Raw genomic sequence first — 69,506 nt, 5'->3', positions numbered from 1 at the left:
GTGAAGAAATCACATATCAGAACATATTGCCGTGGTGGTTGGAGCCGGCTGCCCTCTGCCGTTGGCCTCCACCTCGGGCCCCTTCTCACGCCACCACCGTGAGAAACCCTAGAAGGTGTGGAGCAAACCACCACCTAGATACATTCTTACCCCGTCCGTTGGATCCATTCCTCCATCCGCCGCATGCTCCTCTACTCCTGTTGCCGACTGCCTTCGCTTTACAGACTGTACCCGACGGCGCGCCGTTGGCTGCCATGTTCGTGTGACCTAGGAGGAGAAGGGAAAATGAGGACATGAATTGTCGATTTTTCCCCTCACTAGCAAGCAAAACCACAATGCAGCCACCGGAGGTCTCGGTCCAATTTGAACACTCACACATCACAATGCAGTCATAGTTGCTGACGGCCTGGTCCCACGGAAAACAGGGAGGCAGAAAGGGCGGCTAGGATCACGCCACGTAGCTTGATCATACGGTGCGTACCACACATGCCCTAGATGGTCTCCATTTCCGCCTAGAATGTTTCGTTTAGATAGATACAAGCACGGTTGCACCCATTCTCATTCTCTGCCATTGTTAAACCAGCCAGCAGCAGGCCGTCGATTGCAGCTCTACGTTCTTTTCGACCCCGCCAAGTTAGCCTTCATGCCTATCTGCAGTTCCCATCCCACTTACATTCCTATCTTCTCTACCTATCAATAAAAGCCAGCAAAATATGGATGTAATATTTTGCAAATGGGTGTCCTCAAACAAGATTATGTATCCCTATAAATTCCAAGGTCATCAGAACAGCTACACACCCGAAGTGGTGCTGTTCTGAAAATGAAAGCTATCTTGCTCATCTTGTTATTACTCTGTATCTAAGCTGTGGTGTTCTGAACATGAAAGCTATTAAAAAAAAAGTTGATCGTGTTCAACTCATTATCGTCTAGCCGGTATTATGTACGTATTCCTCTTTCCATGGCCACCTCCTATGTTTTCCACCTCCAACCTGTGTCGTCTAGCCTCTTTCCCTTCCTTGATCATGCGTCTCACTCTAGCTTCCTCTGCTTTCAGCCAAGCCTCATCACGCACGGCGAATAACTGTAAAAATGGGAGAGACATTAGATTAAAAATAAGCAAAAAAATTAGAATGTTTTCCCACTAGCTACACAATCAAATGGATAACCTATTTCATCAACAAATTCGACCATGTAAAATTGGAAATAAGACCATAATTTCATTAATTGTAGATTTGTAGGAAACTTAAGTTGGCCTAAGATGTTTGATTGCGTTAGAAATGGCTTTCTATATAGTATAAGAACAACCTGGCAAATTATTTTTTCTTAAATCTGAGTTGCTTAACCTGATGGCATGCTATTATTATGGTGTGATGATGTTGTTAGAAACTGGATAACCATTCAGCATAAAAGGTAATGCATGTTAAGAAGTACATATGATGTTCTTAGACACTTTTGTCAAGTAAGATGGTAGTTGTCGTTCTCTACAGATTAGTGATTTTCATATGAATGATTACCCATTTTCTAGAAGATGTGATATTCAACTCATGCCTGGTATTCTTTCTGACGGTGAGTTCAAATTCTAAGGCAACCTAGGAAATTTTAGATCCTCGCTAGAGAGGATGGTATTTACATTCAGATGTAGAATCATCTATCCTAATTTGCAGCTAATATAGAAATGAAATAGATAATGACTTAAGTTGTAGCCTGCAGTAAGCTCTTTTTTGGCTAATTAATTTGGACTTTGTATACATGTTAGAAAAATATTGCACAGTGCTCACAGTACTCAATTAAAAAGGTATGCAAAAGGTCAGCTTAGAAAGATAGTAAATTATCACACCTCCTCAAATAAATCTTCTCCAACTGAATCACAGCCAATACGACGAAACAACTTGGGGCGACCATGGTTGTATTCATCATGAGTAGGGTGCTTCATGTCAACACCACACACGTGGCATTCACCTTTAAAAAGAGGTAAATATAGATGAATAAATAGAGCTAAATAAAACATCCCCATAGCTAGCTAACATTCACATTTGACTGAAGTCAACCTTATCAAATGACATGGTTATCTTAATAAGTCATTCAATAGATGCAAAATCGATAGACTAGGAAACAGCTTGGCTAGCTAGATCAAATTTCCTGACGTTGCAACCTTCAACAATTGTTCGGAAACTTTTATCTTTCACATGTTTGCTAGTTAAATTATTATTTATTGTATTTATTTAAGGGTGCACTACTGCATGCAATGTTACAAACTAGGAGTGCACAAACAAATTTGAGAAACTGAAACTCATAAGCTCAGAAATATAATAAGCTGCGTAAGAAATACCATTGTCATCAGGTTTAACCATGCAGATACAGGTGAGCACATGCGCTTCATAATCACCGCGCATACACATGACTTCAGCAAAATATAGATCTTTGTTGGCATCAGCTCCTTTGGTCTTCATGGTCATATTGAAATGAGAGTAAGATCTATAAATGCAACCCTTTCCATCAAAACATGATTTGTGGGTCACAATATCTTCTAGTTGATATGCAAGATCCTAAGGTTTTAAGAATGGATAGTATCAGGAAGTAGAAGACATGAATTCGATAGCATTTAGTGAGAAATCAACTACGAAAGACAAGAGTGAGAGAGCAGACCCCAGCAAGCTCATTGTCTTCGTTGTGTTTGTCCAGTAAAGCCTTAACCAATTCCTCTGTACGGTGAAGAGTCCCACTAGCAGCTAAAGCTTCCTTGGAGTGCTTTCTTGTGCCGGTATGATGCCAGTAAAGAGCATACCGCACAGACCTCTCCTCATCGGAAAGTCCATCCATACACCTATCAGATGTAAGAATATAAGGATTAGTATATTTTGTAAAATAACCAACGACAAATGGTTTGGGTTGATAAGTTTAAATGCAAGTTGTTTGATCAAGTAGAGACCAAAACAGCCCTGAAGATTAACACAGCTCATGGTTGTAATAGACAACAATCAGGCGAAACAAAAATGAACTGCTTCCATGCTTATACGAGTAAATTCTCAACGCATTCTTTGTATAAAAGAGAATAATAGAAATCATCTTTTGTTTTTGTATCTCCAATAAGTGTGTCTGGCCACAAGCAACAACAGTGTCTCGGCTGATTAATGGAACTTACTCTGTGTGGCAGGGTAAACGCTCTCCAATTGTACAAATTACAACTAAGGATGAAAATAAATATACCTATAGCATAGCATAGAAATGTTGTTCAGCACCAAGGGTGCAGAAAAGTTATTTTGCGCGCATTATTTTTTTATGTTGCTATATTTGGAAATTTATGTTTTGTACAAATAAGTTCATATTGACTCGCAACAAAAAATCAACATAAAAATGCAGTGTATGAGCCATTAAAGTGTATAATAAACAGAAAAACGTATTTTATGTCAGATTTTTGTACGTCACATAAAAAAATTCATGTCATGTCTATATCTTTATATTCTTCTCGACCAATAACTATTCTTCACACAGGGTCAAATAGTGCATCCCTGCAGCTACATATACCTTCTTAATTGCTAGCTCTGCTTACTATTTTAACACCTCTACAAATTACATAAGATTCAAAGTGTGAACTCAAATATGTAATAGAGCTGAGAGACTTACATTATTTGTCGTTGAACAACATGATATGAATCAATGGCTTCCTGAGCTTCCAGTATGCTCTTAAATGGCCCACCACGATCAGGATATGTATGAAATAAACCCAATTTGTCAGCTCTGACAAAATATTTTATAAGCAGACCCCTGGGCACCAATGAAGAAACAATTGAAGACGACAAGAGAGTTGTGTCGAGCATCTCAAACCTGAAACGGGAGATAAAAAGTTGGATTTCGATTAGATCAGAATTATGAAGCAAAGTGGAACACAAATAGTTTAATGCTTCATGCACGCATTACAAAATTGGTTCACCCGCTCCAACCCAAATACCCAAGTAGTTCAACAAATTCGAAACCATCGAGCTGAGACCAAAACGAATCCTGCATGATTCGATGGGCATGCTACGGCGGTCCCTCCCAATGCCAAAGAGGCAAAGAACAAAGGTGGAAACAACTCACGATTTAAACAGAGAGAGAGAGAGAGAGACAGACGGAGAGAGAGAGAGAGAGAGAGAGGTTCATACAGAGAGAGGGAAATTGCCATCTAGAAAAAACGATCTGGTTTCAAAAGAGTAAAGAAAGAAAAAACGACAAGCAACTTAGATCTAAATAATCTTTTCATCTAGATACCACGCTGTGAACTGTTGGTGTACTTAATCTATCAGAAGTCATGGAAATAGATTTAAGAGATTAGAGTTTGCAGTACCTCACTCGCACTGCTGTTGATGGGATGATGAAAAATCGACTAAGAGTGGATCCTTGAGTGCTTTGATGAATGATGGTATCTAGCTATCGACAGTTCTAGAGTCAGGCATGTATCTGATCAAGAATCTAAGTTGGTCTATAATGCCTACTCTTTCTTTTATGGTCTATTACAATCCTAATTGTGGATTATTTGCAGCAAACTGCAATCTTGTGATTTTTCGGGTAAAAGGCGAATACCTTTGAGCTTGCGGTCAGCAGCAGCTTGTATTGTTCAGCAGATCAATGGACGTACTGCTCTTGGGGGCGGAGGAGAAGGTACCGTGGTGGGCTTTTGCGCGGCTGTTCTAGGATCTGTGGTGAAGAAACTTGACCTATCCAGCCCGGAGTCGGTTATTATTGAGACCCTATTCTATTGTTTTCCGGGGAAAGGTGCCTTGGGGTTGTGCCTCTGGAGTCTGGACTCGTTCAACAAATATTCGTGTGTGTTTTTTGCAACCCTTTTCTTTGACAGAGTACACTACTCGGGGCCTATGGGGCTCGTGGTAACCCATCAATCCATCATCATCTTTTTTTGATAAAAGGAATATATTAATATTAAAAGATACCAATTACACCCAGCAACAACGCAACATCCTAATGGCAGTACGGATGCACACAGCCAAAAAAGATAAAAGAAAACTAAGAAAGAAAAAATTCTGCTATAGTATCTCAGGTCTAGCAACAGTAATACATCCACCCCTAGACAACACCTGAAATACAGACTCTCCAAAATCGACGCCTACAAGAAGAGAACAGTGCACTAGCGCCGTCGTCGTTCGATCAAAGATCTTAGGTTTTCACCCTGAAGATAGTCCCCGCTCTAAAAACAATTCCTCCAACAAGATCATTGCTAGGCACAACCAGTTAAGGTCAGACTTTGAGTTTTCACCCTGAAAGGTAGGACTCTGAACTTCACCTGTGTTGTCGCACCACTTTCATACCACTGCTGCGAATCCCGGAACACCAAGCAAGTTCCTCAACATCGTGGAGACTTGAACCTTCTTTAGCTAATCCCCCAATCCCGCCTTCATGAAATTCTCTGATTCTGACTTCACCATGGACCAAAAGTCTCTTGATGTCAACACAGAATAGAGCTTCGCGCCGCTCCCTCCGGAACTAAACGGTCAGAATAAAAGCATGAGTGCGCGCGACCGAATACCACACGATCCTATGAACTCCAGGAAAAAGATGCACTGTTCCATTCGCTGTTGGAGCCTTCCGGAACTCATCACTCAAGCTAGATGAAGAAAGATCGGCATCCGTAACGTCTTCACCTTCGCGAAAGAAGAACCCTAGGACCACCACCATGAAAGCCGGAACGGCCGGGGCCCACGCCGCCGCCGTGGCTGAGAACCGCGGTCCATCTTCCTCCTCCAACCCGGCAGGTGGAGGTCAGCAACGATCCCGCTGCCGCCCTTTCCCCGTCGAGTTCCGCCACACCACCGCGTCTCCCGCCACCAGCCCCGCCGTCCACCGTCGCCGCCCCTGGAAGACCCAGCCTCCGCGCGAAAGGGAGTCCATGGATGCGCCACCACTGCCCCTGCCTTTGGCAGCCGAACGCGGCCGCCACCGCCGACCCCGACGACGGCAGCGGCCAGGAGGAGGAAGATGGGCAGCCTCTTCTTAGGTTCGGGTCGTCGCCCGGAGCCGCCTCGCGCTAGACGACCCGGAGCGAAGGTGGGAAGGGAGGAGAAGGGATGGGAGGGGGCGGTGGTGGAGGGAGGGAGGGCGGCGGCGCTAGGAGGGTGGAGGGTGGAGGGACGGCGGCTAGGTCAGGGAGGGGCGGCGGCGGTTAGGTGCAGGACATACGATTGGGGGAGAGTCTCTCCAGGTCCAAACAACCTCTCTTGCCCTTAATTCATTGTTGTTTAAAAAAAGGTTATCCACTGCTGACCCAAGGAAACAACCATAGATCCAACCCATACATATCATCTCGAATAGGATTTTTTGTGCGACAAAAGGTTATTCCCTGATTTCGATTGAAGATTTCAATTTCAATAAAATAAATAAGCGGCATAAGGGTAGCTACTCCTAATAGTACAATATTGTCACTGAAAAAAATACTTGTCAAAAATAAACAAAGTAAGATGTCACTTTTTTATAGATATGGGAGCATAGCCCCGGCCTCTGCATCAATCGATGCACACGGCCATACAAAGTAGATGTCGTACAGGGCAGGAGGCAGCGACTTCATGTTCCGATCAACACCGGCCGGTGGTCCGTCACGTCCGCACACAAAGACGATTATTATGTTTGGGTTCGCCGATATGTTTGCTTATGAAACGTTTCGCTAGTGCAACAGGAGCGTGTAGAAGTAGAATCCATCGTCAATTTGATTTCGAACTACTAAAAAAAGAACTGTTCACTTTCCGTAGGATCAGGGATACACTCATCTAGGAGATCTACCTGAGCGCGACCCCTCCCAAGTCGCTCCTCTCCCGAGCGACTCAGGGGGAACCCTAGTTCGCCGCCGTCCGCCGCATCCTGGCTGATGTTGCTTCCCTCCCTGGCGGCGGTGGGGGCGCCCATCCCCTCGAATGATGGTGGGCAGGGGAGGCGTATCCCGGCGGCTCTTCACGGGAGGAGGTGGGAGGTCGACTCCGTGGCGCAGGACGGCGCACCTCTTCCTGGTCGGCGCCTGAGGTTCTCCGGCGGGAGGCGTTGAGGAGGAGGGGTGTGGCGCCCATGGAGGTGCCCTGGCCTACGAGATCCGGTGGAGGCTGCGACCCGATCTGGTAATCGTGGGGTTAGGCCGGTGCTCTGCACTGGATCCCCTTGTTCCTCTTCAGCCTTCTCAGCTTTGGAGACGACCAGCGGTGTGGGGACCTGCTAGTCTTGCGAATAATGGCGGCGGTCCTTAGATTTCTTCTCGCACCAAGATGTAGATCTGCCGGTGCCTATCCTCATTGATCTGGCGGATGTGTCGTGTTTCGGAAGGCTCCGACGGCGCTCCATTGGGCGAATCAAGCCTGGAGGTTGCCGGATCGGATGGAATTCGGTCGAGCGCACCCATGTTTTTTACTCTGGCCGTTTGGTTACAGAGGGAGCGTTTCGAAGCTCTGTTGACGGTTATTATCACGGAGCACGTTTTCGTTATGTGGTGCTGGTGGAGAATGACATGGAAGCCGAAATCTGTGGTCTTGCAATGGTGACTCGAGTCTGGGTGGCGAGGAGAAATTGGCTTCGTGATCGGTGTCTTTGGAGCAGCGGCATGCGAGTGGGGGCGACTGCACAGGAGAAGTTCAAAATCTTATCTTTCAGGGTAAAAATCCAAGGTCTGGCCTTAATTGGTTGTGCCTGGCAATGTCCTTGTTGAAGGCATTGTTTTGAGAGTGAGGATTTTCTTCAGGGTGAAAACCTAAGATCTATGATCGGGCAACGACAGCGCTGGTGCATTGTTACCTTCTTGAAGGCGTCGCTTTTGGGGAAGCTGAACTTCTGGTGCTGTCATGGTGGTGTTAGTGCTGTTCTTTGAAAGATTATATCCCTGTAGCGGGGCTTTTATTTTTTGGTAATTCTTCTTTCTTTTTTGGCTGTGTGCATCCGTAATGTCTCTAGGGCAGTGCGTTATTGCAGAGGCTGGATATAATTGGTATCTCTGATATTAATATATATACTCTTTGTAAAAAAAAAGAGATCTACCTGAGTAGGCATGCGATGATTCCTAATCTCTACTACTACTTCCATCAGTTCACAATTACTTCGTGTGTTTAGTTAAAGTTAAACATTGCAAATTTTGAACAAATATTTATGAAAAATATTAACAATTACAAAATAAAATTTATTATATTAGAATCATAATAAAAATATGTTTTTATTATATTTATGTGGTATTATAGATTTTAATATTTTTCATATATTCTTTGTAAAACTTTAACAAATTTAACTTTGATTAATCCTAGAACCCGGACTAAATGAAAATGGAGGGAATACATAAAAGGCTTGTGTTGAGCATCCCCGAGGTCAAATCCCTAGGTCCTCTCCTTGAAGCAAAAAAAAAAGAAGACACACAATTCTTTTTTTTTTGCGGGTTCAAGAGCTTTATTGATTACTCGACAGATTACAATCACTCCGAAGAGTATTAGAGAGAAAACCTGGGTTATAGATAATCCACAGGCATCTCCTCCTATCAGATCTAGCTTGTTTAGCACAAAGATGAGCTGAGTTATTAGCATCACGCCCAAAAAAAACTATTGCTTAAGCTAGGTAAAGCTCGTCTAATCTCAACTACTTCTTGGCAAATGGGCATGATCTCCGATTTATTCTGCAAGTCATCATTGCAAATATTGATCACTTCCTTTGCGTCGCTCTCTAAAATGGCATGTGTAAAACCTATCTATGCCGCTAGGGTAGCCCCATCTCTGATTGCAAGTGCCTCCATGGTTGGTGCATCAGCAATATTTTTGTACCATCTTGCTTGCGCTTTGAGAAGTTTACCTTGGTGGTCTCGGACAACCAAGCCGGTGCCACTCGCCACCCTATCTTTATTGAAAGAAGCATCAGTATTGATCTTGATCACACCTTAAGCAGGTGGCTTCCAACAGTCTTTCTTTCGAGGTAGTTTCGTCCCCTTCCCTTTCCCAATTTGAGCAAGATCCAGTGTAGTTTGCATCACCCATGTAATTTAATTTGTCACTGATCTTTCGTCTTCTCCATGGCGTCGAGCATTTCTCTCAGACCATATCGACCAGCAACCACACATAATCTTCGCTGCATCTTCTTCCTTAACAAGTTCAGTATCAACCATGTCGATCGCCAAAGATTCGGGATGAAGCATGGGAATCTTTACACCACAAGCTTTCTTCATATCTTCCCAAAAAGACGTGCCCAGGTGCACTCAAAAAATGCATGAAAAATGGATTCTTCCTCAACGCCACAAAATTCTCACTTTTGCTTCCATAAACATACAATTACAACAAAGCAAGTGCGATTGTAGCAAAAAAACGACACCTTGCCAGAGACCTCGCGGGAGACATTGTCGGAGACCGTCGGACACTTCGTAGCAAAAAAAAAAGTTTACCACTGAAGCAAAAAATGAAAAGATCTCTTCAGAGACATTGCAGGAGAAAAAAATGTGGTACTGCATCAAAACAGACTTCGCCGGAGGCATTTCTGGGCCAGAGACCTCGTAGCAACAATTATGTATGACTGTAGCGAAAACATAGAACAAATGTAGCAAAAACTGATTTGCGGAGTCTCTTGTTGGAGTCCTCGTGGCAACAATCTTATAGAGTACTTCTGTAGCAAAATATCGTACGGAAAACTGAGTTCACGAGAGACATCACCGGAGACACCATAGCAAACAAGGACCCACGAGGTGGAGGAGGCGCAGGCGCATGCGGCGTCGTGCGTCCCGAGCTGCAGCCGCCGGACAATGCCTGTGGCGGTGCCGCGCTGCCGGACTGGGGTACAGGTTGATGGAGCGGAGCGGGTCAATGGCGCCCATGCCCATTGCATGCTGCTGTCGACTCCTGTCCGCTCCGGACTCCCAAACCCGCCGGCCTGGACTACGTGCCGGTGCCGCCGCTGAACTCCCACGCCTGTCCACCTGGGATTTCCGTCCATCTCAAACACCACAACGTACGACAGGCAAACCCTGCTCGGCTCCAGCCTGAACTGATCGAATCGAACGGAAACAGAGTCTCCTGCCTGTACACACATCGGCCACGGACGGAAGCAGACGCTCGTGCCTCGCCCGTCCTCCTCCTCTCGCGACTCTGCTCCGACAGAGACTCCTTTGTCCGTTCGGCAAGCCAAAGGCAGCTACAAATAATACTCGATTCCCTCCACAGGAACACCGCCTCGACGTTGCCGATCGACATCGCCGCGCCCAAAGCATACAATACAACCTCGCCGTAGCCGAGCCAACTTTCAGCCGGTGCGCGCCATCGCCGCCGTCCTGCCGACTACGTCCATTGCCGCCGTCCGCCGAGTACGGCGAAACTATGTCCGCCCGAGGTACGGGATTTATTTGGACGCTGTGTACCTTCTCCAGTTCAGCCGCCTGATGCTCCACTGTAAAACGATAAGATTGCAAATCATACTGCCATTAGTTTACTGATGGATCTGATCGACTCTGCTTTTCTGCGTGGTCTTTGTCGCGATAGCTATTAGCGACGTGCGACTGAACGCTCTACCAAGTTGTGTTTTTCTTTTTCAAGTTATATGTGCTGTTCTGAAAGAGCTCTCTCTTCTCTGCTGGGGTGAAATTGCTAATTTCATGTGGTTTGTTCTTCTTCCCTATTCACCTACTCTAGCGGTAGGTTCTTTAGGTTCTACATAAGTTACTGCAAGCCTATATTAGAAACCAAGAATTACTATGGCAACAGAATTGCAGTACGGTAGGTTTAGTTAGAATCACCACACAGTTATCTCCTGAAGATTGATGCATTTATTCAGATTAACGACTAACTTCACTGCGGATTGATTAATCTGCATATCTGTTGGTACTAATTGATGATTTCATAGTTTTTCTCCCTCTTTTTGTGCCAAAGTTTTTGGGTATCTCAGCTGTTTATTTGCTTACAGATAGATAGAAGTGAGGGAGGAGCGGGACAGGAGATGTCACGCAGCAGGAAATCCCAGTCATCTGAATGAATGCATCAAGGTTGAGGAGGTAAATTTTCCTAATAGTTTAGACGATAAGTAAGTACCCTTACTAACAACGAAATAATTTCTGATTATTAATTCAGGTAATGTATTCTTTTAATGGTAACAACGATATCCATAGTAGTCAATTTCTAGGTTTAGCAAACTTTTAATTCGTATAATCATACATACCTACAGATACCTCAATCTATCGATTACAGATTCCTCTCCCAATAAATATTGAGAGCTCACATTGTTATTTAGCCCCCGTCAATCTTGAAATATCTGAGAAACAAGTACTCGACTCATTGTATTGGGAACACACAATCAAGTTGATCTCGCTCTTGCCATTAGTTATTATAGCATTTATAATGATTTTCATAAAATGTTGCAAATTGATCCATCGATGCCATTTTTAATCACTAATTCGTTTATAGATGCAAGGATTCAAAATCATTTGGACGTTCTTAAAAGTCAAGGAAATTTGACTAATCATAAACATAAACACATTTATGTTATTAAATGCACGATCACGGAACAGCTACAAAAGCCAATCAAGAAATAAGGGTATATTGGGCTACAATAACCAATTTTGCTCTATATATTTATCTTTCTGGATTGGCTTTTGTAGTTGTTCTGTAATCGTCCATTTAGTAACATCAATGTCGTTCTATTTATGATTACTCAAATTACTTGACTTTTAAGAATGTCCAAATGATATTGTAGTCATTGGAGTTGTTAAATGATTAGTGATAAAAAAGATACACGTATGCGACGGATCAATTTACAATATTTTAGGAAAATCATTATAAATGCTATAGTAACGAATTGTATGAGTGGGATTAGCTCGATTGTGCTGCTCCCAATACAATGAGTCGAGTACTTGCATCTCAAGCGTTCCAAGATTGACGGAGGCTAAATACCAATGTGAGTCCTTGATATTTATTGGAAGATGGATCTATATTCGATACAATGAGTTATTTATATGAGCTCTTTTACGGTGATTGGCATGGAACTTTGGTTCCGTCTAATCGAATTTTGATTCCGTCTAATGTAATTTTTCGTGACCGTTGATTAAATCTGTGATAAATTTTATGTAAGTTCTATAATGATATGATACCGTAACAGAGCTCTGGAACGGACGTTTTAATCAGTGTTCCAAATAAAAGAAAATCAGAATCAGATTAGACTGTGAGATACATCTGGATAGAAAAAGGGGAAAGAACTTTCCCACGAGCGCCCGCCGCCGCCCCGCCACCCCGCAGCAGCCGCCCCGCCGCCCCGTAGCAGCCACCCCGGCGACCCCGCCGCCCCCGCCGCCCCTCCCCCCGTCGCGAGTCGCCGCCCGTCGGCCCGTCGCGGGGACTCAGCACGAGGGCGCGCGCCTCGGAGCTGCAGCCGACGCCTGAGTCCTGACCAAGGACTTCTCCTCGGCCATGTCTGCTGCGCCATCGCTCTCTTCACCGGCTGGATCGGAGTCGGCAGCCGCCGCCCTCGTCTCCCGCGGGATCGGACGCAATTCGTCAAGGTCAGTCAATTGCTTGAAGAAATGGGAGGCTGCTGGGTACGCGTCGTTGCCCTCCCTTTGATGCTAATCTGCTAGATAGGTCGTTGCATGATTGATTGCTTTTAGTTGAGCAGATGCAGCCATATAACGAGTATCTCCTTTATAGTTTAAAGAAAAGAGAAAAGGAAAGAGGAATCTGATTCAATGTTAGACTGCTAGTAACGTTGGGCTATGGTGGGTTGCAGATGTAAATGCAGATGGCTAGCAATTTCAGATTTTTGTTGGGGTCCTCATCTCTTAGTGAACTATCCTTGTACTGTACAATATAATGTTTTGAAACATTTTCTGGCCGTACCATGTTGCTTCCTGGCAGACAACTAGTTATTGGATTGCTTTTAGTGCCCAGGTTTCTATAGAGCGATTAGTATCTAGAAGTGGTATTTAGCTTTTTGCTGAATAGCGAATAGGGTAGGCTTGTGCAACATGTGAGCCTTTGGATAATTATTTCAATCCTTTCTACTTCAACTTACTTCGGCTGTACCTAGTGATCTTGACCTTTTGTTCTTGCATACAGTGAGACATCTGAATATGAAATTTGTCTTGGTCTTCTTGAACCTTGTAGCTAGACTATGATATATTCAGTGTCTATTTCATTTGATGATTACCTGGTTCTTGTAGGTTCCAAGTGATCAGAAGCTACCATCTCTTTATCCGCTCGACAGTATAGTCAAGAATATTGGAAAATATTATCACTGTATTGAACAGTTATTGCTTGACAATATAGTCTCTCCATACTTTTTCTTACTCCTGGATAAGTTTCTCTTTATGAATGTACACGTGAGTTCTTGTGATAAACCATATTCATGACAAAGATAATGAACCAGTTTATTTTTATGATTCCAGCCTGGCTTTGGCATCTTAATGATCTCAGTTCTCTTTTGGATGTTCTAATGATCTTAGGAGGAGCACAGGGGCCGGCAACGTGCTAGCAGGAGCACAGGCCGGCAACGCGCTGGGGTAGCAGGAGCAGAGCAGCTAGCGACATGCTGAATGATAATGTAGTAGTGCTGCTAGAATGGCCAACTGTAGCGTGTTGATGATGTAGAAGTGATGTTTTATGCGTGTGGTTATGAAATGCTCACTAGATTGCTTTGTTCACTAGAGGTTTTTGTTCTTAACTGTGCTTTTAGTGTGTGTTCGGAATTTTGATGAATAGTATGTCAGAAATACAAACACGGATGTTAACTGTTGCCTCAGTTCTCTGCAGAACATTAGCTCTAATAGATATCAATATATGGACGGAATACACAAATACACCAGAAAGTTCAAATCAGCACTTTTTTGCATATAGAATTGGACTTCATTAGAGCTCAAGTCAAACGACCATATATATGTATGGAAGTGTTTCAGCTACATGCATCTCATCATCATCATCATCAGTGAACCACAATCCCCATAGTTCAGGAAAAGGACCTTGTCGGAGATCTGAAGTTGCACCACTACCACCCGCTCCTTACCGAACAATGTCATCGGCGATGACCCGAAGCTGCACGACGCCATAGTTGATGACCAAGAGGAGGAGGAGAATCCCCATGGGACAGAGGGAGACGCCATCACTGATGACCCGAGGATGAAGGTGCTACGTGAACGGGGGGGGGAGGGGGAGGGTGCTGCGCACCGACACCTCTCCATAATCACATCCGCGCCGGCACCCCACACACGGACAAAAACCAATTCACCCGATGTCGCCGTATTGGGGAACAAGTGGAGATGCTCTTATATATCACCCATTCACCTTCCTACGTATCATGTGTGCTAAGAAAGGTCTACAGCCAAAAACAGCCAAGTAGGTTAGCACGCCGGTGTACGTATTTTGCATGCAGCGCAAGCTGCAAGTGCAATGAATGAGCAAAGCAGATAAGTGTCATGTTTGTTTAGTTTTCAGTTCTACAGTGTAGGTGGTTTAATAAAAAACTGTAGTTTCTGTTCGTTAAACGTTAAGAAGCACCATCTTAGTTGGTCAGAGTTCACCACCGTGCGCCCACATCATTAGATCAAAGGTTCGATCCGCACTCTAGCAAATTTATTTTAGTTTTTCCAGCGCCAATATAGCTGAACCGGTCGGTTTAGCTGGTTTATTTGAGCTCGCTGGTTGCAAAATCGCCGGTGACTTTAAGATTCGTGCAGTCGGATTGGATGCTTCGGCCGCTCAAAAGGACGCTCGTTTTTTATAATATTCGTAGAATATATTAGAAGTTCCGGTCCCACCGATTTTGGTTCCGATCTCATATTTTTGGTTTCGTCCGTCTGGTTCCGTCTATTTAGCACCATTAGATCAGGGTGGATGGATGGTTATTAAAAATGCCAATTACTGTAAAACTTGTATATTTATATACATGTATCTTTCCTACTTCTAAAAGACTCAGTTCATGGTCGTCCGTTCACAGTTCACACCCTTGCTTCTCAATCTGATGTATATGGGCTGAGAAAATGGGCCCAAGAAAAACGTGCGTCAAGTAGCAAAAGGAAACAGGAGGCTGATCCAGAGTACTCCAGAATCCCTCCTCGATAATAAAAAAAAACAAAAAAGTCACGATCCCCTACCTCTGTCTCAGCCTGGCCGCCTCCGACTCCCACCTCCAATCCGCCTCCTCCCGCCGGTACAGGTCCAATGGCTGCCGACCGCCATTCAAAATTCAAACTGGATCTTATCCCCGCGCTGCAAGGTCCGGTTTCTCTCACTCCCCCTTTCTCTTCAAATTTTATTTCCTCCTCTCACGCACCGGCACTTCTCCGTCGCCGTATTCTCTCGAAGCCATCAGAATCGTGTGGAGGCCGCGCCCCCTGCTGGCGCAATTGCTCGCCCAGACCGCGGAGGCCGCCCTCGCTCGCCGTTGGTGTGAGATCGTTGAGGCTTGGCCCCTGCCGTCACCATCGCTCCAAATCATCGGAACAGCCTAGACTGCATCCTGCCGGCGCGTCCGCTCTCTGGTGCCGCACCGCGTCGAGGCCGCACCCGCTCTGTGCGTGCTCGCTTTGGGGCTGCATCGCGTCCACGACAAGGTCGAGCGCTTCGCAGCCTCACCAGATACTTCATGGTTTCTTGTACATCTCGGCAAGGTATGGCTCTCAGCCTCTGAGTTCGTGCTCTTCCTTCTTGATTGAGGGCTAAATAAATGCGTTCTGAATGTATTCATCTCCGGAGATAGGGTGAGAAGAAATTACGAAAGGTAGTCATGAGAGAATTAACATTGCTCATGATCTTGGATGACCAGATCATGATAGAACTATGCCCTTGTAGTCATGAATGAAGTAATGTGGGGCTGCCAATATTTTGGAGCTCGACCACTACAACATTGATTGATGATATGATTATGTTTGGTCAATATTCTAGATATTTCAGATTTCTTTCTTCTGATTAGAAGAACATTGAGGTTTCGTTGCACTGCTGAACCACTACAAAATAATTCTTCAAACATACTATCAAGTATGGGCATGAAGGAGGTCTAAAAAACGTGTTTCGGTAGCAGATGGGAAATTTTAGTATACTGATTACTACCTCTATACTAAAAAACGACTCCTAATATATATGTGATGGAGAATTAATAAATCATGTGACCTTATTACCAAATATAGACAAACTATATTGCAGAAAGCTTCATATGAATTCTTGATTAATTAACATGAAAACTCATGATAGCTCATTTTTCTCCTGGGAGGTGTAGGTAACGAACTTATCTTTTAAGTACTGGTCGTTTCGACAATGCCGTGGCTTCCAAGAGATTGCTCTGCTGAAGGAAAGCAAGGTCCTTACTTTGACCCTTTGAAACTATACAGAACAATAAATTATTACAATTTTTGAAAAATTAAGCTTTCATTGTCCATGCTGGAATATTTGTAACAGTGTTGCATGAACATGACAAAGCAAAAAAATTCGTGCCTGAGCGGTATGCTTTGTATTTCAACAGGCTTGCCCATACATGAGCCATCCAACACCAGAAACCAAAGTGATTCGACCTCAGAAGGTGAACATGTAACAAGCCAATTAGCTGCAACATCAATTGCCACGTTGGAGCAAGGAGAAAGCTCAAAGGGTATTGTACTATAACTGTACATACTCTGAAGGATATTTCTGTATATTAATAGGTTTTTATTAATTAGAAAAATCCTTGATTCAATTACTTTATTTTTTTAGGAAGAAAGCGCTCCTATGATTCTGCACGCTATGCTAGCCTTACACCAGAGCAAAGGAAAGCCAGGACGGAACGTGATAGAATCCGCAGGCAAAGTTTAACGCCTGAGGCTAGGGAAGAGATCAATGCTCGCTGAAGGAGTAGTATGCAAAGTTTAACACTTGAAGAAAGGCAAGAAAAGAATGCACGCCGAAGAGCACGGCGGCAGAGTTTACCACCAGAGCAGAGGCAAGCATTGCTGAATCGTGAAAAGGAAAATTACACTGCTAGGAGAGCCGTTCCATGTGCTGAATCCATCGCAATTCAATGCCCTGAGTTAGGTGGTTCACCCTTGATCAATCCATTATGTAGCATACCAACATCATCAGTTGTAAATGGTAGTAAAGTACACATCTGGAGTAACCCTCTACTGTTAATATATTAGCTCCATTGTACTTACTAGCTTAGCCAAATACAGGTGCACGAGAAATGCTCCCTATTGTAGATGTGGACACCATCGTCGAACCCGGTGCTTCAGCGTTGGCCATCTCATCATCAAGCATACCAACTTCTGGCGTTGAAAATGGTAGCTAAACTCCTTTCTGTGTTTATCATGTTCTCTTTAAAGATTCTTCATCTATTAACTTACTCACCCACATACAGATTCTCTGGGAACCCTCCTTGATGATGTGATGGATGAGGACATAATACCCGAGCCGAGTGCTTCAACGGTGGCCAACCCATCCATGCCACCATTCACCATTGGAACCGATGGTATAGTTTCCAGTCACATGTGTTGAATTTTTTAGTCTAAAGATGTGTTATGTTATTTACTTGCTCAAAAAATGACAGATGATCTAGATAACTTTCTCAAGGATGTCATGCATGAGGACAGAATCCCCGAAGAGGAAATGGATGAGGAGTACTACTTGTTTGCCGGGGAAGGTAAATTCTGAGATGTTAAGATTATAAAATAACGAGCACGTTTCTGTTATAGTATAATACAAACAATTTATCATGAAAAAAATTACTCAAAGCAGCAATACAAAACAGGTGTGGACAACTGTGAGGTCTTAGACCCAGCGGACCTAGCAGATGCCTCCGTTGTCGGTTCTAATGTCCTCGGTCCTTTTGAACATGTTTACTCAAATATCCCTGATAGCACACACATGTTGAAGCCTGTGGCAGATTGCAACCATTGTGGTGCAAAAAGGTTTGAGTATGAGCCGAAGTCCTTTTGTTGTCGGGGTGGAAAAATTAGTTTGACGCTCTCCGAGCCTCCCGCAGAACTCCGGAGGCTCTGGTCGAGCTCAGATGCTGACGCGAAACATTTTCAAGACAACATTAGGTTCTTCAATGGGCATTTTTCCTTCACCACCCTTGGCGTAAGCCTTGATAACAAATATACCAACATGAGGTCAGGCGTATACACATTTCGAGCACATGGGCAAATTTATCACAACATACATTCATTCCGTCCTAACGAGTCATGTCACGGTCATTTACAACTATACTTTTACGATGACGATCCTGGCCTCGAACATCGGTTTCGACACTCCCCTGGGCTTGACCAGGAGGTCATTAGAAGGTTAGTTAACATCCTCAGGGACAATCCCTACTCTCAATCGTTTAGGAGTCTTGGCCAAGCTGTAGACCTCGAGGAGTTTCGTATCTCTCTAAACACAGACCCAAGGTTGGACCAGCGAACATATAATGTGCCATTGTCTTCGGAGGTAGCTGTGTGGGTTGAGGGAAATGATCTTATCTAAAAGTTCGATCGTAGTATTGTCCTCTATGGGAATAACAATGACAAATATGGTATAAAGCCATACTATGGATGCTATGACCCCTTGTCATACCCTCTGTTTTTTCCGAGGGGAGAGCTCGGTTGGCATGCCCAAATTCCAAAGAATGGTGTGTCCTTGGATGAGGTGCTCCAGTCCCATGATAATGAAAATGAGGACCCAGGTTAGACTCTAGACCATTGTTGCTCTTTTCATCTTTTGTCTATGAATTATATCGTTTAATGTTGTTTTGTCCCTACCTTCCAATAGATGTCAATACTCGGTTGTGCGTCTCTGTTAGAGATTATTACTGTTATAAAGTCCAGATGCGTCGTGGGATATTCAATCCCATATTATACGGTAAGCGCCTTTTCCAACAGTATGTTGTTGACATGTACATGAAGGTAGAGGGTGCAAGACTAGACTACATCCGAGGTCAGCAAAAGGAGCTACGTGCTGATCTTTACAAAGGTGTTGTTGATAGCATAAATGCTGGGGAAAGCCGTGCGGATGCGGTAGGCAAAATAACTATACTCCCGGCACAATTCATTGGAGGCAAGCGAGATTTTAAGCGAAGGTTCATGGATGCTATGGCCCTGGTTCAGAAGTATGGGAAGCCCGACATCTTCCTAACTATGACCTGCAACCCCAACTGGGAAGAGATAACTCGTGAGCTTGAACCGGGACAGACCCCCCAAGATCGTCCTGATCTCATTGTTCGGATCTTTCGAGCCAAGCTCGAGGACCTAAAGAAGCAACTATTTAAAAAGCACATCCTTGGCAAAGTGATTGCTTATATTTATGTCGTTGAATTCCAGAAGAGGGGACTTCCACATGCTCACTTCCTCCTTATCATGGAGTCTCGTTACAAGCTCTTAGTCCCAGAGCAGTATGACCGTCTCATCTCAGCTGAGCTCCCAGACAAGCAAAAGTATCCAGAGCTATATACAATGGTTGTCAAACACATGATGCATGGGCCCTGCGGGGTTCTAAATCCCAAGAATGTGTGCATGCAAGATGGAAGTTGTAAGAACCGGTATCCACGTCCATTTAACCCAACAACCGTCCAGGGAAGGGACACATACCCTGTGTACCGGAGACGCAATGATGGTCGTCGTGCTCAGGTTCGAGGGAGGATGCTGGACAACAGATGGGTAGTGCCGTACAACCCTTACCTTCTAAGGAGATAGAACTGTCACATCAATGTTGAGGTGTGCTCAAGTATCAAGGCCGTGAAGTACTTATTTAAATATATCTACAAGGGCCATGATCGGGCATCCGTTTCTCTAGATGAGGCTGATAGTAATGGCAACATTGACGAGATCAAGCAGTATAGGGATGCAAGGTGGATTACCCCACCAGAGGCGCTGTGGAGGATCTATAGCTTCAACCTTGGTGAGATCTTCCCATCTGTGAGACAATTGCAACTTCACCTCCCGGACATGCACATGGTCTCATTTAATGCTAGGGAGGATCTCAACGAAGTTGTTGCTCGACATGGCGCCTCAAGGACAATGTTGACAGAGTATTTTGAGGCAAATAAAAAATACGCAGAGGCTCGACGATTGTTGTATAGGGATTTTCCGACAGCATTTGTATGGCACGCAGGCAGAAAGATATGGAAAAAGAGAACTCAACGTTTCCAGGTAGGTAGAATTGTGTCAGCCCATCCGGCTGAGGGAGAGCGGTACTATCTGCGAGTGCTCCTAAACAATGTTGTAGGTGCAACCTCCTTTGAAGACCTTAGGACAGTGGATGGATTTGTGTGCCCAAGCTTTCGTGAAGCCGCCGAAAGAAGAGGCCTTGTGGAGGCTGACAACACAATTGATGAGTGTCTTACAGAGGCTGAGCTATTCCAGATGCCATCCTCACTCAGAAGGCTTTTCGCAACAATCTTGATATTTTGTGAGCCTAGCGACGTGCGTGGGCTATGGGATAGACACTTTGAGGCGATGTTGGATGACTACCGGCGTTCTCAGACGTGCCCACGTGCAATAGAGCAAATGGTGTTACATGATGTTAGGAACATGCTGCAATCGATGGGGAAAGATATAGAATCATTCCCTCTTCCCCAAATCGACCAGTCGTATGATACCATGGGTGGCGGGGTTAGAGAAATCATCGAGGAATCCATGATTGAGGCAGGCTATTGATAGTGAAAATGGAGGTGTATTCTTCGTTGATGGCCCAGGAGGGACGGGGAAGACTTTCTTGTACAGAGCGTTGCTCGGGAGAATCCGAAGCGAGGGAAAGATAGCCGTGGCAACCGCGACATCTGGTGTCGCCGCTTCCATCATGCTTGGAGGCAGGACTGCACATTCAAGGTTCAAAATCCCCCTTAGCATTGAAGAAGGTGCGGTGTGTAGCTTTACGAAGCAGAGTGGCACGGCTAAACTCCTTCAAGTAGCATCTCTCATAATATGGGATGAAGCATCCATGACAAAGAGACAAGTTGTTGAGGCACTCGATAATAGCATGCGCGATATAATGGGTCGACGAGACTTGCCGTTTGGAGGAAAAACTGTCGTGTTTGGAGGCGACTTCAGGCAAGTTCTTCCAGTTGTACGGAAGGGGACAAGGCCGCAGATAATTGATGCTACCTTGCGTAAATCATATTTGTGGGAAAATATGAAACAACTACGGCTTGTCCATAACATGAGGGCCCAGAGCGATCCGTGGTTTGCAGATTTCCTGTTGCGCATAGAGAATGGCACGGAGGAGAGTGATGCTGACAATAATGTACAACTCCCCGAGGATATTTGTGTACCATATACAGGGAAGGACAGTGACCTTGACATGCTGATTGAACATGTCTTCCATGATCTAGATGAGAATCTCGCCGATCCTACTTATATTACCTCAAGGGCGATCCTCACGACCAGGAATGAGAATGTTGATAGTATAAACATGAGGATGATCGAACGTTTCCCGGGTCAAGAGATTATATACCATAGCTTTGACGGCGCGGAGGATGATCCGCATAACTACTATCCCTCTGAATTCCTGAACTCGCTTACTCCCAATGGGTTGCCGCCACATGTTCTTAAGTTAAAGTTGAACTGTCCAGTTATACTACTGCGGAACATTGACCCAGCAAACGGTCTATGCAATGGTACGAGGCTGGTGGTACGGGGGTTCCAGAGAAATGCAATAGATGCCGAGATCGTACTAGGACAACATGCTGGAAAGAGGGTGTTCTTGCCTCGGATTCCTCTATGCCCCTCCGACGATGAGATGTTCCCGTTCCGCTTTAAGAGGAAGCAATTCCCGGTGAGGCTCAGCTTCGCCATGACAATAAACAAGGCACAAGGGCAGACTATTCCTAATGTTGGTGTCTACCTACCTGATCCGGTATTCTCTCATGGTCAGTTGTATGTGGCGTTGTCTAGAGCCACGGCAAGAGGAAACATCAAGATCCTTGCTGTCACGGATAAGGACAAGGGAGGCCAGTCAAAGTCTACGACAACTCGAGGGGCCAAGGCGCGAAATATTGTCTACAAGGAAGTCCTCACCATATAGGCATGTTAGGACTCAACATGAAGGGGCATCTATGCGGTGTTGCCTGGTTTTATTTTTTTGTTGATGAGAAAGTAATTGTTTCTCATTCAATGAAAAATGCTTAAATGAACTAAGTGTTTGCTGAATACGTAGTATTATGAAGTGTCAGTAATGTTCTTGATTAACGATGAACTACAGTCTTTTCTGTTTGTGATGTCATTCTTTGTTTGTTTTTATGTGCAAATTGCCTCCGCCGATGTTATTTTTTACTGACACATGAATATAGCAGCTTCTTATGGAATGATGACATGAGTTTTCTATGCTTCACGAGTGAAGGTTTTTGCATTGGCCAAAGTTTCGATTATGAAATGGTCTATGCACTTGCTACATATGAGAGTTTTTTTATGCGCCAAACAGATACTAAACCTATTATGTCTCCATCTAAGTTTGCTTATGGTTTGAAATATTCTGGACCTGCAATATCTGCTTCCATGCAGGGTCAGTTTATAGTAACCTTTGACTTTATCTTGTGATGCAGAGGTGATGCCAATGCATAAAGTTTGTCTTATGTCTGGCTGTATACTGACTGAGCATTCTCTATATGACTTGCATGTTTTAATAGGGCGAAAAGATGGCATATCATATTATGTGTCACTACTTAAAGAAGGCATAGCATAATATGTGTCTAATATGTGTCAAGGATGTCCGTGGAACTGATCTCAAGTAGGCGGCAACGAATGTTTGCCGATAAACTTTACCGGTGCCGGTTCACATCTGTCACCAATGTGTTTGAGATAAGAAGTATCGGTAAACTTTCACATCGATCACCAATGTGTTTGAGCTAAAATATTTTTGTGCAGCTTTAATTTTGTGAAGGTGGCTGTAAGGGACAAATTAGTAAGTGGGAATCAAACCAGTTGGCTGGGAAGTAATTTTGAGTGTACCATCGTTGTAGTTACCATGATGAGAGAAGATAATGTTGGTAAGTATGGTGCTGTTTTTTCATTCTACATATGCTTTGAAATGTTATATAGTCACAGAATTTCCTAATACATTATTGTACTTTTTTTAATCAGAAGGCAGCCTGCGTACAACTACCTTTACTAGGGTGCACTTTGCTTCCAATATTGCAGCTGCACGTCAAGTGAAGTAGAGGTAATTCATTGACCAATCATCAGTACTTCTAATTTAGTAGGGTACACTTCTAATTTTCAGTATGAATTAATCAATTATAAATATGTTTTAGGGTCAACAACGTTCTTACATAAATACGCCTCTTATGGGTTCGGAAGAGAAGGTTTTCAACTACATTTGGAGCTTCTGTCTAAACATCTAAGAAGTTAGATGTGCACTTTGATGTATTTTGGATGATTTTTTGCTGGCATAGTTGATGTGTAAAGCTGCTCATAGCCTATGCAAGAAGAAAGACTCCAGGGTGACATGGGCTTTTGAGTCAAGTAGATGGAGCATTGATGTAATTATTTGATATTTCAAAGTTGTGAGCTTGGATGGCTTTTAGTGTACTTTTAGACACTCAAATTTAATATTTCACTGTTTCATTGTGATATGGTATATCTTATGAATGTCAGTTGTTACACCCATTGATCTATGAATGTACCATTGTTATCCACCACTAAGTACTGCAATTGGAAAGAATAACAGCATGATCACCAATTGATTCTCGACTGAAATGGGATAAATGATTGATTATGATGTTGGCAAGTGCTGTTGCCACTCTTTCCCTTTCATACTTATCATTTATTATTTCTTGTGTTTCCGTAGCGTAGCACGGGCACCTTACTAGTTGCTATATAAACACCCGGCGGCATCCCCCAGCTTAGCATTCCACCCAACCCAAGACCTGACCACCCTCAAACTTCACAATCACCTCCTCGCCGATTCCCCGATCTACTCCCTAGTCGCGAGCTTACCCAGTACAAGGTCGCCATGGCTCCACGCGTCGCCGTGCTTTTCCTGGCCGTGGCCGTGGCCTCCGTCCTCTTCGCCTCCGCGTCGGCGCAAGAATACATGGCGCCTTCGTCGTCCCCAGCTCCGGCGCCTGAAGCCGGCGCGGCCGCCAGCGTGTCTGCCATGGCCTTGGTCTCCTCCGCGCTGGTGTCCCTTCTCGCGGCGGCGATGATGCAGTAAACTGATGGTTTCAGCTCTGGACTCGATGGCCTGTTATACACACTTTTTTCTTTTACCGGTTGATGAGGCTGCTGCTGCTGCTAGCTCATGATTTTGTCACACATTCTTTATTTTTAAATCTCAGTACTATTATACCTTCGTACCTTGTACCTTGTATTGTTAATATATTACGAATAAAAGGTCGTTGGCTTGGTCATAACTTGGCACCATGATCTGCGTTCTGAAGGAGCTAAATGTGTGGAGGCCTGGAGGGCATTTAAATTTCGGGGGAGATGGCAGGCAGATGTTCATTTCACTAGATTCAGAGATAGCAAACCAGTTGTATTGTGAAGGTGCGATGGATTTCAACGTTGCCGGCCAAAACATATACAGCATGTAGACAAATTTGAGCCATGAAAAGAATTGTCTTGCGAAACAATAGATCAAAGGGGCTCTTTGAAATACAGACAACAACAAAGATGTTAACACTGTGGCTTAACCAGCCTGCAAGGCTGCAACCCATGAGTTCAGTTACTTTTTACAGATCAATTAAATTCTAAGACCCATGATACCAACGGGAACGACGGACGGTAAGCGTAAATACAACACATACAGTAACGTTGCACCTGTATGACTGTATCACTACCATTGCAGTACGGTTTCTGACAATTTTAGGTCAATAGCTTTAATTTACAAGAGTCCAGGCCTCTCACACCGCCGGTCAGTGTTCCATGTATTGGCATGGCGGCGGGGTTACCTTCGTCTTCTCTCCTGCAGGAAATAAACCACACCAGAATCAAAATTTACAAGATCGGCGGAAGGAACTAATGCTGGTATGAAGGCCAGCAGAATACAATCACTTGTTTTCTAAGCCGATAACTGGTATAGACAAAACAATGTGTTTGCGTAGAAAAAGAAATTTGAAGTGTTTTATCCAAGTATAATACAAATGATGGGGCTTCAGTATCGTATCAGCCTGATACAAGTGATGGTACCAGTCTGATATAATTTTCACCCTCACATTTCTTTGTCAACTCACCATATGCACCACGAATCTTTATTTCCCGCCATTCTTGTACAAGCGCGCAGCAACAGCACATCACATGTGAAAGGAAATCGTCACAGCACCCTCCCTGCAGCAGCAACATAAGAAAATCACAACCTCAGGTACTATACAAGGCTGTGAATTCACTAGTATATATGGACACTCTGCCAGGGAAGTGTTAGGAGAACGTTGTCAAACCTCAACACTAGCACTGGACCAAGCCAAAGCCAGAAGAACCTATTTAGGTGCTTTTGTGACTTATAAGCCAAAACCCAAAAGCCAGAAATAATACCAACCAAACAACACAAGAGATAAATTTTTAAGTTATTCCCTAAGATATTATCTAGTTAGCAATCAGTTAAGTGTGTGTACTTTTTCGAAAGAATTAAGTGTGTGTAACATGGACAATCACTAAAGATCAGGGAAAAAACAATTGGTAGGAACTAGGAAGCGATATAAGAGGCCAAGAATATTTACCGCGATATTTAGCCGTTGACGAAGCTTTCGCCTTACACAGCAAGTGTAACAGCAACAAGACAATATCAGGGAGTACGCCATAATGTCATTGCAGGCTTCTGCTGAAGCTGGTAACAAGACAGAATGACTATATATAAATCGGGCTTTTATTTAGGTTTACAGCATTAGTTAAGTTCACATAATGTGTGACTACATTTTATTTAAAAGTAGACATGATGTGAACGACTAGGACCTTTGCTGTGATAAAAATAGTTGATTTATAAGATGCTCAGTACATCAGAAGATTTGGTAAAAATGGTACATGGGAAATGGCTAATCATCTGAGGAATTGGCAGTAAACTATCAAACAAGAGGAAAATGATGTAAGTTTGCTATGGAGGAATTACCAGAGAAGAAAAATAAATATGCACAGTTAACATGCTGACTAGAGAACATTCTTACACATGGTCCTGTTCTTGGCAATTGAAGAAATCCTTGAGAAGGTTCCACAGGGGAAAAAGAAGGTCTTCAGACCTGTGTTGTCACAAGCAGACAAATGATAAGCATAATTTGTAAGAATCATTGTGATCATCATTGTTATGTATTTTCTCTATCTTAGGCCTGTAGATCAAATTGGGATATGAACTGTTATATTTTCCCATGTGAAAGCAAAGGCTGGTGTGTGGATTATAAGATTTTGCATCAGTGTCTACTGTGTTAGTATCTTAAGTTATAATTGTATGCTCAGCACAGAAATAACTCAAGTTGCTCATTAGACTAATACACATAACTACGAAAGAAGTTATTGATTGATTGATTGGTTCATTTGACTATTTTGGTAAATGACTTACATAGTGTGTACTCACGTTAGTAAACCATCTATCACCTTTGGTTAACCTCCATTGGACAACTTGAAAGAAAACAGAAGGTAAATAGAGAAAGAACATAATCAAAGGCTTATATTCATTATGGTTGACCTCCTACATTGTTTTCCATAAATTTAGGGCATATCCGAATACATAAGAATTTAAGAATAGCAACGTCCTAGAGCCAATCATGTTACTCTTTGAGTTTAAGATGCATTCCACTGCATGAATTTTAGTATTATGACCAGTTTATACTCCCTAGATATAGACTTCTGAACTACATGAATTTTTCAATAAATAGATATAGTCCCTGATTTCACAAGACACACTGCATGAATTTCAATATTATGTTCAGTTTATACACCCTAGACATAAACTTCTGAACTATACCATCAGACACAAAATGTGTGGTTATTGCTAGGTTAGAGAGTGATAGGCTAGACAAAAGTGAACATTTGTGCTTGAAATAGCATCGACAAAGCTTCAGACAAATTATGAAAACCATCAGCGCAAATAGAAGTGAGCATAATGATCAATTTTCCATCGGACAATGAGAAGACAAATAGACATACACAAAGATGGCTCTGAACAGCAACCAAGTAAGTCCGCATGCCACTCATCACTGTGTGATCCTGTACTCGAGACCAGATCATGGTTGTATGGAACAGGTGTAGAACTCCTGCATTGAATGAAAACTATCAAGGGTCTAATAGTATGGAAGTACATTATTTTGCAGAGGGAAACCTAATTTCCATTTCAAGTTCAAAACATTAGCATAGGTACATACAAGAACCCAGTTCTCTTGTATTGGATCACATAAACTGGTCTACAATTATACCAGATTTGTATTTTTAAAACAAAGCATATAATTCATGCTTAAGAAAATGGCTTAATATTTTTATGTCCTCTGAACTCACACCATACATAAACAGGCACCAACAAAATATAGCAAAACTTACTAACCGTGGTGCATTGTAGGCGTCCTTTTGCTTCTTCGGAGAGTCATCATCATATGATTTTGCAGTGTCTTCCTTAACTTTTGTGTAGTCTGAATCGGTTTTCTTGCTAACCTTTTCGGTTTTCTTGGTAGCCTTTTCATCTGCACTGTCCTCCGGAATAGAACTTGCCACAGTTCTAGTTACCCCAAGCAGGTGATGGATAACCTCGCACTGGCTCATATCCATGTTGCTCTGTGATCTCTGTAGCTCCACCTGGAGCTTCTCGCTTTCCTTCCGAAGAGCTTCGTTGAATGGCAGGTTTGGGTAAGAGCAGGAGAGGGTCTTCTTGAGCACGATGGAAGGATTTGTGCAAGGGTCAGGGTTTAGCAGAGCGTCCTGGACCTCCTTGTCTTCCTCATCGAGAGAATATTCGCATTGATCCCTTTCGATGTACTCGATTCGCTCCTAAGGTAAAGAAAAAGATGATCAGGAATAGGCCACAAAGCCAAAGAGAATATGGATAGGAGCAACAAAAGATGGTAACAGTGGACTAGTCCAAAGTGGCATGTTTAGTGACTGGGCTCATGGTGATGGAGCTCAAACAGCAATCTACAAGTTTGGCTTTCCTAGTAGGAATCAGCAAGTTTGTTGTCGGTGTAGATAAACAATGGAAATGATTGGTTGCCAAAAAGTTGTACGTTTTTACTCAAATGAGGGAACTGTATATTCTGTAATAGAATCTTTTGGTTCATAGCACCAACTTGCCTAAACGACCGACAGAAAACAAGACGCCCATGAGAGCACACAGGAAAACCAGCAATTCAGTTCAATCAGGTTCCACCAAATACCAAAAGCAGAGATTCACTTTAGAAGCCAAGAGAAATGCACATCGCCTTTTCTCTAGACCAGCATATCCCAGCAGAATGGTGGAATCGATATAACAAATCAACACCTCTAAAAAGCCTACCCAACCAACCGCTAAACATTGTGCAGCAGAAAGAATGGAATCAAAAGCAGGACTAAGCAAATCGTGTTGAAGAGCATCAGAGCACACAAGAAAACCAGCAATTCAGTTGAATCATGTTTTACCAAATCTCAAAAGCAGATATTGGAAAATTCAGAACTAAGCGAATCTTTTGGTTCATAGCACCAACTTCCTAAATAACCGACAGAAAACAAGACCCATGATATGAGAGCACACAGGAAAACCACCAGTTCAGTTCAATCATCTCCCACCAAATCCCAAAAGCAGAGATTCTGGCTATACTTTAGAAGCAAAATGCAGATCACCTTTTCTCTAGCTGTAGTATATCCCAACAGAATGGTGGAATGGATATAACAAATCAACATCTCTGAAAAGTAAAAAAGGCTACCCAACCAACCTACCTAGGTGTCTATCTCTGAACATCGTGCAGCAGAAAGAATGGAATCAAGAACTGAACTAAGCAAATCAGTCAATGTGGAGATTGGAGACAGATGCCGAGAGAGAATTCCAATTCGGTGCTGAGATATACTGACCCTGACGCGCGCGTTGTCGACGAGCGTGATGAGCGGCACGAGCCGTAGGTAGTTGTCGATCTCGCTCTGCGCGGTGCGGAAGCGGTAGACGATGTTCCAGCCCATGGCGAGGAGGTAGAGGAAGGACCTGTCCTGGCAGGAGCTGACGAGCAGGTAGCCGCGCCGCAGCGCGTCCTCGAGCTGCTCCAGCGGCTCGCGCGTCTCCGGGTAGCGCTTGAGCTCGGAGACGCGGAGCTGCTCCAGCAGGCCGCCGATGAGCTTGAGGTGCTGCGCGAAGCGGCGGCAGTTGTGCTTGTGCATCCGCGCCGTGGAGGCCGCCTTGACGATGAGCGCGATGAGGCGGACGGCGTCCAGGCCCGTGAGCTGGGCCACGTTGGCCACGTCCCCCAGGGACGCCATTGATGTCTGCTTGTCTGTCTGCCCGTCCTCCGGATTCTCCCGCTACAGCCGCGAACAAAATCGGTCGATTTTCTTGGGTAGAAGGTCAGAGAGGGCCAGCTGATGTACCGCCCATCTGCGGCGCCAAGAACCTAGCCACCGGCTCGAGATTCAAAGAAAACGCTGCGCACCGGCGCAGATCTGCGAGATCACGGGAGCAGCAGCATTCCCCTTTTCTTTTCTTTCTTTCCTGCGAGTAAGAAATCAAGGTGAGACTCGGGGCTGTGCCTCCGGCTGAAACGGCAAAAATGCTGCTAGGAGAATCTTGGAAAGCAGTTAGTTCGCTTCCTGGTTCACCTTCTTCCTCTGCTCCGGGCCGGGCTAGGTCCTCCGCCCCAGCAAAGCGACGCGCGCTAGAGTAGTAGTGGGCGAAAAGGCGAGAAGCCGAGGCGCGCCGCGCGACCGGGAGAGAGTGGGGGGAACTGGAGTGAGAGCGGAGGCAATGCCTGCTAGTGGAAGAAGGGGGGCCTGCAAGTGGAAGAAGGGGGAGGGCGCGGATGGAGTGGATGAGGCGACAGGCGAGAGGGGGAGAGGGAGGCGTGGCGTTGCTTCGGTGCTGGACTCACTCCACTGTCCACTCCAGTCTGGGCAACCAAGCAGCCGCTCTCCGGACTTGCACCCGCGTGTCGGGGTTCCCGTCGGAGCTCGCGTTTTCACTGGCGGCCACTTTACTCCCGCGCCAGTTCGCATCTGGTTCCGTTTGGTTGTTTGCGCGGTGTGGGTTGGAATTGAAGAGCCAGCGTCCGAGTTTAGCGAGAGGCTGCCATGGCAGGAGCTGCCAAAGCCCCCGTGAGGTGGTGGTTGGTACTACTCCGTAATGGTTTGGTGGGGATGCAGATGCACTTTTGGATCGCCTGCTCAACACGAGTCGCACTGGCAGTTTTTTGTCCTTGGGTGCGGATGCGGTGGACGCGTGCGTACGTGCGCCAGAACCAGCGCGCACTTGCATTGCATAGTTGCATGCACCGGACGTGGTGGACGAGGTCGCTGCTTGCGGTGGACCCATGCCTGCCTGCCATACCCTCCGTTTCAAGCATAGTAGTAACAAGCATTAGACATAACAAAGTTATAACAACACTTATACAAGATTATCTTCAAGACGAATACCTAAAATCTCGTCACATAAGGAGGATTACATGATCAATCTCATCCAAAACTCATCCACCTCTAAACCTACAGAGAACTACTCACTCATGGTGATGCAGAGTGAGTCCATGATGGTGGGTGATGATGTCGCTGATGGTGATGATGAAGAAGCCCTCGAAATCCCTCCCCACAGGGTGGATAGCAGGATCAATCTGGCCCCCAAAATGAAGATAGTGGTCTCAGCGGCGCTCTGTTTCGCGAAACATCATGTCCTTTCAGGGGGTAGGTTTTTAGGGTATATAAGGCACCTCGTGAAGGAGAGAGGCGAGACGACGATCGAGGGCCGAACGGGCACTAGTGGCGCGGTCGGGAAGTTGGGCCGCGCAACCTGGCCTAGTTCAGGCCCCGTGGTTCCCTTCTCGTGGTATTTTCCCCAATTTTATTTCCTGCGAAAATTTGACAAAAAGGAGATTTTGCAAATCGCCCCTAGATTTTGGGGGTTTTTCAGGAAAAACAAAATAGGGATAGAATCAATTCTATTTTCATATTTTGCAACCTTTTAGAGATTTGAAAATTGCTTCAGAGTTTATGTAGAATATTTAGTGGCCTTCCTAATAATATTTGGGAGTCCAACTATTTGGTTTGAAACATTTTGAGAGGGTTTTAAACAGAGGGGAGTTTGCATACATTAGGGTTTCCACTTAAGTTTTAAAATGCAATTTTTTTCTTAATGCATGTATATGATGTTCATGATGCACAAAACAAATCCTAATTAGGGCTTGCTAAAACAGGGATGTTACACCCTATCTGGTGCTCTACAGTTCCGGTCGTTTTCTGTGGGTTAGTCCCGGATTGAAGTTCTACGATTGTTTGGATATGTGGTTGGAGTACTTGTAACTTCGGTCAGCCATCTCCAACGTACGGGTCACATCCAACCTTGGCAGGTTAAAGCTAGTTACTAAGTAGTCAAACAACTGGGCTGACCCATTTACTAACTGGCCCTATAAATGTTGCAAATAGACTAGTCAAACAAATAAATCTGGCCAGGCCCGCCATCTAAGTGGGCCGGCCTAGTTATCTTGTTAACCGGTCAAACCAATACATTAGCCCTAACCCACGGACATAGTGGGCCGGCCCTTATAGATGTTTGACCGGTCAAACCTACTATGCTAGGCTGGCCCACCAACTGAATTTGTTGGCCATTTAGTCTTTGACCGATCAAACCAAGACATTGGGCCCGTACGGCATAACTAACGGCCAACCCATTTATATAGTTCACAGGTCAAACAAAGTCAACTGGCCCGGACCGCAAACTAAGTGTGCCGGCTGAACATTTTCTTATTGGGACAACCTATTTAAGGTGTGGCAGGTCTTGTGTGGGCCTACCATCTACCATGGGATTTCAGCCGGTTAACGGCGTTACTGGATAGTTAACGGTGTCTGCCACGTGTCAGTTTGCATGACGTCAGCAGTCAACTGCCTCCCGAAAACTCTTTTGCAACGGTCCGATTTTTCGTGGCTAAAGGGCGCCCAAACACGACGCACCGAAAAATCGGTGGTAATCCCTTAGGTGACACAATATGCACCACAGAACCCATATCGTTGGGTTAGGCTCATAGACGAGGAAAAGGTCCATTAGCTGACAAAAATTTGATGTTGTTGATAAGAACTTTTCTTGTAGTGCTTCTTCCGCCCGAAGATGATAGAGTTGGGGACGCGCCAATGGCTAGATGACGCCGGTGTCGTTAGTCGTGGAGTCGACACACCGACAAGGAGATCCTCACGAGGTATTCTGTGGAGTCCTACGCTTGTTACCGCAAGTGGCTGAAAGAGATAGAGAGATGAGGTGAGGCGGGAGAGAGAAAGAGAGAGTAGGGGCAAAAGAGGGAGTGATCAGGCGCGTATCTTTGGCCGCCGCCGAACCCGCCATTGAAAAGGGCATCTCAGTCCTCGCTGCATACGCTGCTGCCTGAGGGGAAAAGGGCACCGCCTGTCCACTCGAAACTGTGTGGCTGACCTCCCCGTCATCTTTTTTAACTTGTCATCCCTTGGTTGGAAGCAGAGGAACCTCCGTACCAATAGCCGCGCCGCGAACCCATCTTCTTCCCAACCTCGCGCGGCAGCAAGCCACCACGGTCCCTGATGGTTCATGTTGCCCACGACACCATCGTCGTCTGGTGGCAGCAGGGCGACTTCTAGGCCATGACCTGAGATCAGGAGGAGGCGGTGGCGCTGCTGGCCATCGAGCAACCACATAACGTACCAATTGGTGTGATTATGAGGAGCTGATACGTCTCAAACGTATCTATAATTTCTTATGTTCCATGCTACTTTTATGACAATACTTGAATGTTTTATACATACTTTACAGCATTATTATACATTTTCCGGCACTAACCTATTAACAAGATGCCGAAGTGCCGCTTGTTGTTTTCTCGCTGTTTTTGGTTTCAGAAATCCTAGTAAGGAAATATTCTCGGAATTGGACGAAATCAACGCCCAGGATCCTATTTTTGCACGAAGCTTCCAGAAGACCGAGGGGGAAAGGAAGTGGGGCCACGAGGTGGCCAGACACCAGGGCGGCGCGGCCCAGGCCCTGGCCGCGCGGCCCTGTTGTGTGGGCCCTTCGTGACGCCCCGTGACCTACCCTTCCACCTACATATAGCCTTCGTCGCGAAACCCCCTGTACCGAGAGCCACGATACGGAAAACATTACCGAGAGGCCGCCGCCGCCAATCCCATCTCGGGGATTCAGGAGATTGCCTCCGGCACCTGCCGGGAGAGGGGGATCATCACCGGAGGGGCTCTACATCATCATGCCCGCCTCCGGATTGATGCGTGAGTAGTTCATCCTTGGACTATGGGTCCATAGCGATAGCTAGATGGTTGTCTTCTCCGCTTGTGATATCATTGTTTAGATCTTGTGAGCTGCCTAACATGATCAAGATCATCTATTTGTAATGCTACATGTTGTGTTTGGCGGGATCCGATGAATATAGAATACTATGTTAAGTTGATTATCAATCTATCATATATCTGTTGTTTATGTTCTTGCATGCTTTCCGTTGCTAGTAGAGGCTCTGGCCAAGTTGATACTTGTAACTCCAAGAGGGAGTAATTATGCTCGATAGTGGGTTCATGCCTCCATTGAATCTGGGATCGTGATAGTAGGTTCTAAGGTTGTGGATGTGCTGTTGCTACTAGGGATAAAACATCGATGCTTTGTCTAAGGATATTTGTGTTGATTACATTACGCGCCATACTTAATGCAATTATCTCGTTGTTTACAACTTAATACCTGGAAGGGGTTCGGATGATAACCCGAAGGTGGATTATTTAGGCATAGATGCATGCTTGGATAGCGGTCTATGTACTTTGTCGTAATGCCCCGATTAAATCACATAGTAATCATCATTGATATGTATTGAATCTTTATTTGTCAATTGCCCGCCCGTAATTTGTTCACCCAGCATGTTAGTTATCTTATTGGAGAGACACCTCTAGTGAACTGTGGACCCCGGTCCATTCTTTTACATCTGAATACATTCTCATCGCAATCATTGTTTTTACTGTTCTTTGCAAACAAACACCATCTTCCACTCGATACGTTTAATCCTTTGTTTTCAGCAAGTCGGTGAGATTGACAACCTCACTCGTTACGTTGGGGCAAAGTACTTTGATTGTGTTTAGCAGGTTCCACGTTGGCGCCGGTTTCACTGGTGTTGCGCCGCACTACATTCCTCCACCAACAACCTTCACGTGCTTCTTGGCTCCTACTGGTTCGATAACCTTGGTTTCTTTCTGAGGGAAAACTTGCTGCTGTGCGCATCACACCTTCCTCTTGGGGTTCCCAACGGACGTGTACATCTACGCGCATCATCAAGCTATTTTCTGGCGCCGTTGCCGGGGAACTGAAGAAAAGTTACACCACAGAGAATTGCCTCCCACGATAACATCTATTTTCTGGCGCCGTTGCCGGGGAGATCAAGACACGCTGCAAGGGGAGTCTCCACTTCCAATCTCTTTACTTTGTTTTTGTCTTGCTTTACTTTACTTTATTTACTGTCTTGTTTGCTTCATATTAAAAACACGAAAAAATTAGTTACTTTACTTTCTGTCTTATTTACTAGTTCTATATCAAAATACAAAAAAATTAGTTACTTGTCTTTACTTTATTTGCCTAGTTTACTTTATTACTGTTATAATGGGAGCTCATGAAAATACTAAGTTGTATGATTTCACTAGCACAAATAATAATGATTTTATATGTACTCCTATTGCTCCACCTGCTACTACAGCAGAATTCTATGAAATTAAACCTGCTTTACTGAATCTTGTTATGAGAGAGCAATTTTTCTGGTGTTAGTACTGATGATGCTGCTGCCCATCTTAATAATTTTGTTGAACTTTGTGAAATGCAAAAGTATAAGGATATAGATGGTGATATTATAAAACTGAAATTGTTTCCTTTCTCATTAAGAAGAAGAGCTAAAGATTGGTTGCTTTCTTTGCCTAAAAATAGTATTGATTCATGGACTAAATGTAAAGATGCTTTTATTAGTAAATATTATCCTCCCGCTAAGATTATATCTTTGAGAAGTAGCATAATGAATTTTAAACAATTTGATAATGAACATGTTGCTCAAGCATGGGAGAGAATGAAATCTTTGGTAAAGAATTGCCCAACCCATGGATCGACTACTTGGATGATCATCCAAACCTTTTATGCAGGATTGAATTTTTCCTCGAGGAACCTATTGGATTCAGCTGCTTGGAGGTACTTTTATGTCCATCACCCTGGGCGCCGCAACTAAACTTCTTGATGATATGATGATCAATTACTCTGAATGGCACACGGAAAGAACTCCTCAAGGTAAGAAGGTAAATTCTGTTGAAGAAACCTCTTCTTTGGGTGATAAGATTGATGCTATTATGTCTATGCTTGCAAATGGTAGATCTCATATTGATCCTAATAATGTTCCTTTAGCTTCATTGGTTGCTCAAGAAGAAAATGTTGATGTGAATTTCTTTAAGAGTAATAATTTCAACAACAATGCTTATAGGAATAATTATGGTAACAACAACTTTAGGCCATATCCTTCTAATAATGGTAATGGTTATGGTAATTCTTATGGTAATTCTTACAACAATAATAAGAGTGTACCCTCTGGTCTTGAAGTGATGCTTAAAGAATTTATTAGTACACAAACTGCTTTCAACAAAACTATTGAAGAAAAGCTTGGTAAAATTGATGTTCTTGCTTCTAAGGTTGATAGTCTTGCTCTTGATGTTGATCTATAAAATTGAAAGTTATGCCTGAGGAAGTTAAAGATGCTAGGTTTGCTAAAACAAATGCCATCCAAGTTCGAATTAATGATAATATTAGAATGTTGGCTGAATTGCATGCTAGGTGGGATAGAGAAGAAAAAGAAAAACTTGCTAAAGAGAATAATGTAGCTAAAGTATGGACTATTACCACCACTAGTAATGTTGATTCTTCACATGTTGCTGCACCTCCTACTATCAATGGTAAAATAATTGGTGTTGGCAATGTTTCTACTCCTAGTGCAAAGCGCACAAAATTGCCTGAAACCGCTGAAACTGCTGTTTGTGATAAAACTACTGAAATTTTTCAAAATATTGGTGACAATGATTCCATTGCTGTAGAACATAATGGTTTAGATTTTGATAATTGTCATATTACTGAAGTTATAAAGTTCTTACAAAAACTTGCTAGAAGTCCCAATGCTAGTGCTATAAATTTAGCCTTTACAAAACATATTACAAATGCTCTCATTAAAGCTAGGGAAGAGAAATTAAAACTTGAAGCTTCTATTCCTAGAAAGTTAGAAGATGGTTGGGAGCCCATCATTAAGATGAAATTCAATGATTTTGAGTGTAATGCTTTATGTGATCTTGGTGCAAGTATTTCTGTTATGCCTAAAAAGATTTATGATATGCTTGACTTGCCACCATTGAAGAATTGTTATTTGGATGTTAATCTTGCTGATATAATGTTAAAAAGAAACCTTTGGGGAGGATTGATAATGTTCGCATTACGGTTAACAATAACCTTGTCCTATTGTGTTGGGAAGACCTTTTCTTCGAACCGTTGGTGTTGTTATTGATATGAAGAAAGGTAATATTAAATATCAATTTTCTCTCAAGAAAGGTATGGAACACTTCCCTAGAAAGAGAATGAAGTTGCCTTTTGATTCTATTATTAGAACAAGTTATGGTGTTGATGCTTCTTCTCTTGATGTTACTTGATTTGCACTTTCTGCGCCTAGCTGAAAGACGTTAAAGAAAAGCACTTCTTGGGAGATAACCCATGTTTTATTTTGTTACTATATTGTTGAGTCTTGGAAGTTATTTACTAATGTAGCAACCTCGCCTTATCATGTTTTTGTGCCAAGTAAAGTTTCTATGCTAAAGTTGATGCTATATTTGGGATTGCTGCGCAGAAACAACATTGCTGTCTGTCACGAATTCTCGCAGAGCTCCCGGTAAAAAATTCGAAAAAAATCTGTAAATTTACGAGCGTGATCCTCATATATGTACGCAACTTTCATTAGTTTTAAGTTTTTCCATTTGAGCAAGTTAAGTGCCCCTGCCAGATTCATCTTTACGGACTGTCCTGTTTTTGACAGATTCTGCCTTTTATTTCGCATTGCCGCTTTTGCTATGTTGAATGAGTTTCTTTGTTCCATTAACTTTCAGAAGCTTTGTGCAATGTCCAGAAGTGTTAAGAATGATTGTGTCACCTCTGAATATTTGAATTTTGATTATGCACTAACCCTCTAATGAGTTTGCTTGAAGTTTGTGTGGAGGAAGTTTTCAAGGGTCAAGAGAAAGAGGATGATATACTATGATCAAGAAGAGTGAAAGGTCTAAGCTTGGGGATGCCCCGGTGGTTCATCCCTGCATATTTTAAGAAGACTCAAGCATCTAATCCTGGGGATGCCCAAGGCATCCCCTTCTTCATCGACAACATTATCAGAGTCACTTCTAGTGAAACTATATTTTTATTCCATCACATCTTATGTTCTTTACTTGGAGCGTCGGTTTGCTTTTATTTTTGTTTTGGTTTGAATAAAGTTGGATCCCATCATTCTTATATTGGAGATATTACGCTCCGCCTTTTCATATGGAACACTTGTGTTCTTAATTGTGCTTTAATGTTCATGGCGAAGGCTGAAATTGCTTCGTTAAATTGCTATTTGGTTGGAATCGGAAAATGCTGCATATGGTTTGGTAACTTGGCAATTGTTTGAGCTCTCATAGATCATGTTTAAGCTCTTGCATCATGTAGTTTAATCTATTAATGAAGAACTACCGTAGAGCTTGTTTAATTTGATTTGCATGATTGGTCTCTCTAAGTCTAGATATTTTCGGGTAAAGTGTTTGAACAACAAGGAAGACAGTGTAGGGTCTTATAATGCTTGCAATATGTTCTTGTGTAAGTTTTGCTGTACCTGTTCATACTTGTGTTTGATTCAAACAACCTTGCTAGCCCAAACCTTGTACTGAGAGGAAATGCTTCTCGTGCATCCAAACATCTTGAGCCAAAACCCATGCCATTTGTGTCCACCATATCTACCTACTATGTGGTATTTTTATGCCATTCCAAAGTAAATTACTTGAGTGCTACCTTTAAAATTTCATTCCTTTACCTTTGCAATATATAGCTCATGGGACAAATAGCTTAAAAACTATTATGGTGATGAATATGTAGTTATGTGTCTTAATTCTTATAAGTTGCTTGTTAAGCGGTAACCATGTTTCTGGGGACGCCATCAACTTTACCTTTGTTGGATATCATGTGAGATGCTATGCATGTTCGTCTTGTCTGAAGTAAGTGCGATTTCATGATCAAATGGTTTGAGTATGCATATGTTAGAGAAGAACATTGGGCCGCCAACTAAAGCCATGTATCATGGTGGAAGTTTCAGTTTGGACATACAACCTCAATCTCTTATGAGAATATTAACTGTTGTTGAATGCTTAAGCATTAAAAGAGGAGTCCATTATCTGTTGTCTATGTTGTCCCGGTATGGATGTCTAAGTTGAGAATAATCAAAAGCGAGAAATCCAATGCGTGCTTTCTCCTTAGACACTTGTACAGGCGGCATCGAGGTACCCCTTTGTGACACTTGGTTGAAACATATGTTATGCGATGATAATCCGTGTCTTCCGAGCTAAGTAGGACAAGGTGCGAGCACTATTAGTACTCTATGCATGAGACTTGCAACTTGTAGGAAATATTATGCATATCACATATGAATTATTACTACCGTTGACAAAATTGTTTCTATGTTTTCAAAACAAAAGCTCTAACACAAAAATAGTAATCCATGCTTCCCTCTGCGAAGGGCCATTCTTTTACTTTATGTTGAGTCAGTTTACCCACTTCTTTCTATCTTAGAAGCAAACACTTGTGTTAACTGTGTGCATTGATTCTTACATGTTTACTTTATTGCACCTATTATATTACTCTATGTTGACAAATATCCATGAGATATATATGTTACAAGTTGAAAGCAATTGCTGAAACTTAATCATCCTTTGTGTTGCTTCAATTCATTCTACTTAGAATTTATTGCTTATGAGTTAACTCTTATGCAAGTCTTGTTGATACTTGTCTTGAAAGTATTATTCATGAAAAGTTTTGCTATATGATTAATTTGTTTAGTCATTATCTTTGTTAGCAATCTTTTGCTTCAGATCACTCCCTTCATCTCATATGCTTTACAATAATGTTGATCAAGATTATGTTGGTAGCATGTCACTTCAGAAATTATTTGTGTTATCGTTTACCTACTCGAGGGCGAGTAGGAACTAAGCTTGGGGATGCTTGATACGTCTCAAACGTATCTATAATTTCTTATGTTCCATGCTACTTTTATGACAATACTTGAATGTTTTATACATACTTTACAGACATTATTATACATTTTCCGGCACTAACCTATTAACAAGATGCCGAAGTGCCGATTCGTTGTTCTGCTCGTTTTTGGTTTCAGAAATCCTAGTAAGGAAATATTCTCGGAATTGGACGAAATAAACGCCCAGGGTCCTATTTTTACACGAAGCTTCCAGAAGACCGAGGGGGAAAGGAAGTGGGGCCACGAGGTGGCCACACACCAGGGCGGCGCGGCCCAGGCCCTGGCCGCGCGGCCCTGTTGTGTGGGCCCCTCGTGACGCCCCCTGACCTACCCTTCCGCCTACAAATAGCCTTCGTCGCGAAACCCCCTGTACCGAGAGCCACGATACGGAAAACATTACTGAGAGGCCGCCGCCGCCAATCCCATCTCGGGGGATTCAGGAAATCGCCTCCGGCACCCTGCCGGAGAGGGGGATCATCACCGGAGGGGCTCTACATCATCATGCCCGCCTCCGGATTGATGCGTGAGTAGTTCATCCTTGGACTATGGGTCCATAGCAGTAGCTATATGGTTGTCTTCTCCGCTTGTGCTATCATTGTTTAGATCTTGTGAGCTGCCTAACATGATCAAGATCATCTATTTGTAATGCTACATGTTGTGTTTGGCGGGATCCGATGAATATAGAATACTATGTTAAGTTGATTATCAATCTATCATATATGTGTTGTTTATGTTCTTGCATGCTCTCCGTTGCTAGTAGAGGCTCTGGCCAAGTTGATACTTGTAACTCCAAGAGGGAGTAATTATGCTCGATAGTGGGTTCATGCCTCCATTGAATGCGGGATCGTGACGATGAGGTTCTAAGGTTGTGGATGTGCTCGTTGCTACTAGGGATAAAACATCGATGCTTTGTCTAAGGATATTTGTGTTGATTACATTACGCGCCATACTTAATGCAATTATCTGTTGTTTACAACTTAATACTGGAAGGGGTTCGGATGATAACTCGAAGGTGGATTATTTAGGCATAGATGCATCGTTGGATAGCGGTCTATGTACTTTGTCGTAATGCCACCGATTAAATCACATAGTAATCATCATTGATATGTATTGAATCTTTATTTGTCAATTGCCCGCCTGTAATTTGTTCACCCAGACATGTTAGTTATCTTATTGGAGAGACACCTCTAGTGAACTGTGGACCCCGGTCCATTCTTTTACATCTGAATACATTCTACCGCAATCATTGTTTTTACTCGTTATTTGCAAACAAACACCATCTTCCACTCGATACGTTCAATCCTTTGTTTTCGGCAAGCCGGTTGAGATTGACAACCTCACTCGTTACGTTGGGGCAAAGTACTTTGATTGTGTTGTGCGGGTTCCACGTTGGCGCCGGTTTCACCGGTGTTGCGCCGCACTACATTCCTCCACCAACAACCTTCACGTGCTTCTTGGCTCCTACTGGTTCGATAACCTTGGTTTCTTTCTGAGGGAAAACTTGCTGCTGTGCGCATCACACCTTCCTCTTGGGGTTCCCAACGGACGTGTACATCTACGCGCATCATCAGGAGCTGAAGAGAGCAAACCATGGCACCTCCACCGGCCACAAAGGAGCTCTGCCTAGCCTCCAAGAACCTCCTCCGCGCCGCCGACTGCCTAGGACGGAGAGGATAAATCTGCGGCAGAAGATAAATCTATGGGCGGGGGCAGGTCTTCTCACTGCACCTGGTCAAAGCGGTGCGTCCATGAGCTACCCAGGCAATTAATCTTGTCGCGCCCACAAACGAACATGCAGGCGGAGTCCATCACATGGGACATCAGCAGGAGGACAGCTAACCAGAACAACAAAAATACGCCCAGACCAGAACAACACAATAAGAATCAACCCCACCTAATTGCTACACGCCACCGAAAGTATACACATGGGTAAAACAACAGGAATTGATCACCCAAGGAAACACGTGTCAACCTGTCGTTATCCCAAAAGAAATTCAAACTTTCGAGAAAAAAGATGTTTGTTACCCTTTAGTATAGTACATATACATATGTGATCATTACTCACGGTTAATTAGTTTGCAACATGCTCCCTCCTTCTCGATTTAGTTTGCCATTCAGTTTTGCTTGAGGTCAAACTTTATAAATTCCGACTAACTGCGTATAAAAATGTATTTATTGTCATAATATCAAGTGCATATAGTATGAAAGTATATTCCATGATGGATTTAGTAACATTGCGTAATGTTGTAGGTGTTGGTATTATTTTCTACACATTTGGTTAAGGTTCACAAAGATTTATCTTTTAGTAAAACTAACCTGCATCCTAATTTGGAAAAGAGGAAGTACATTAGATATGAGCAAAGTGTTTTCACTTTTATATAAATGTCATCAGTAATTTATACTGACAAATAGTAGACCAGTAGTAGATAAGATCATTGCATATAGATTAGCAAATATTGTTGTATTAATGTGATATAGAGGGACGTGTCTACGTCTGAACCTTTCGTGCATGCCAAGCACTGCTGACCAAAAGATTTGACCCACATGTTGACATCTCGTGGAGCTGAACCCTAGGATAACCGTGACAGCTTGTCACGAGCGACTAGCAACAGGGAACGTGCGCGTCGTACCGCCACCACCTCCCCCGGCGACCCGGCGAGCCAACTACCCCACCCGCACTCAAAGCAGCCGCCGTGCCGTGCACCAACAACCCAGAAGGAACTCCGCAGGCAGACCCCAGCCTCCCCGTCCCGTCCCGAAAGTTGGCACCATCTCCCTACTCCCCCACCACGGCCATGGAGCGGCTCATCTCCAGGACGGCGGTCGCCCCCCGGATCCACGCGCCCGGCAGATCCCCCCTCCTCCCCGCCCGCCGCACCGCCTCCGCCGCGGCTGCCGGAACCTCCAGCGCCGCGCCGTGGACCGCGGTGCGCGCGCAGTCGGCACGTCTCCTCGCCGCGGCCTCGCCGCTGCGGCATGACGGTCTCTCGGCCGCGCCGCCCGTCGACGAGGTGGCCACGGCGGGGGTTGGCCCTCCCTGGAAGCTGCTCGGGACCCTGCTCCCCAAGGTCAGACGAAAATTCAAAATTCTCCTTCTTGTTCTTATCCTGACAGCAATGTTCCGTATCTCAGAGATACGATAGTGCTACGATGGGTCCCCGGTTCCGTGGGTAATTTAGCTTAGTTTCTTAGCCTTTACGCGACAATTCTACCTGAAATAGCACCGAATAATCTACTCCCCAGATCCTGACGGCGGCGGCTTGGAGTGGTTCATTGTGCAGATTTAACATATCATCATGCTTTGCAAAGTTTCTCTTTTCGACCAAATAGCTTATAGGAAGAAAACGTCAATTACAATGGATGTTAAATCGGCGGGAATGGCTCGCGGACTCTATTCTCGATCCATGCCTCATGCTATCCAATTGTGAACCATGTTAAATTTGCTGTACCAGACGGAAAGGAAATAACAAATATTACTATTTCTGAAACATGTATATGGCATGATGAAGCTAGTGTTGCAGCACTTTGGTGAAGCGTGAAGTCTGACACGTCTCCTTAGAACGGTTACTCCCATTGCATGTTTAGATTATTCATATTCAAAATTCATCACCCCCAATGTTCTCTCTGCTATTTATTTTCTAAATACATGAACCATGTAAACCAGTGTGTATCTTTTTTTAGTATAATAGTATATACACGAGTTCTTCTAAAAGATACTATTGATCAAATAAAGTAGCTTGCACATAATTTACAAGTTTCCACAGAATCCAAGGCACACTACAAAAGCCTAATCCCCCTAACACAATTGAAAAAGGAAGGCAATCAGCTAAAGAGTTTGGCATACTATCAAGATGACTCGACTCCTTTTTCCTTCCTCAGTCAACAAATCCGGTTCACTAAAACTTCAGCCAACCTATGTGCAACTATGACCTTCAACTATTCAAAGTCAATTACAGTAGAACAGTTCCTTCAACTCTTTCTTGGCACTGACATGTGCTTTCGTACTTTGAAAGCTCTTGTTATGCACATGCAAAAAAAACGCAGTACTGACTGACCTTACAACCTTGAGGTATAGAAGAAGCACACATGTTGTTACATATTTTTAGCGAATATAGGGAGTAAGTTCAGAATGTACAAAGCTCTTATTTTATGAAGAGGGTCGGGGTTTCAAGCAATTCTGTATTCTTAATCTTGATGTGATTACATGTATACGTGTGCAGATTTCAGATTTACAGAATTTTGGTAAACTATTGATGTTGTGAACCTAAATCTGAATACATGAATGTTCATTTGAGATCAACTAACCATCACGATCTGCTGCTATCTGGTATATTTTGTTTGTGTTTGTGCACGAGAATCTTAGCATCTACTCCATGATAGCTTTTGCCATTGTTATTATTTTTTCTTGGTGATTCTTGTGATACTACTGTTCAGCTATAACCGATACTTTGTTTTTCACAGGCTTCTACTGCTGCCCTTTTCTTACTTCTGACACTTACGACAAGTGCATTGCACTCTAGCATTCCTCATGCTGCCTATGCATCGGCGCAACCAGCAATCAAATCTGGTGGGTTCCTGTCACTAGAGTTATTAAGCAGTGGCTGGGCTGGTTTCTTTGCGGGATGCTTGCATACCTTATCCGGGCCTGACCATCTTGTTGCATTGGCACCCCTATCTATCGGGAGATCAACACTGGAGAGTGGACTAGTTGGTGCCCTTTGGGGCTGTGGTCATGATGCTGGACAAATCATCTTCGGCCTGCTCTTCTTGTTACTCAAGGATCGTCTGCACATTGAGGTTCTCCGTATATGGGGAACAAGAGTCGTAGGCCTGACCCTTCTTATGATAGGCGCAACGGGCATCCGGGAAGCTTCAGAGGTCCAAGAGTCAGGGTTAGTTCTGGAGGGTGTGGACAGCAACTTGAGTGGCGGTGAGCCTTTGCAGCAGGCACCTGCTGCACCCAGGAAGAAGAAAGTTGGTTTCACAACATTTGCCACCGGAGTTGTCCACGGTCTCCAGCCAGATGCTCTGCTGATGGTCCTGCCCGCACTGGCTCTCCCTTCGCGCTTTGCTGGTGCAGCGTATCTTGGCATGTTTTTGGTAGGGACTGTATTTTCGATGGGTAGTTACACGGCTTTTGTAGGTTCTTGTAGCGAGGCTCTAAAGGATAGGGTTCCTAAGATAACTGAGAAGCTTACCTGGGCTGCTTCCCTTCTAGCTGTATGCATGGGGTTAGCTCTTCTAGTTGGGCAGTTCTTTGGGTTCACTCTATATTGATTGATGCGTCCGTTCTTGTAACTTGGCTAAATTGTTTTGATTTTGATTTGTTATCCTTATCGGCAGTTGAGTTCATATTAGTGATTGATTATTTGATTACATAGTTATTATTGTTCACACTGCAAAACTTTGGGTTATCTGCCTGTCTAAATGGATGGCTTGTTATTTTTTGAAGGGCACTGTAGGATTTTGATCCAAACTCTGCTTTTTTTTTTCTTTTTTTTGAACAAGGATAGGCCCTTGGATACTGCATTAAACTAACAGCGTTGTGATACAAATTACATCAAGGACGTTGTTTACAGGAAGAAATTTATCTATGTCCTTGGCTTTTACCACACAGACCCTGAATAACGAAGTGAAAATGCAATCGGGTCCTTCAACACCGCCGGCGAACTCAGGTCTGAAACAGCGGCCATCTACAACATCACCGGGGACTAGACCACTTGGTGCAGTGAAGAGGGTGAGCTCCGCCGCAAGACCAACACAGGGCCTCCAAGGGAGGTAGAAGAAAACCTGACGCGTCTCCGACATCAGGCCCTGGAGATGCTGCCCGCCAGCATGAAGGGTCGGCCGCCAATCTTGGGCTACCGAGGATATCCTCCAGGTCGTCGCAGTACCACGAACTCCCCAGCCACCTCCGTCATTGCAGTGAGCTCCAGCAATCACACCCTTCTCCTCGCCTCCACGGCCGGCCAGAAGAGAGAACGGCGACAGCAGACTCCAACAACAGAGAAGACCACCAAGCTGCTTATTGAAGAAGACCTCACCAGATCTGCCGACCACGCCTAGCTTCCGCCTCGAAAGGTTGACGAAGAGCTTCTCCGGCGACCGCCTGATGCCGCAGCCAAGCACCAGGACGAGCAGCCTCCAGAAGAAAGGAAAGACGGCCTTATTTCGGGAGATGCCTATCTCCATCTTCCTCCCAGGCTGCAACTCCCGCCACCAGAGCAGAGCCGTGAGGACGACAGAGCAAAGGGTGCACCAGATCCGGCCGATGGGATCCAGCATCCTACCCCCAGACTCCACATAGGGAAAATCTAGACAAAAACTAAACCTACTACTACTTCCGGCGCCCTTCCTTTGCCTACTCCAGCCAGCATCACCGGCAGAAGCGGCTCCGGTCCGGCCCGGCAGCGCAGAGGAAAGAACCAGGCGAGTGCGGCTTCGGGAGAGCTTTCGGTGGAAGACAGAAGACCACTACTACTTCCGGCGCAGACCAAACTCTGCTTGCATGGTTGCTTCTTGGGTTGCCACCCACTGGACCCCTGAGCCCGTGATCCGACACCATTGATCCATAGGATATAAAAAGTATAGGAATATGAAAATATATGATTGGGACAGCTGTGAATTTTTATAGTCCAAGCTACACATATCCTTTTTTCAAAATAAAAATGGTATTTAAAAGTTTTGAAAATCCAGTTTTTCCTAGATGTAATAATCTGTTCTTTCAACGTGCAAAAAGCAGCTCCAAATACCTTAAATTTTTGTTTGTTCGAAAATGAAAAAATCTAACATATTTGGGGGTTTTAAATTGTTGCACACTTCACACTTTTAGATGTCAGACATTGTTATTTTTTTTCATAGCTAAGAGTCGAACGTATATTAAGATGATTTTTCGCAGGTTGATAGAACACTTCATTATCTACATCTGGGGTTATTTTTTAGTATTTTAAAAAAATTTAAATTCCATTTTTGAATTTATCAAAAAACAAGCTATGTGGCTACACTTGTGGTTAAGGGGCCGAGGTTCGATCATGCCAAAACACGGAATCATACTCATGGTGTTCAAGAGGTCGAGGTGAACGCGCCAAGAAACATGAATGGGAATTCCACCTAGAGGATAACTCCGAACACAGCCTGCGATTGAGAAATTCCCACTTGTCTCGAAAGAGAGGACTTCTAACAAGAGAAAAGCTGAAAAGTGAAACGGAGGCCGAGCTACGAGTAGCTCTTTATTTTCAAACACTCAGAATTCGTATTTTAGAATTTTAAAAAATTCGAATCAAAATTCTAGAGATAGCCAATGATGTATACTACAATGATGTAAAATCTCAATACAAACTGCTTTATATTCTAGGTCACAAAAATGACAAATTCAAACAAATTTTTATAGTGCATAGTATACGTTTCAAGACTACCAATTTTGTCAGATTTTATCAATTTCGTGTAGCCTATAATACAAATTAGTTTGCATTGAGATTTTACACCATTTGTAGCATACACCATTGACTACCTCTAGGATTTTGTTTTAGATTTTTTTGAAACTTTGAAATACGAATTTTAAGTTTTTGAAAATAAAGAGCTACATGTAGCTCGGCCTCGTAAACCCTAAAACAGGAAAAACGTTACAAATACTCAATTTTCTGAATGAAGTTACACGCATATTTGACTCAAGAACTTCCTTTTTGTTTTTTAGATGGGAGCATCGCGGCATTGAACCATGCACACGATCTTTTTTGAATTGATAGCTTGTAGGGGTATCTATGTCTTTGAACAATTCAATCAACGGTAGATGTTGAAGAGATACTTTTTTTAGCCTAGGGAGTCCTGCTTCAGTGCTCCTCCCTAACCAAAGTCGAGGGGTTATATTCATTTTTTTGTTTGTTTTGTTTTCCTATCCACCGAAATTCATATTGAGCCCATGTATGCCCGTTTGTATATATATGGTATTTCCGGTCCTAATTGGGGGGGGGGGGGCTATAGGCACGTGACCGTATTGGCACACTATACGTACAGAAAATAATCGTACAAGACAACGCGGGCTATATGCGGACCTCTAGAGGGTTGTATGTACATGTCAGACTTTTAAATTTTATGATCATGCCCCCAGTTACGAACGGGTATGAGAAGATTTTCACCGTCCTTATTTTTGGCGCGGCTAGACATTTGCCAAGAGGGGAGCACCGGGCAGAAGTGATCCTAAATAGCCAAACAAACAATATTATATGAGCAAACGTCCGATAACAACATAGTTGGAGTCAATCCTTAAAGCCCACATGACTTAAGCTTAGGAGAGGACTTCATGATTCCATCTAGTTGGTATGTGCTGCAATAGTGACTCACATGTGTGGTGAACTGTCTACCACCCCATCCTTCTCCCTTTCTAGAAGCATGGCAAAAGAAATATGGTGATTAAAATTTCACCAGAGTAGGGGAGGATGGAGCCATGGAGGTGAGGCGGCTGGATGCCCATATGTGCCGCTGTGTAAGAAATGAGAAGTTGGCCACCCCGTGCACGGTATACCTATAGTACTAGCATACAACCACACATCTAACCTTCCAGCCATGATCCAACTAGGATCGGGCGACGAAAAGGATTATGCGTTATTCCCTTCCTAATGGTGTCTGTGTTGAAGAACCTTTCGCGTAGTCTGTCTTGTTACCAATGATGCTGGTTGGTCATTGATGGGTACCTTTGGTTGTTTCACTATGGCATTTGTTCTTTTCTTTTTGTGATAATTTAGTTGTGTGCATCATTGATATATTGGATGATCTTGATATGGTGTCGCTGCAGAGGCCAGCGTATCAACATAATATTAACATATTTTCTTTTATCGAATAAACATGCCATGATTGATTTTCGCATACAAACGGGTTTTGTTGCAACCAATTTTAAAATTAATAATGTCATCCAAAAACATAAACTAGGTCCATAATGCCTTCAAAACACAAATTTTTCTTTCTAGGCCTTGAACCAGAAACCCTGGATCTGGAGGAGTGAACCAAACAAACCCCCCCTACTCAGCGCCTGCTCCCTCCCTCGTGCTGCCCCTGAGTAGCGGCGCACACCACCTGTTCGACGGAACACCGCCCCAGAACAGAAGCGTCATCCATGGCGAGCGGGGTGGATCGCATCAGCGCCCTCCCGGAGGACGTCCTCCACCACGTGCTCCACTCCCTGCCGGCTCAAGAGGTGGTGCGAACGTGCGTGCTCGCCCGGCGCTGGCGCAGCGTCTGGCGGTCCGTGCCCGCCCTCCGCTTCACCGGCACCAAGGGGTGGGACAGCGCCGACAGGTTCGTCCAGTTCGTCGACCACCTGCTGCACCTGCGGTGCGCTGGCGGCGGCGACGCGCCTCTGGATTCATGCGATTTTGATTTCGATGCCGACGGGTTCATGCAGCTGCCCGCTAACGAGCGGCACGCGAGCCACTGGATGTGGCAAGTGGTGCCCCGTGCCCGGGTCCTCCGGCTTGGTGTCATCGAGTTTGACCAGGAGCCGTCGCCACTCTCTGATCTGCATCTGGTTTCACAGCACCTCACGAGGTTAGAGCTTGTCGGCGTCCGTGTCAACGACAGCGTCGTTGATTTTTCAGGCTGTCCGGCATTGGTGGAACTGCGAATGGATGTTTGCGATGTTTTTGTCAATCAGCTGGTGTCTCCATCCTTGAAACATCTCCACATGGCCCGTTGCTATACTTTTGATCATGCCCGCATTCTAATTTCTCTACCAAGCCTCGTTTCGCTCGAGTTGATTGAATGCCAAGGAAGGATTCCATTGCTTGGAAGCTTGCCGTCGTTAGCAAGAGCAGTTGTTATACTCAACGGAATCTGTAGTGATCGATGTTTAAATGACCGGTTTGATTGTTGTGGTAATTGTGATGGTTGTCGTGATTATTATGGGCCTGGTTATGACCGCGACAGCTGCATGTTTCTCAAAGGTTTGTCAGAAGCTACAAACTTGGAGTTGTCAGCTTGTACTGATGTGGTACGTTTGCAACTACATCTCTCTCAGTTCCTACTATTATTTTCCTTCCACCAATTCTCATCCAACAGCCACATGGCCATCAATCATAGCAAATTACAGTTGAGTTATATATGACTCACACATAAGCATATTTCATTTTGTATCTGAAAGATCAAAAGGTTCCTTATTTGATCCAACTCTTTTGTACTTCCTAGATTGTTTTCAACAGGGATTTGAAGTGGTGTCCTACATTTTCCAAGTTAAAGACTTTGTTCCTCAACAACTGGTGTTTGGCTGCTGACCACAATGCATTGATTTGCTTTCTCCAACACTCACCAATTTTAGAGAAGCTTACTATTCAACTTTCTAAGGTATAGAGTTTTAAGATGGATAGCATTGTGTATTTAACTGACCAACCATGATTACTGATCGATCTATTATCTTGTATATGTTAGGTAAGTCCATATGTAATGGAAACAGAAGGCATATACAAACCAATGGGACAGTCAATCGCATCTGACTGTCTTAAGGTAGTTGAAATCAAATGTGTATATTTCGATAGGAGTGTTCACAAAATTCTGAAGATCCTGACTACTTATGGCATACGACTTGAGCAAATTAATATCCAACATACCAACAAAATTTCTGGATCTGGATGTGAGTTGGCACTCTTCATGGTACTTCTGTTTCTGTATTTTGTTAATATGTTTCATGCATTCTAAACAAAGTAATGAAAAAAAATCTCAAACTAAAGAAAAGAAGATATCGTTAGGAATGTGCATGTATGTGGAGAAAGGCTGAAACTCCCCATATTTCATGAAGAGAGTGAAATAGAACGCAATGCATGTTTCCGACTGCCTTGCACTATCCAAAAAAGAAGTACTATCAGTTTATACTTTTCATTGAACTATGATGAATGCAGAAATGAGTTCGTAGCTTAAAAATTAGTTAGTAGCAATTAAACATCAAGTACTTGCCGGTTTATCATGTAATGTCATTATATGTTGGTTGCAATTTATTGAAATAATGCAACGCCTTTGTTTTGTATTGGTAGCAAGCATCCATTAGACACATGATATCCTCTGTCTAGTCATTTTGATTGAGCATGGCGTCATCCAGATCCCGCTCATACAAACGACTGTCTTTTTCTTAACATAAGCATATTCTTATTGCCCCTTACTGTTCGTTGACATTTGAGATCTCATGTCTACTGTGCATATTCAAACTCAGTGCCCTCTGTTATTGTTTCTGAATCCCTTTATGTGCCAATGCCCATGTCAAATAACCAGAATCCCTTTATGTGCCAATGCCCATGTCAAATAACCAAAAGGCAGCCAAAATACTTATCACCTTATATTAGGAAAGTTAGTACCACTTAACAATATTTTGGATATAAATATGCAACTTACAAGTGAAGCTCTTATTGAGAACAAATTTACATGTTCCCGTATTACTTATGTCATGGAAAATTCCCTTTTGGCTGTAGTAGGCTCTCTGTAAATTAATTGTGTGTCTTCCCTTATCTTTGCAGGTTTCAGTTTTGTCTGTACTGGTTTCAGCGAAAACTAGAGGTATGAAGATCTGGGCTGTTCCTAGGGGCAGTTCAAATTTTCATGTTTTTTGTTTAAATGGGTCACACATATGTTTAGTTTTCAGAGCTAGATAAGAGGAATGTACGGAAAACTTAGCCTATAGATCCTAACATGATCTCATACGATCTTGCTTTTCATTCAAATGCACTTCAGCACATTACTTTCATCACTGTTCTGTTTTCAGTTCGACCTATCCGTCTGTGTCTTCTGATATTCTTTCTTACGATTTGTGTATATATGCTTATCAGTTGTCTAGGTATGACGTCCTGCGGTGGGGCTACAGGAAGAAGCCACATACTCGTGGCAGCTATCTGCACTGGAGGAGAGGTACTCCACCACATTCATTCAGTGTGCTGTTCACAAGTCCTTGTTGGTCCCCCACTGCTGCTCCTCGTCGTTCAAAAGCCTTTCCCGCTAATGGTTTTGTACTCCAAACCAGACCATTGCAGTGTTTGTTCTGTGTTGGTAGGGCTGCAGGCGGCACCGGCAAAGTGACCCTATGTGTAAACCGCTAGTGCAAACTGCTGTAGCGCATCCCTATGTGTTGGCAATGCTTCCGATCGATGTAAGAAAACCATTGCGCTAGTTCCGGTTAAAGAATCCCTCAATTTCCAAACTGGGCTATTGTATTGCCATGTTGCTAAGAAGCAGATCAAGTTGCTCGGAAATGCAGGAATGAAAACACTTGGCTTAGTTTGGCAGCAAAGTTTTTCTAAACTGAAGTAAAGTATTTTAGTATAATGGGAAAGGAATACTTCCGTTTCTTAATACCATAACATTTTTCTGTTTTGGCAAAAAAATAAAAATGCAAGGTGTTTGGGAAAAGCTGTTTTACCGAAACTCTGACTAGTTGTTTCGTTGGATGCAAGATCTATTTTGTCTGACAGGTGCGTGCATGGCTGAGAGTGAGTTGCTCACTTTGAATGGTTCACCTCTAACTAATTGACACGTCTATAAAGTAAAGTTTGGCTTTGTAATGTCCTGCTTATACTATCAAGGTGAGTCCTGCCGGTATAGAATCCAGCTTGCCGCCCTGCCGTCGGTGGAAATGGAAGCAGGAACATTTCCGTGTGTTGTATCGACCATGCCATGTCAGAGTCGGCTTGACTCCGTGCTGCTGTTCACACTACTATGTAGTATATCAGTTTCAGGAAGAGGAAAATCGAACGGGGCATCCAACCAGGAGGTGAAAGCCACCATGTTGACGAACCAATCACAATAACTCTGCACTGGATTCATGTATGCAACCATTTTTTTTGCAGGTAAAAGAGGATTTTATTACTCCATAAGGATTACAAGCAGGTCATTATCGAGCACCTGATCCAAGCAATCAGGTCCCGAGCTACAGTGCCACACCATGTATCAGTTCTTCCCTCCGTTCTGGCGAAATTGGCGAGGCAATGACTAATCCACCTTTACAAAGGAAATTAATCTACTACCACTAACTAAAACTTTAATCTCCGAAATAAGGTGCGTGAGTGAAGAACGATCCTGAGACTTCTCCATGATTGCATCCACCAGATTTGAGCAGTCAAGTTTCACAAGAATTGGCTTACCACTCCAATGCAAGGCCAACATTAGGCCTTCATGGCAAGCCAATGTTTCAGCCTCCATAGGATCAGCGCAATTGATCAAACTACGGCAGGCGGACATGATCACATGTCCTTTCTCATCTCTTAGCACCATGCCTGCATCGGATGTGCCAACCTCTAGCTTAAAGGAGCCATCACCGTTCAGTTTGACCCATCCTTGTGGTGGCAACATCCACCTTTTAGCTAGCGGTTTTCTTGGTTTAGAGCGTGGGTCATCGTTAGCGCCATACAACGCATGCTTGCCCTTGATGAGAACTTCAGTAGGGAGTTGACAAAACAGAGGATTCCTTTTCACGCCGTTGATCTCATTCACCCCCAAAAGTAATCCCGGTGGCTTAGTCCAGGGTCCTCGATCTGCGCCGCTGCCCAGCTGAGCCGCTCGCTCAGCGCAGCAAGCAAAACCAACCTTCTTTTCCTTGCTCAGCTTCTTTTTTCATTGACGAGGAAGACATGGCCGCAGGTCTCGGTTAGGAAAAAATAGGTCGGGATTGAAGTTTATAATACTTCAAAAAAGTTGAAGATTTGGACATACTTTGGTTTCCAAAACTACCGTATTTATGTTTTTAGACCCAAACGCTTTGAATTATTCAATGCTTCATTTTTTTACAAACTAAAGTATTCCTGGAATATATCAAAAAAAACTGAGCTCCAAAATGGGACCTTAAGCGGTGGGTTGGCTTTTAACAACATGCTGAACAGTTGTGGAGACCCCCTTGATGTATCTCTCGGCCTTGGGACTTTGAGCCGCTGTAAAGTGTTTTCTACCATATTTATAAAATTTACATCATAGGGAATTCCCCTATGGTAAAGGTGTAAAAAAACAAGAATGCAGGGGTCAAGAAACTTAATAATAACAAGGCGTCATTGGAATTCATTCAGGATCTACGCAATTCAAACCAGAATAAACAATATGAGAGAATAAAATGACCGAACTAAACACAAACCACTACAAGTAATGTCATTTTTATATAGTTTTGTGTCTTCAATGTCCAGTATCTAGGATAACTCGGTTTACACAAAGAGACAATAACTGTCCATCATTCAAGCAGAAACATGACATATAATAACACATCTCCAAAAAGAAAAAAGCTCAACAACTAAAATTCAGAAGTTCCATCTACTATTTTTTTTTATAGTTTTCAGATTTTTTTTTTTATTTTTTTGTGTATTACTATCTCTACTATCTTTTTTTGGGGTTTTGATATTTTTTTCAAATCCTTTTTTTGAACAATCATCTTCATCCTCATCCAGGCAAGCGTGCCGTAAACACTGAAAACTCGGCATGCCACTGTACTCTCTTGGGTATAATCTCAAAAGGTATCGCTCCGGAGTAAACTTCTTGCGGTGTTCTGCCCAAAAATGGGTCCACTCCCATTGCTGTGAAGTCCTTCGAAGGTAGGTGCTTGATAGCCTATACTAGCAGAAGTTGTTGACCTAGTAAGGAGAGCTCCACCGGGCATTCCTTGCATACTAGGATGGTATGTTGTCCCCTCAAGTCCAACGGATTGAAACTGAGATGTCAATGTGTCAATGTTGGATGTCACAGGGGAAAATAAACCAGAAGAATTTCCAGCAGAATAATTTGATCTCCGAAGCAACCACATCTCCCATCTTGCACGCCTCCGTATTTTGTCACCCTGACCAAACATACCAAACATAAAAGAGGTTAAGCCTTTCAGTGAGAAGTGTGGAGTGACGGTTAGATAAGAAAGTAGTCATATTCAAGTTTCTCTCAAGCAAAAGTGAGTATGTAATACTCCCGCCCATGAAACTTGTCGTGTATTTGTCAAAAGTTGGATGTATCCACACACTAGATAGTGTCTAGATACATCTAAATTTTGATAAATCCAAGACAACTTTCATGGGATGGAGGGAGTATTATAAATAAATGACTGAGAAAGCAACGATTTCATTGTAATTCATCTTATTTCATGAGATTTGTAACGCTAAGCTACAATTGTTGCGGTATCGAAGCTGACATGCCAAATGGCAACTTAAATTGTGTCCATGGAAAATAGTGGGTTAACTAGGGATGATTTGAATGGAATTAAGAGATTAGACCTCTGATATCCACGGTTTACATTGTACTTGTTGTAATCAACATATTCTAATTAACCAAAGGAACTTTGCAAGTGAGGCCATGGTGCTTCATTCGGGTGTGAAGAAATAGAAAGGCAGCTTACTGAAATATACGATCCTTTAGGGTACTAATATGCCATGATATAAATCACTTAAAGAACAATTTGTGTGATTAACTGTCAATACTTAATGAAGAATGCATCATGTCCATGTTCCATTCATGTACGTTACTTACCGATGTGGTGTTATGTGATATCATGGGGTTGTTTTGTAGAGGGAGAGAGAAGGCTCTTGCCATGGGAGGCAACCTAATTCTTGCTCCCTCAAATGAGTACAACTAGTCCTTTTTATCTAAGATGACTAGGACGATCGTGATGATTGCCAAGTTGGACACAATCTCCAACTCTTATCCAAATCAAACACATCTCTGTTTTACTATATTATTTCTCTTTCTGATGATCACTCAAGAAACAATCCAACATTAAGGTTCAACACCTAGATTACAAAAGCCATGACACTTAGAAAGTAAAGAATAGTAGAGGAAAATAACTATGCAATCCATAATAATAATGCCTTGCGAATAAGAGAGATAAGTGTGGATGATTGATCATAAGCGTCGAAGAGAGGAGATAATTGAGGGCAAAAAGAGAACATGACAATAAATGTAATGTGAAGCCTCATTTTCTTCAAAATGATCGACAGAATTATATGCCTAATATTAACTGAAATAATATTCCGCTAATAGACACACAGGGAAATGTTTGTTACTTCCTCCGATTCATATTAATTGACTTCAATATGGATGTATCTAGAACTAAAATATGTCTAGATACATCCATTTTAGAGTCAATTAATATGAACCGGAGGGAGTATTATTTTCACCTTACCAATCTAAATATTTGGTGAATAGTAGTTAGTCAAAATTACAATATTTTGACTAGACTCTTTCTGGAAAGACATGTATTTACAAATGGAGGAAGTAGGTTGTAATCGAAGAAGGATATACAAACTTTGGAACGGAATTCTTTTTTTCGAGGTGGAACGGAATTTTGAATCCAAATCAAAGTATCTACATTATAGACAGGTAAGTTTGGAAACAGAAGGTTTGATCCTTGGAAGTTGGAACATTCATTCTATAAAAGCATACACTCTGATATAAAGAAACCAGTGATTAACCTTCTAAAAGATCCAGCATTTTTTTTATATAAATTGTGTTTAGTCCATCGTTTACATTTTATAGCATGTTCATGTGGCAAACAAGGCTGGGATTTTTCATCGAAGGCACATCAATGGTTAACGAAGTCAAAGGTTGATTACCTGTACTTCCACCACAGTAGATAGCAGAATTGTATCCAAGATAAACTGTATATTATCAGCCAGCTTTTTTACTTGCCCAATACGGTGTAGGAACTTTTGGACCTGCGCAAAACAATGTAGGTGAGCCATCTGTCTTTGTCGTACAAAAAAGAGCAAGATACAGTGTTGAATATTCAGGGTAGGGTTGTTTTGCTATGTTATCCTTAGCATAGACACCACATTTACTTGGCAAGTTGGCAGTACCCATTTAATATAATATTAAGACATGCTCCAGCACAAATCTTGATGGAACCCTTTCTTAGCTCTCCAATCAAAATGAGCTAGCCACTTTCGGAGTGGTATGTTTATAGCAAGCGTCTCATGATCCACTCTTAGAGAAAGAGGGGCAAGGGCGCTAGAGAACCCCCAAAAAAAGACTTAAGGAGATTCTTTTCTACATAGGGCATAATTGCTAGTCATAAGATGACACAATGAGGTACTCCCTCTGCTTCCACAAACTCAATTAAACTCAGTTGAAAAAAAAAACTCAATCCAACTCTAACATCCAAACAGAACCAAGAACCAATGATTTTTCATTTTTGTATGGTCATCCCTATTGCTCCCCACAAACTAGTGGACCAAGTTCCAACATGCTGACTGCAGACATCCTAAGATGACCAATAATTTTGACTTCTGAATGGAGAGAGCAATTTTAGTAACAGAACAAAAGGGCCAAAAGCAGATGAAAGACACAAAAGTACAGTTTATGCATTTGGATGAAAAACTAGAAGGGCTCCCATAAAAAAAAGCATTGCAGCACAATGTGCACCAAGTTAAGTGCATAGGCTGGGGCTCTTTATTTCATGTTACTTAGAAGCGTCCATGCAGCTTGTGTATGGCTGACGTCTCATGAACAGCAAGATTACACAGGATATAAATGACCGGCTATGGTAGATTAAAAAATTAAATTTAAAACAGATAGTACCATCCTTGCATATCTAAAAAGTACTGTATGTCTCTTCTCATAACCCAAAAGCTTACACTGCTCAGGTTAGAGAGGAAGACATATCTTAAAGATAACTTGAAACAGATATGTCTACTTTAAAGATGTGCAGGAACCAAATTCTGCCGAGACTAAACTTTCAGGCAATGTGTAAACTAGTTTTCTTAAGTTATATCAACCACACCAGTACTGTGCATATGATTCCAGTTAACAGCAAAATGGCTATCCAGAAATTCAGTTTAAAAGGATCAAAACTGCTATGTACCAACTGTGTTTCTCATCCGAGAGGTAATCAAATAACTGAAGAAAGTGACCAGAACATTAGTAGGTTACTGAAGGATTTCATATTTAGCCATTGAAAGAAATTCTTATCAGATTACTGATTATAGCAAGAAAGCAACATGGAGAACCTACAAACTGACCTGGTTAAAGCCAGCAATCAATGATACTGGCACCCAGCCCTGGCCATCCATATGTTGTCGCAGGTAAATGTCCTTGCACAAATTTTCATCACTGCAAAAATTGAACAAGCAGCTCAATAAAATGATCTTGGTGGTCACCAAAGTGTTTCTCACAGATATGCATGAGTAACTACCTAAAGTAGTATTCTATCTGCACCAGTAGCTCCCTTTGGAGTTGTTCCAATGGAGAAATTAACATGGCTGGAGGGGTTGGCGGGGGAGGCACAAACGGAAGGGCTTGAAGACCATCCGAGGTGGGCACGGCAAAATAGTAAAGATGAGGTGACATGTCTGCAATTCAAAACATAGCAAGGTTATGGCAACATAATAACAATATAACAATGGCATTTTCTCACAAACGACATGCATGGCATACCAGGGAAGCCCATAGGTGCCCCATAAGGCGGTGTCTGTGGATTAGCAGAGCCAACAAATGGTGGCGGAGGAGGTGCCGCCGCTATAACAGCCAGTGGAGGAGAAGGAGCCCTGATGTACGATGGCTGGTGATTACGCTGCTGATGCCCTGGTCCATGTCCATCCCTGCGTCCACCGCCACGCCGTTGCCCATCAAACCCTCCATGGTGCTCGTGTCCATGCCGACCACCATTGCCCCTTCTGTTCCCCCCACCATAGCTGCCGTTTCGGCCATGGGGATGGGAACCAAAACGGCCATTCTGATTATGATCACCGCCACCATTGCTCCGGCCATTAGGCGAGTACACCGGGGATAGCTCTGGGGCAGGGGCACGCGCCACCAGCCCATCACCTGCAGGCATCACCAGCCCACCGCCATTGCTCCGGCCATTGGGCGAGTACACTGGGGATAGCTCTGGAGCAGGGGCACGCGCCACCAGCCCATCACGTGCAGGCATGACCAGCCCACCACCATTGCTCCGGGCAGTAGGCGAGTACACTGGGGATAGCTCTGGAGCAGGGGCACGCGTCACGAGCCCATCGCCTGCTGGCATCACCAGAGCACGCCGAACAGGTGGACCGCGCAGCAGTGCTTCATCACCATCCTTGACGCCAGAGTTGCCCAGTGAGACCGGTGCGATCGCTGCCTCCTGTGACCATTAACCCCCACAACAGGAAAGCACGATCTCGTCAGAAGGTACATAATCAAACTGACAGGGTACTAGATGGATCTAAGTTTGATCATCAAACACTGAGGCGAAATCGAAATCCCGATAATACAAGATGAATCAACCACTGATTAGACGGAATCGAAATCCCGATAATAATATAACGAATCAAGTACTGAGACGAAATACAACTAAACTAACTGAATCAAAAAACTGAAACGCACAGGGGGAGGAGCGGTGGCCTTAGGGGACGCCTTGGGCGGCGTGGTCGGCGCGGGAGGGAGCTGGCCGGGCAGCGCCGGCCAGGATTCGGCGTCCATGATGGGGTTCCCTGGCGCCGCAAGGACCGGCGCCGGCCCGTTCTCCGGGCGCTTCCAGGCCCGCTTGGCGGCGACGGGGCTGAGGGACGGGGGCGGCGACCCCGCGCCAGCGACGGCCGCGCGCGGCTCAGCGGCGGAAGCCATGATCTATCCGATCGGGCGGGGCGGGGAACTCAGATACAGGCTGCGACGGCGACGGAGATGGCGGCGGCGGCGGGGGGATAGGTCAGTGGTGCGGCATGGGGCGATCGGCGGGGAGGGTTCCAAATATTGCCGCGGCGGCGGGCGATCGGATCGGGGCGGCGGGAGGAGGTGGTGCGGCGCGGCGGCTCGCTGCGCTGCTCTTCCCTACCCGTCTTCCTTGCCTTGCCACGGGCGGACTGGAAGCGGAGGACCCCTGCCGCGCCGGTGGTGGGGCACAAAAGGGGAAGCCGCACCCGCACCCAGACCCAGCGATGAGTTGAGGGCAGCGCCGTCCAATCCTTCCAGATCGACGGCTGGCGTCGCTCGCGGGCCCCGCGCCGCTCTAAAGTTCCTCGCGCTGGCGTCTGCCTGCTCGGCTGACGCACATTGGGACTAGGAGGGCCGTCCGATGGGGAGCTGACGGCTGCGAGGTTGCGGAGGATCCACGTCCGGGGAAAAGGGGGAGATTTACTGACACGTCAGGTCTGGATTCGCGAATCCACCGGCGGCGCACCGCAAACGCCGCCCCCCGCGCTGCCATACAGCTGGATTCTATTCTATCCATCGTCTTCTCCCCTTTTAAATGGGTCTTAATACACCAACTATTTACAAGAAAATCACGTCATTAATTAGTGAGTGCAGACTCACTAAAACTGGTATCATGACCAGTATCTATATATTTAAATTTTGATGTATCTAGACGTTATTTAGTGTCGACGATATATAATTTGTAAATTTTAATACAAATCTATGTACATGATATATTTTCTAAATTTTCTAGTACTACGGGTTATGATAAGGTATCTACTTGTGATACTACTGTTCTCTCTTCCATCTTTATTTTTTTTACTTGCGGTGCCACATTAGTTTTTTTGTTCATGCATGATACTATCTATGATCATTATTGTGGGTAGTCTAAAATAAATCTAAAAAACATCAGCAATTAGTGGGGAGAAGCAATGTGTCGTTCAGATGCTACTTTGTGAGTTTGCACATCATTTTTTTCGAAGCAAGTCAAAGGATGGGACTTTATTTTTAAACTAGAAAGAGTCTAAGGCAAGGGGCCCTTTCTCTCCTCTCTTGTTTAACATTGCCGCTCAAGTCTTGGCTCTGTAAATCAAAAGAGCTCAAGAAAGTTTTTTAATTACTGGGCTAGCAACTGATCTGCTTGATGATGGAGTAGCTATTGTACAGTATGCAGACGATACAATTTTCATGTTTGAGGATAGTTTAGAGAGTGCTATGAATCTAAAATTTATTTTGTGTATTTTTAGCAGCTTACTGGTCTAAACATTAATTTCCATAAAAGCGAAGTCTCGTTTTTTGGTAATGCAATAGATAAACAAGATATGTATGTACATATCTTTACTTTAAGAAAGAAATCAAGACAAAACGTTATACAACCTAAAAGCATAGTGCCTGACGATGTCATCGACAAAAGCGCATGCAAATCTACTATGTCGGCCACGGTGTGCCAAGACGGGATGTACGTAGGTGGCGAGGCAAAGTTTGCGTGTTCACCTAGTATTTACATGGTGAGATTGCTGATGTCTGATCTACCATGATATCTTTCTGATAAAATGAACGGGCTACGGAATGTACCTACGAAATCAATACAAAACGTTAAGGGGCACGCTAGCCGTCGGTCGCCCGATACGGGCTAGAAAAATCGGTTGCTTCCGTGATGGTTGGATCAGGATCCTACGGTATCAATTAATCCATCTCCCCTCACGTCGCTTTCTCGTGTGCTGTTCAATGTCATGTGTCAGGTGGCAGATGCTTTGCCACTTTACTTTGCTTTTCGGTTGGACTTTGCTTTCCGGGTAGAGATCGTGTGGTGCTGGGCATCTGGTAAGACAACCGTGGTTAAAGTTGTGTTTTACAACAATATTCTGGTACTACTATAATAGTTCTACAAAAAAAGTAGGTGTTTACAACAAAAAGTCAATAATGATTTTAATACAAAACAAATTTGAACCTTTACAATAAAATCACTAATGTATTTACAACAATAACTAAAAATAAATACAATAAAAAATTAGGTGTTTACAATAAATAGTAAACAATGATTTCAATAAAAAACAACAATTTCATATATTTACAATAAAACCACTGATGTATTACAATAATAATTAAAAATAAATACAATAAAAAGGTTGGGTGTTTACAACAAATAGTAAACCAAGATTTTAACAAAAAAGCCAAAATTTCATATCTTTACTATGAAATCACTAATGTATTTACAACAATAATTAAAAATAAATCTAACAAAAACGTTGGTTGTTTACAACAATAGTAAAAAATAATTTTACCAAGAAAAATTCTCAAACTAATATTTCTAGTGCCAAAATATCTTTACAACAAATATCTAATATATTTACAACAAGAAATTAACAACAAAAACAACATTTTTTATTTGGGTATTTACAATAACAGAGCTTCATGCCAAAAAATATCTTTACAATAAATCAGCAACATATTTACAACAAATAGTTAACATTAAAACCAACAAAAAAAAATTACCGTTTCATGCCCCACACGTTCTTGAACATCTTTGTCTGTATCTCCAGCGCCGACAGCGGCACCGGTGTCGACAGCACAACAAAGATACTTGGGGGTCAGGGTGGTGCCACATCCAAGCAGTTAGCGGCGCCGAGCGCGCTCGCCGGAGCTGAGGGCGCAGATAGATGATGAGCAAATGCGTGCTCGCCGGGAGGAGCATGGGTAGCATGCTCGCTGTAGTTGAGCGGTTGGCGGGAGAGATCGAGCTCACCGGAGGTGGGGGCGCAGCTGGATGGGGAGCAAAAGGCACACTCGTCGGGAAAGTGCTGGGGCGACCGCTCGACGGGAAGGAGATGGGGCGGCGCTCGCGTCGGGGGAAAGAGTAGGGGCGACGAGCTCGTCGGGGAGGAGCTGGGCGACACGCTCGCCGGGGAGGAGCTTGGGCGGTGAGCTCGCTGGGAGATGAGCAGGGGCGGCTCTGCGCTGCGTCTGTAGGTGGGGGAGGAGAAATAGAGGATGAAGAAGGATTTTGGTAACCAGCGTTAGGATAAGGCAAAGGTGGGACCCATCCACATGTGGGTAGCACTCGGAAGGAACGACCGATTTCTCAGCTCGATCGGTGGGCTGATGGGAAGAGTTTTCCAAACGTTAAACATCCTAAAAGCATATATAGCGCTTGATGACGTCATACACAAAGGCCCATGCAAATCTACTATGTCGGCCACAATGTGGCAATGCGGGATGTAGCCGGCAAGGCAAAGCTTGCGTCGTCACCTAGTATCAGATAATCCTTAAATTGAATATGAACATGAGACTTACAAGTTTATAGTTCAATCTACAACCATTAATCAAATTAAACGAACGATGAATCGAGGGAGAGAAATGGAAGAAGCAAATGTATGCATGAGAAGTGAAGGATTGTTGGTGGATTCATCGATCAGTTAGTAGTCGAATTGCCGCCAGGTTGAGAAGGTCTGGCCAAAAATCCAGCCGGCCGGGATGACATCCGGGCAGACGATATTCTGTCCGCCGGTGGAAGTGATACTCAAGGACAGAGCTTGCCCCGCCAGTCCCGACATGCCCTGCCAGATGACGCCCCAGTTCCTGGACATCTGCATCCATCCAGTGTTGGTACCCTTCACCGAGATGCTCTTGATCGACCCGCTCCCGGCCACATTGGTCACCAGCACCAGCTCGAAGTAGTTGAACCCTAACATGGTGAACCGCAACCCTCCCGTCCTCCAGCACTTGACCCTATAAATCCACACGGGGATGTCGTTAACCACCATGCCATGTCATTAATTGGTTGAATGTGAGATGATGGAGCTTACTGCTGGTAGACGATGGGGATGATGCCGGCTCGGTATATACCGATCTTCTCCCAGGCGGGCTGCGACATGTCGAAGTGGGGGCGGGGAGGGTTGCACCACCCGCCGTTGTCGTTTGGAAGATCATAGTTGGGAGGGCAGAGGTTGGTGGCGGAGACGGTGATGGAGGTCCCAGGCTTGCACATAGTGGACTTGCCCTGGTCGCAGATGATGAGGTAGCACTGCCCGCACGAGGCCCCGTCGTTGAACAACACCGTGCTCAGCGCCGCGTTATCGAGCCCGTACCCCTGGTCGTACAGGTTCGTGTATCCACAAGCACCACCTGCAACCATGATCATCAGGACATGGATACGCAAGCTAACCATGATCGATGCTCATCTAGCTTACTACGTACGTACCCATTGTGCCAGAGCCGTCGCTGCCGCCGTAGAAGGTGGCGGTGCCCTGGAGCCAGCCCGACCTGACCGCCGGCGCCGCCAGGCACAACAGCAACAGCTGCAGGATCAAGCGCTTCCCACCTGCCATATCTAGCTTCTCCTGATCCAACCCTGAACCGTACACAGAGAAATGATTGATCCTCGTAGGTGGATGTGGAGCTGAGGAATGATTACGACAATGGTGGTCGTTAAATAGCTCGAGGAAGAGATTAATTGTACGGTCGACGGGTCGAGGCCGGACATACGGAGATGGATTCCGAAGGTTCGAGAGGAACAATTATGCTGCTGTTCCAACGAACGATCCAATGCATGCATGCATGCATGCACATGGCCACAACATCCACAGTTTTGACTTGCGCCTTCTAATCATTCGTTTTGCACCTAGATGTCGTGTCTTATGTCTTAACTCCCTCCGAAATGATCACGTTAACTAAACAACTAATTTGACATTCTTCCACGGTCTAACTGCGCGGCGATTCACACCAGAAGAAACAAATGCCTACACAACCGTTCAGTTATCGTCGGTACCTACATTCAGACCGTTCAATTTTCAATTGGGTAGGCGAACGCTAGCCCGATTACTATATCTTTTACTTCTTAGTTGATTGTTCTTCCGGTAGTTTGTGCCGCTAGCAACCCCAAGTCTCCAACTAACTAAAACTGTCGCTAACTGCAAGCTCAACCCCCGCTCGAATGCTTGCAGCGTTGCAGCTAACTCTATCGTCCACCTAACTACGGGATTCATTAAAACATTGAAGTCGTCAAACAATATGTATCCTCCTGCTTGCTGCTAATTCGGGTAAAACTATGATTTCTTGATCGCCTCATTACTGTTTGCTTCTAATTCCTGTGGAGCAGCGGGGACATACGGGTTCTGGTTGAGCTCGTCGGTTGATGGCGGTCGTACGATTATATTTAACCTGAGTGGCCAGCGGCAATCTAATCAACTACAATATGATGAGAGGCTTTTTTTTTGTGTTTTTTGTTCCGTTAGTTAATTCATGTTACCACTTCGAGTAACCTATGAATTGTGAACTATGAATTCAAACAAATGAGGGCATGTGCATTGTTTCGATGCAGATTGATGTCGGGGCATAGTTCCCCCTCTCGAAACAAATCCATGCCAACACGTCAAAAAACAAGGTATCCCTTTAAAAAAAGGATGTGAGGGCAAAAAAATTAAATTTACCCAAGGCTGGTCCTACTCCTGATGTTGACTGTTTCTTCTCCAGGGAGAAGGGTCACTGCAAGAGAAATTGCCCAAATTACTTGGCGGAAGAAAGGAAACTTTAGCTCAGGTATATTTGGTATACATGTTATCGATTTTTTTTGGGGGAATAGAACCCTAGTATTAAGAGAAATATCGAACAATACAAAGCATCTCAACAAAACAAAAATTACAACGAAATTCTTGAGATGCCCCTCATCTTCAACCTCCAGACAGTGCTGACGACGCGCTTCCGCTCCTCCCTGAGTCGACATGACGTTGCTAGTTGCGGATGGAAAGTCTCCTAATGGGTCAAGAAGACCACATCCATCCCAGAGACAAAGAAGAAGGAATAACCACCGATGAAGCTCCATGACGATCCAGAGATCCCCCAGCCAGAAGAAGTTCTCGAGAACCACACCACTCCTACAAGCTTCTCGATGTCGCCGTCGAGATGGGGCAGAAGACGGGGAGACTTTATTGGAAAAGACGCCACCCACCAAACTAAAACCCTAAAACCAGGGGAATGGAGCCCTCCCACCGACGGGGGATGAGATCCACCCCGCCTCCATGGCCCGAAGGCCATAGAGCGGTGGAGGCGAAGAAACCTAATCGCCTCCCGAGCGTATCTCAGGGGAGAAGGGGTACAGGACGCATGCACTTTTGGTTTTGAAGTGGAACTATCGATATTTTCTCACCATGTTCTAAACATAATTCTTGGGTAGTTGATACTAGATTGATTGCTAACATTTGCAACATGATGTAGGAACTACATAAGCCTAGGACGCTGAAGAATAACAAGGTGGCGATACGCGCCGAGAACTAAGCAAGCGTTGGGGTGATCCTCATCAACACGATGCATCTACATCTACCGTCAAGATTACTACACTAGTACAGATTGGGCCGCGCACATGGCTGAAATAGGTTGTCGCACACGATAAACCTAACCGTCACTACGCAAGGGTAGGTGCTTACCCTCAACAATGCACACGGTTTCCGAAACTGTGGGCGACAAGGTGAAATATCACAAAAGGTCCTTATCAAGAAATTGTGTGCGAAAGGACATGCCGCCGCACACGATATTTCATACTGGACCTTCAACCGACTGTAAGATCGCAAACGATGTAATTTCTTTAGGTGTATGTGCGGAACGTATGTGTTGAACGGAGATTGGACACGTTTGTTTCAACCAGGCGTTTGATTTCAGCAGACGCCACAAACGTTTTTCCAATACCTAGTTGTACACAGTAAGCCATAACTCAACATTGCACGCAAATACATTGCAAAAATTATTTTTATTGAATTGTACATTTCATACATAGCACATGTATACATGTATCACAACATAGATTCAGTTCCTAGCTATAAGAATGAGATATCACAAATAGTACCTCTTGCAACGATGCAGCTTCTCCACCCTGCCTCTGCCGTGACCTTCTATTTGTTGTGCCTCTGCCATATGTGAAGGAGGAGGTTGCCCGCAATATTCACACTCCACACTACCACCCCGTATGCGTGCATTCTGACGCTCCGCTTCACTAGATTCATGGCACAAGACTGGTCAACTGCAGAAAAGAATCATTGGAGTTAGACATAAGCATAGACAAGCTAAAATTAAATAGATGTAACTTCAAATGATTTGTCTTATTACTCATTGATGATTGTGCAAAGCAGAGGTTGTTCAATTGAAAGGAACAAATGCCGCCTAGAGGGATGGGGAGGCGGGGTGAATAGGCGGCCTGCAAACTTTTACGATTATGGCTTAACAGATGCAAAATAAACTAGCGCTTAATTTGTCAAGCACAAAATCTATATAACTAGGGTTCACCTATGTGCACCAACAACTTATGCTAATCAAGACAAGCAACTATGTGATAGCAAGATATATAATTTCAAGAATGAAGACTATCACAAAGTAAAGTGCATAAGTAAAGAGCTCGGTATAGGAATAACCGAGGTGACCTTGAGACGACGATGTATCGTGAGTTCACACTTCTGCGAGTGCTACTCTCCGTTGGAGCGGTGTGGAGGCAAAAGCACTCCAAACGTCACGAAGGCCCTCACCGTATTCTCCTCGACCCTTTCGACCAAAAGGTAAATCATCGATCCACTATGGAACCTTGAGGGTGGTCACCGAACCCGCATAAATCTTAGGGCAATCTCCACAACTTAATTGGAGGTTCCTAAGAAATCTCCACTAAGGCCTCACACTTGAAGAGAATGTCCACAACTTAATTGAAATCCCCAAGTAATCCACAAAGCTACATACTTGAGGCAATATCAAAAACTTCATTGGAGGCTCCAAGAACACCACAAAGCCATCTAGGATTCCAAGAACCCAAGAGTAACAAGCTCCTCACTTTTGCTTCCACGAATCTTCGTGGAAAGCTCAAACTGATGCACCAAATGCAATGGCAAGTCACTCACTCTCAAATTCCACCAAATCTACAAAAGCTATTATAGGAATAAGAGAGGAAGAACAAAGTAGAATAACAAAAAAATGTTTCCAAGATCTAGATGTAAAGGATTCCCTCATAAAAGGGGGATTTTAATTGGTAGGAATGTAGAGCTAGATCTCCTCTCGCTTTTTCCTCAAATGGGGGCAAGAATCATGGAGGGATTGAGAGATAGAGAAAGCTTCTCAAAGTACACAATGGAGGAGAGCAAGAGAGAGAGAGTGAGAGAATCAACAGATTTTGGGGAAGAAGGGAGCTATTTATAGCCCCCTCCTAAGAAGCATGACCGTTGGGGCTTCCCACGACGAATTATCCGTCCCCAAGTTGAAATATCCGGCCAAAAATCCGAGGGTATACTGGGATCATTTGTCTTAAGTACTTAGATATTTTTAGATCCCAGATTATTCACCAATAATCTGCTCCAGATTATTCTCCCCCACTAGGGCCAGATAATCCGCCCCATGAAAACTGACTGAGACAACAAAACAAGAACGAACATAACTTGAGCATCCAGACTTCGATTTTCATGATCTTGGGCTTGTTTCGAATCTAGTAACAATCTCTACAAGATGATACACTGAACCATCATAGTATAGCAAGGGATGATATAAAAAAATATGATGAGAGGTTTTACCTATCTAAAAAAGACAAACCGGTAAACCTCTAACCTTGAAAATGCAACAAGTTTTTTGTGCAAAATCCATTTTAGATGAACTAGAGGTTGTCATGGGAATAAGAACAAGCTCTAAAACACCATATGGATAAGAACCAAATAATAACCAAGAAATATGATGCCAACGATGCAAAGGTGAGCTCTCTCCGAACGATACGATGAAGTTACTCAATTGAGAGCCCCTCTTGATAGTACGACTATCTATCCTATAACCCGGTCTCACACTTAATCACCACGAGACCGTAAGAAACAAACCCTATCAAGATCATACCTTTGCCTTGCGCATATTACACTTGAGGTTGATGATGACGATCGCGTCCACCTTAAGATGGAACATCTTTCTTGTTGAAGACTTGCAAATTGCTCCCCATACTCCTATGGGAGAGCCTCTTCTTTGGGCATGTCTTCACATATCCATGATCACCATAAGAATGGCAAGCTTCAAGCATATGATCTCTTCTAGATGCTCATCTTGAACTTGCACTTCATTTCTTCATTCTTCATCAGGTCGATGTCTTGAAGGTACACATGAGAGCTCACTCAATCTTCTTCTTCAATACATACTTGGGCATGTCGTCAACTCAAGTCTTCACATATCCATGATCATCATATGGAGAGAAAGCTTCAATCATATTATCTCTTCGAGATGGCTCATCTTGAACCTGCACACATGCACACCATTTCTTCTTTCATCCGAATGTTGATGTGTTGAAGATACACTTGAGGGCACACTTAATCTCTGTCTTCAAGACATACTTGACACTTGATCTTCTTCATTTGCTCCTTATTGCAACCTTGAAGACAACATATGGATCAAGCATTGCCTATGGACAAATCTTACAAATATAACTCAGTGCAAACTTTAGTCCATGAGGATTGTTATAAATTACCAAAACCACACATGGAGGCTCCATGAACTTTCAGTCTCCCCCATTTTGGTAATTGATGAAAATCTCTTTTGAGAGGGTTTATATAAGGAATTTGAGTAACAAATAAGTTGAATACATAGAGTAAACTCCCTCATCATATATGCACGTGTGAATGAACTTGAATTTCATTGCATATATTGACAAACGAAGCCTAGTGGAGTTTCCTCTAAATATTTAACCATGTGATACGCGTAGATGCACACGTCCGTTGGGAACCCCAAGTGGAAGGTATGATGCGTATAGAAGCAAGTTTCCCTCAGTATGAAACCAAGGTTTAATCGAACCAGTAGGAGCCAAGAAGCACGTTGAAGGTTGATGGTCGCGAAATGTGATGCGGCGCAACACCAGGGATTCCGGCGCCAACTTGGAATCTGCACAACAAAACCAAAGTACTTTGCCCCAACGAAACAGTGAGGTTGTCAATCTCACCGGCTTGCTGTAACAAAGGATTAAACGTATCGAGTGGAAGATGTTTGCAAAGAAAACAGTAAACACAATTGCGATAGATTGTATGCTATGTAAAGAATAGGACCGGGGTCCACAGTTCACTAGAGGTGTCTCTCCCATAAGATATAAGCATGTTGGGTGAACAAATTACAGTCGGGCAATTGACAAATAGAGAAAGGCATAACAATGCATATACACACTACAAGAAAAGTTGCCATGGCCGACGAAGTTGAAGTCGCGCCGTGGTTGCTGGTGTACCATGGCCGACGATTTTGGTCCCTCCCTGGTGCATGTCAAAACTTTTTTTTTCTCGTTTTTGAGGCCACCTAGCCCGACGAAAGCGGCCAAAACGTCGCGTATGGTGGCCCGGGACGTGGTGCATCTCGAAATCTCGGGTTCGCCGGCCGAGTCAACGCAAATCCGCACCACCGAGGGATGTAGGGCCCGGATGGCGGCCTCTACGGCATTGTTTTTTTCTAGATCGCGCCATCTCGTTCAACGTTCTCCGATCGAGCCGTTTACGATGCGGGATCATGGGTCCCGCATGTCATCCTCTATGAACCAAAATTCTTTCTATTCTTGGATTTTTTTTGACCCCCGATTTACGGCTACTTCCTTTTTCTTTTGATCCCTTGCCGCCTTGGAAACGTTGAGACCGCTCGTTGCTAAATGGGACCCGCATGTCATC

The 69,506-nt window shown here is 43.8% G+C and overlaps 7 protein-coding genes and 3 long non-coding RNA genes across 10 annotated transcripts; 6 read left to right on the top strand and 4 right to left on the bottom strand.

Annotated features, from left to right (window-relative positions):
• Positions 1 to 821: 821 nt before the first annotated feature.
• On the bottom strand, positions 822 to 3,939 carry LOC124695733. Its single transcript, XM_047228550.1, has 5 exons — positions 3,625 to 3,939; positions 2,647 to 2,824; positions 2,330 to 2,546; positions 1,838 to 1,959; positions 822 to 1,081 (listed from the first exon to the last, which is right to left on the bottom strand). Exons 1-5 carry the CDS (start codon positions 3,816 to 3,818, stop codon positions 920 to 922), a joined length of 873 nt encoding a protein of 290 aa, XP_047084506.1. The 5' UTR covers positions 3,819 to 3,939; the 3' UTR covers positions 822 to 919.
• Positions 3,940 to 12,422: 8,483 nt separating this feature from the next.
• LOC124695732 lies at positions 12,423 to 13,354 on the top strand. Its single transcript, XR_007000583.1, has 2 exons — positions 12,423 to 12,478; positions 13,136 to 13,354. It is a non-coding gene; the product is annotated as an uncharacterized LOC124695732 (long non-coding RNA).
• A 2,830-nt stretch (positions 13,355 to 16,184) lies between these two features.
• Positions 16,185 to 16,717, top strand: LOC124700421. Its single transcript, XR_007001732.1, has 3 exons — positions 16,185 to 16,263; positions 16,426 to 16,551; positions 16,653 to 16,717. It is a non-coding gene; the product is annotated as an uncharacterized LOC124700421 (long non-coding RNA).
• A 396-nt stretch (positions 16,718 to 17,113) lies between these two features.
• LOC124699595 lies at positions 17,114 to 17,635 on the top strand. The gene is made up of 3 exons (XM_047231871.1): positions 17,114 to 17,215; positions 17,293 to 17,403; positions 17,482 to 17,635. Exons 1-3 carry the CDS (start codon positions 17,119 to 17,121, stop codon positions 17,583 to 17,585), a joined length of 312 nt encoding a protein of 103 aa, XP_047087827.1. The 5' UTR covers positions 17,114 to 17,118; the 3' UTR covers positions 17,586 to 17,635.
• Positions 17,636 to 24,461: 6,826 nt separating this feature from the next.
• Positions 24,462 to 29,260, bottom strand: LOC124694706 (cell number regulator 13). The gene is made up of 7 exons (XM_047227661.1): positions 28,862 to 29,260; positions 27,369 to 27,808; positions 26,978 to 27,084; positions 26,002 to 26,073; positions 25,561 to 25,667; positions 25,078 to 25,171; positions 24,462 to 24,809 (listed from the first exon to the last, which is right to left on the bottom strand). The coding sequence occupies exons 1-7, from the start codon at positions 29,258 to 29,260 to the stop codon at positions 24,760 to 24,762; spliced, it is 1,269 nt and encodes a 422-aa protein (XP_047083617.1). The 3' UTR covers positions 24,462 to 24,759.
• Positions 29,261 to 42,025: 12,765 nt separating this feature from the next.
• LOC124695730 lies at positions 42,026 to 44,646 on the top strand. The gene is made up of 2 exons (XM_047228547.1): positions 42,026 to 42,338; positions 43,732 to 44,646. Exons 1-2 carry the CDS (start codon positions 42,066 to 42,068, stop codon positions 44,545 to 44,547), a joined length of 1,089 nt encoding a protein of 362 aa, XP_047084503.1. The 5' UTR covers positions 42,026 to 42,065; the 3' UTR covers positions 44,548 to 44,646.
• Positions 44,647 to 48,379: 3,733 nt separating this feature from the next.
• On the top strand, positions 48,380 to 49,608 carry LOC124694705 (MEIOTIC F-BOX protein MOF-like). The gene is made up of 2 exons (XM_047227659.1): positions 48,380 to 49,252; positions 49,447 to 49,608. Exons 1-2 carry the CDS (start codon positions 48,380 to 48,382, stop codon positions 49,606 to 49,608), a joined length of 1,035 nt encoding a protein of 344 aa, XP_047083615.1.
• An 88-nt stretch (positions 49,609 to 49,696) lies between these two features.
• Positions 49,697 to 51,505, top strand: LOC124698102. Its single transcript, XR_007000881.1, has 3 exons — positions 49,697 to 49,888; positions 50,763 to 50,802; positions 51,072 to 51,505. It is a non-coding gene; the product is annotated as an uncharacterized LOC124698102 (long non-coding RNA).
• A 1,857-nt stretch (positions 51,506 to 53,362) lies between these two features.
• On the bottom strand, positions 53,363 to 58,718 carry LOC124701470 (la-related protein 1B-like). Its single transcript, XM_047233539.1, has 6 exons — positions 58,561 to 58,718; positions 57,631 to 58,318; positions 57,389 to 57,545; positions 57,216 to 57,306; positions 55,812 to 55,913; positions 53,363 to 54,052 (listed from the first exon to the last, which is right to left on the bottom strand). Exons 1-6 carry the CDS (start codon positions 58,654 to 58,656, stop codon positions 53,726 to 53,728), a joined length of 1,461 nt encoding a protein of 486 aa, XP_047089495.1. The 5' UTR covers positions 58,657 to 58,718; the 3' UTR covers positions 53,363 to 53,725.
• Positions 58,719 to 62,282: 3,564 nt separating this feature from the next.
• Positions 62,283 to 63,194, bottom strand: LOC124695727 (expansin-A18-like). Its single transcript, XM_047228544.1, has 3 exons — positions 63,068 to 63,194; positions 62,673 to 62,991; positions 62,283 to 62,595 (listed from the first exon to the last, which is right to left on the bottom strand). The coding sequence occupies exons 1-3, from the start codon at positions 63,192 to 63,194 to the stop codon at positions 62,283 to 62,285; spliced, it is 759 nt and encodes a 252-aa protein (XP_047084500.1).
• Positions 63,195 to 69,506: the final 6,312 nt, after the last annotated feature.

Source organism: Lolium rigidum, chromosome 3 (assembly GCF_022539505.1).
Source record: "Lolium rigidum isolate FL_2022 chromosome 3, APGP_CSIRO_Lrig_0.1, whole genome shotgun sequence".
NCBI classification, from domain to species: Eukaryota; Viridiplantae; Streptophyta; class Magnoliopsida; order Poales; family Poaceae; genus Lolium; species Lolium rigidum.
The sequence above is the reverse complement of the archived record's forward strand: the minus strand, read 5'-3'. Positions and strand labels throughout refer to the sequence as shown.

Excerpts from the sequence above, each read along its gene's own strand:
- LOC124701470 (XM_047233539.1), bottom strand. The coding sequence starts at position 58,656 with ATGGACGCCGAATCCTGGCCGGCGCTGCCCGGCCAGCTCCCTCCCGCG. Across the intron at positions 57,307-57,388 it reads CAGATAGAATACTACTTTAG|TGATGAAAATTTGTGCAAGG; the intron begins GTAGTTACTCAT and ends CAATTTTTGCAG. Across the intron at positions 54,053-55,811 it reads CTACTGTGGTGGAAGTACAG|GGTGACAAAATACGGAGGCG; the intron begins GTAATCAACCTT and ends ATGTTTGGTCAG.
- LOC124699595 (XM_047231871.1), top strand. The coding sequence starts at position 17,119 with ATGCTCCCTATTGTAGATGTGGACACCATCGTCGAACCCGGTGCTTCA. Across the intron at positions 17,216-17,292 it reads AACTTCTGGCGTTGAAAATG|ATTCTCTGGGAACCCTCCTT; the intron begins GTAGCTAAACTC and ends ACCCACATACAG. Across the intron at positions 17,404-17,481 it reads ATTCACCATTGGAACCGATG|ATGATCTAGATAACTTTCTC; the intron begins GTATAGTTTCCA and ends AAAAAATGACAG.
- LOC124694705 (XM_047227659.1), top strand. The coding sequence starts at position 48,380 with ATGGCGAGCGGGGTGGATCGCATCAGCGCCCTCCCGGAGGACGTCCTC. Across the intron at positions 49,253-49,446 it reads TGTCAGCTTGTACTGATGTG|ATTGTTTTCAACAGGGATTT; the intron begins GTACGTTTGCAA and ends TGTACTTCCTAG.
- LOC124695730 (XM_047228547.1), top strand. The coding sequence starts at position 42,066 with ATGGAGCGGCTCATCTCCAGGACGGCGGTCGCCCCCCGGATCCACGCG. Across the intron at positions 42,339-43,731 it reads TCGGGACCCTGCTCCCCAAG|GCTTCTACTGCTGCCCTTTT; the intron begins GTCAGACGAAAA and ends TGTTTTTCACAG.
- LOC124694706 (XM_047227661.1), bottom strand. The coding sequence starts at position 29,260 with ATGGCGTCCCTGGGGGACGTGGCCAACGTGGCCCAGCTCACGGGCCTG. Across the intron at positions 26,074-26,977 it reads CTGTTCAGAGCCATCTTTGT|GTCTGAAGACCTTCTTTTTC; the intron begins GTATGTCTATTT and ends GTGACAACACAG. Across the intron at positions 25,668-26,001 it reads TGCCAAGAACAGGACCATGT|CTTCAGCAGAAGCCTGCAAT; the intron begins GTAAGAATGTTC and ends TCTTGTTACCAG.
- LOC124695733 (XM_047228550.1), bottom strand. The coding sequence starts at position 3,818 with ATGCTCGACACAACTCTCTTGTCGTCTTCAATTGTTTCTTCATTGGTG. Across the intron at positions 2,547-2,646 it reads AAGACAATGAGCTTGCTGGG|GATCTTGCATATCAACTAGA; the intron begins GTCTGCTCTCTC and ends TTAAAACCTTAG. Across the intron at positions 1,082-1,837 it reads GAGAAGATTTATTTGAGGAG|TTATTCGCCGTGCGTGATGA; the intron begins GTGTGATAATTT and ends CCATTTTTACAG.
- LOC124695727 (XM_047228544.1), bottom strand. The coding sequence starts at position 63,194 with ATGGCAGGTGGGAAGCGCTTGATCCTGCAGCTGTTGCTGTTGTGCCTG. Across the intron at positions 62,992-63,067 it reads CGACGGCTCTGGCACAATGG|GTGGTGCTTGTGGATACACG; the intron begins GTACGTACGTAG and ends TCATGGTTGCAG. Across the intron at positions 62,596-62,672 it reads ATCCCCATCGTCTACCAGCA|GGTCAAGTGCTGGAGGACGG; the intron begins GTAAGCTCCATC and ends GTGGATTTATAG.